Source organism: Anomalospiza imberbis, chromosome 2 (assembly GCF_031753505.1).
Source record: "Anomalospiza imberbis isolate Cuckoo-Finch-1a 21T00152 chromosome 2, ASM3175350v1, whole genome shotgun sequence".
Taxonomy (NCBI): domain Eukaryota; kingdom Metazoa; phylum Chordata; class Aves; order Passeriformes; family Viduidae; genus Anomalospiza; species Anomalospiza imberbis.
The window spans coordinates 77143041-77201381 of NC_089682.1; the positions used below are offsets into that span (position 1 = coordinate 77143041).

The following is a 58341-nucleotide window of genomic DNA, read 5'->3' on the forward strand; positions in this document are numbered from 1 at the left end:
GATACATCAGCATTTTTTTCTTTTTGAAGTCTGTTGACACTGTAGTTTTGGGTTTTTTTTTTCCTGTGGATTTCATTTGACTTACATGGGGTAAGTATGTCCATTCACCATTAAGAACACTTATCTGGACAACAATATTTGCATATAAAATGCAGTTTCAGATACAAAAGACAGGAGTTAATAAAATCATTGCTTATGTTGCACCCAAAAATTTGTTAACCATTTTAAAGATATACAATAAGATGGCTCTCTGCTGGGAATAATTGAAGGTCTCCTCAGACATCCAGGCTGTATTACTCACCGGAAATACAGAAATGGGTTTTCTATTTACTGTAGTAAGGCAACTGTGTCTATAAACTCCTTATAGCTGCAAACCAAAGGTGTGTGTCTGGGGAGGGCAAGCTCTTCCCCTTGATGTTCCAGGACATGGAAATACAATCCTTTTTCAGAAACAGATGTTTGCAATAGAAAACTTTCACTCCACTCTCTTCTGTTTTTAATCTGCTTATGACAGGAAACACAGATTCAAAATGAATGTAAAGAACACGGTCACCATAACTGATGATAATACAAAAGAACACGTAGGAAAGATTTCTTTTTCCCAACATATTATAGGGAGAAAAGGTTTACATATTTCAGAGGATTCTAGGTGTTTTTATTTCTCAGTGGCTACCAACACAGTGTTTTTCCATTAACTTCAGAGGATACAGCTCTCAGCAATGCTTTGATACTACCAACAGTTTCAGCATACAAGAGACAGTACAACTCTTCTTCCTGCTGTCTGCCATATCTTCAGCACTTCCAAGTGACAGTCCTGCTAAAGCTTCACTGAACAGACAGATGTATAAAACTGGCCAAAAGATTCTTCCATAGCATGTATAAAATACAAAATTAAACAGGTAAGAATAATTGATTCATCCTCTTCAGCCAGTCTTGCTGCTAACCTCTAGGCTCTCAAGAATTTTGAAGATGTGCTTTTTAAATTACACCAAACTACACATCTCAAGTGAAGTTCTTTATGTATGACAGTGTGAAGGGTTTGACTGGGCTTTTTCCTGTGCTATTTGGCTGCCTGTTCAAACTTCTCCTCTCACTCTTCTTCACATCACAGCCTCCTTGGTCTCCCTTCTCCAGCTTGCCTAAACCCCCTTTCCTTGCTCTTTTATTCAAGTATTACCTTGCTAATGACAAACTTCACTTGAAAAACAACAATATTTGTATATTGATTTCTGCAAATTCATTCACCACTCTGCGTGTCACGCACTCTGTGATCTGTGTTCACTCTTTTTTTAACTGAGAGCGATTTGGGACAGGGGCTGTCATCTGGTGCGTGCTTGAGTAATGCACAGCACAAAGGCATCCTATTTTAGACAGTATCTGAGCAATGCTGCGGCAAACAATAAAAACAATTATAGTTATAATTACCCCTCCCACAAGCTACATTAAAATACACAATCACTCAGAAATTGAGAAATGACAGCATCAACCCTGTGGTGTGATTTAATTAATTTCTCTCTCTTCTTCTGTGTAAGTATGATGATGCTGTCTCTAGCTATATCATAGTATACTACTTTTTCTGCAAATGTCTTGCTTCATTGAGTATTGATTTTTTAAAATATTTTTTTATCCAAAATGGTGTCCAAATCTTTCTTACCATAGGATTTCCTGTCATAATCCCTTCATTGAGTAGAAAGTTATAATTTCCTTCTACATTTTTTTTGTTATTTTTATCAGAGGATGTGAATGATTCAAGAGTATTAGTGAAATTATTTTGGCAATGCTGACTTGAATAGCTGTTACTCTATCTTAAAGATGGGAGATAAAGCGCAAATAGAGTAAGCATAAAACATAAATCTTACATGTTAAATTAACAGACATGTTCTAATATTTTATACTGTTCCATGCTTTTAGCATATGGTAGATTGGAAGGACAGTAGCAAGAAAAATAGCTTTTAGCTTGGAGTGCACAGAATTTCTGATTTTTTTTTCAGGTAAGGAACAAAAAATATTTTAGGGCACATGATTTTTCAAAGTGCAAAGAAATTAAGCCAAGTTTTCAAAATTTATTCAGCATCTTGAACAATTCTTCCATTTTAAGCTCTGCTGCCAAACCCCAAATTTCTGTGTAAGACAAGAAGGCTGTGCATAAAATCTCTCTACACATCTCTAACTGATCCCCAGAAGCCTGTTCACATCATAGAATGTTACATGCTCCTATGTAAAGCACTGTCTCTTCAAGGCTTCATGAAAATAAAAGTTTTGTGGGCTGTAGCCCAGCTACAGAGGTCTTCCTACCTGGAAAAAAGAATCACGGACTTTCTGTTCTGCTTCTAGGATTTCCTGCATCTTCACTAATTACTTAACTGTGCATGTGCCTAGTCTTTTCTTAAATAAGTTTACAGCTATCATGTGTAGTTATTTCCCTGATTTTTCAATATCTCTTTTTAAGCACAGAAACCCAAAGTGGACTTAATTTCTGACTGGTACTACAATACTAAAAACTTGACTATATGAGCTACAGGACAGCACTAGCAAATAGATTTACTTGTCCAACCCAATATCTAGATCTCTTGCAAAATCACCATGTCCCACAGATGGGACACATGCTGATCTGAAAGACTTGGTATAAAACTCTTAAGTCCACAGTTAGTTTGGTGGTATTAAAACCAGCAAATTGCACTGGTGATATTTTGATTGAGTTGCCGTTTATCAAATTATCTAGATCTCTTGCAAAATCACCATGTCCCACAGATGGGACACATGCTGATCTGAAAGACTTGGTATAAAACTCTTAAGTCCACAGTTAGTTTGGTGGTATTAAAACCAGCAAATTGCACTGGTGATATTTTGATTGAGTTGCCGTTTATCAAATTTTCCTAATTTGGGCTCCGTAGCAAATTCCTCACATCCCAGTAGTCATGAATGTATTCATAATGTGCATTGGGATAACAAGGGTAGGGGGAAAATGTCTAGGAACAATAAGTGAGAGAGGTCAGAGGTGTTGTGGCAGCAGCAGGAGATTTCAGAGGACAGTAAATATTAGCAGTGAATCCTTCTCCTCTCCTAACTTGGCCATCTCTCAGGATGCAACCTGTCATCTCCTCTGGGATTCTCAAGTCAACCTCTTCCTCATCTCACCTGCCTTATACATTCACACCACTCTCCCTCTCTGCCTGCACCAAGAATATCCCATGCTTATTCTTCTACCCCGCCTAGATTTCTGCTATAGCAGTAGGCTCTTCTTGTGTCAAAGAGCAGTTGTAAATATCGTATTGATTTTTTTTTTTGTTTGTGTTAAATAAAGATTTAAAAGTAATAATACAGGCTCAGTTCTGGTTAAAGAAAAAAAATCCAACTTTAATTCAACCTTTCATTTCAGTTTGAATTTGATTTTAAAATACACTTTGCTTTAATAGATTCCTATTATCTGTATGACCATTATGTTTTTAGTGTTATGTACAAGTCTGTCAATATTTGTGTCAACAGCACATTTCAACATAAATTATTCAGAATCTATTTCCAGACTACCAGCAGCAGTATTGAGCAGGAAAAAGCACAGCTCATCATACAACTCTACTGTAACAGGTACTTTTGAAGACCTGTCATTTGATCTGCCCTTAGCCATTTCATGTATGCTTATCAGAATTCTCTGTGATACTAAGTCAAAGGTATTACAAAAGTCTCAAAAGTATCACCTTTTATTGTTCCATTTATTAACTCAAATTCTAATAACCTTGAAAATGAGCATTAATGCTTTTTCAGTAGTATTAATTTCATCTTCATTCTTTAATTTTTTATTGCTGAATTCTACATAGCTTTTTTCTTCATCATTTTGACTCAAACCAATGTTTAACTTACTGATTTATAACCACATTATAATATTGATATTTATTAGATGCTGAAAGCTTTCTCCCTGGTAAATATATCGGAAAAGATTTTTGGTTTGAATTATCTACAACTGAAAGATTGTCTTAACATTTTCTTCTCACATTACATCAATTTTCTTTGCAACTTTTTGAAGGTAAGTTTATATTCCATTTGTCTCCAGCATCGTACTCTTCATGGCATCAGTTTAAGACAGCTCTACCTGCTCCATTTAGTCTCCAAAAGAGAATAGTTCTAGTTGGGAGACAGGAGGCAGGGCAGCTGTCCATCCCTCCCTCGATCAGGTGTGTTGCCTAATGCTCCTCTCAGATCATATCTTTAGTCTCACATTAGTGGAGCAGCCACAGGCTTTTGTCCAATCATTTTTTGGTCTTAGAACTAGAAAATCTCAAAATGTTTGATTTTTCAGCTTCTACCCTGATGCTTCCCACATCGAGCTTCACGTCATTTTTGTCTAGTTATGTTCTCAAAAAAGGCTGACACATTTTTGCTGAAACATGGAATAGAAACATCAAAGATGAACATCACACACAGAAGTTTGCAGCTCGAATTATGAAAAATATTTATAGTGATGATGCAAATGATGAAAAAAAATTATATATACAATTTCTGAGTTCAAGTTGAAGTTCTTAAAAAATCAAAATCAACTTTTTACAGTGCCTGGGAAAGTAAATGAAGATCACATTCTTATGTACTAAGCACTCTTCATCTATGTTTTAAAATTTAAAAATTGTCATTAACCAATACATCAAAGTGAAAATAAATAAACAGTTATGTAAATTTATAGAGGGTTTAACTATTAAACCCAGATTTTTAGAGTTGGGAACTTTCCATAATAATATCCTCAGTGATGGGGTTGAAGTGGGCTACTGGAAATAGTCACCGGTGCCACTGGTACAGACCTACAAGTGCACTTTCCTGATCGCTGGCTTGTTTTCCCAGAGCCAGTGATAGACTCCCACAGTCACTGTCCCACATGTTTGCAGACCTGCAGAGGAGCTCGGGTTCACCTCACCTGAACACTGCTAACAAGCCTTTTGTGGCTTCCCAGCCTGAAGCTGGGAAGAAATTGAACTAGGGAGAAATGAAGTGGGGAGGAACCAGGCACCTTTTGCAGCGGAGCTGACACGAGGGGTTGATGTACAACTTCTTCAGGAACTTGTCAAACCTCATTAGTAACTACGGTGTTTCTTGTTTTGGTTTTGTTACCTGGGCAATGGAAGAGACATGGACAAAGACTGGATTTAGGAAAACACTGTGTCTGAGCTGCTGGACAACGAGAGCCGCTTCTGCCTCGACTTTCGGGCAGAGCAGAGCAGAATGAGGGCAGAAAGCAGATTTGGGGGGTTTCTGTGGGGGCTGACTTTCGTTAGTTTGACAGGACAGGCAGAAGCCACGGTGCGAATCTCTCCGTGGAAGAGCTGCCGTGGGCAAGGCCAGGCTGCCGGAAGGATGCAGGGATGGAGGAGGCTCCGGATGGGACGCGCTGCTGAGAGGAGCCGTTTCAAGGGCACCCCGCAGGTGAGGCAGGAGCCATGGAAACCGGGAAGCGATGACCTTCGCTCCCACAAGGGCCCCTGCCCGTGCCGCCGCCAGCGCCGCCCCTTCCCGGTAACCGCGCCCCACCGGCGGCCGCTCCCGCACCGCGCCTGCGGGACATGCGCGGACCCTGCCGGGCTCCTGCCCCGTGTCCCTCCCCCCCGCCTCTTCCTTCCCGCCTTTGCCATGGCGACACCGAGCGGCCTGATCCGGGCCCTACACCGCGGGACCCTCGGCCAGGTAACCGGCCTGGGCCATCTCCCCCGTCGCTTCCCGGTGTGCCCGGCCTGGGACGAGCCCCGCGCTCCGGCCGCGGCCGCCCCGGCCGCCATCCCGCCCCGTGCCGCGGGCCGGCTCCGCGCATGCGCAGAGCTGGGGGCGCGGGGCGGGGCCGGGCCGGCTCCTGCCGCCCCGCGGGCGGCCGCGCTGCCCGCCCGTCCTTCCCGCTTCTCCGCTCTTCCCGCTTCCCGGGCCTTCCTTCCCGCTTCTCCGCCCTTCCTTCCCGCTTCCCGGCTCATCCCTCCCGCTTCCCGGCTGGTTCTCTCTGGCTCCGCTCAGCCGCAGGGCCTTTGACTCTGCGGGGCGCTCGGGGAGCGGGAGAGAGGGAGGCCTGAGCCGGCAAGTGCAGGCGTCGCGGGGCCGTTCGAGCGCTGAGGTACCGCTGGGGTTGTGCGAGGTTTCAGCCTTGGTCTTTGCTTCTTCCCTCTCGATTTTAAATGCACCTACTGGCTACGAGCTCCTGTCTTCTGCAACAGGAAGGAAAAAACCAAACCTCCTAAGTGTCTGAGTGGATGTGTGTCAGCCCCTCCTCTTGGTACTTGCACGACCTCAGTGGGGTGTAGTGTTTGAATTTCTTTAACACATTTGGGATTTTCATTGTAACCCATCAGGAGCCCTCCCCCCTCTCATCTCCCCCCATTCTATTGGAAAATTGAAATAAAGGAATAACTAATTGGTTTGATTGTATTTTGTAAGATAACCCCAAGCAATCAGCCAGGTCAGGTAGGTATATATTCAGTGTCGTGTTTGTAGGCAGCCTCCTTCATAGTTTTACATCTATGAATAGCTTGCCTTAGAACTCTAGATTTTTCTCTAGCTTGTAGCTTTGTTTTTAAAATGAGTGGAAGAATTTTATGACAGTAATATAACACTGCATCATTTTAGAGAATGTTTCTTCTAGGTGGACAACTGCTTTTTTTCATTAAAATCTTGCTTTTCACGTATCATCCAGATCCTGAATGGTGTGGTATGTTTCAGTAATGGAACACATTATTCAGAATGGTTGCCAGGGTTATATGACAGATATGTCTCATGTTACTTGTGAGAAGAAATAGGGTAAGCAGAAGATGAAAGATTCCTTTCCATTTCATGGTGTAATCTGTGTTGTCTGTGATTTTGCAGCAAGTGAGTTCTGTTACTTTCAGCCATGGAGTTGATATTTTGAGCACATCAAGCTATAACACACACTAATGCACAAAAAGTTGGTGGATACGGTGGTGAATCTGGGTAAAGTACGCATTGCAGGACTATTTCAGAACCAGAATTCTTAAAATTTAGAAGTCAAGGCATATTTCATTATGTTCTAAAAAAGCTAATGACCCTGATTCTGCCCTTTCTATTGAGGAGGTACAGTGAAAGCAAAAGAGGAAGAACCTGTTATGCCATATGAAGCTTTGATAACTGATATTTCACTTAGTAACTGTGTTCTTCCTATTGGTAAAGCAGAAGTAAGGTTTCTGCTTGTATTTTTTGTTTCAGAATTCATTTGTGTATAAGACTGCATTGAATTGTAACAATATAGAAGAGCTAAAGAATCTCAATATGGCATCCTCAATAAGCTTGTTGGGTGTTTCCATGTCTTGAGGTGCTTTGTTTTAATTTCATTTACATGTGACTAAATCTTCTTTGATTTCTCACACTTAAAATTTGAACAGTTTTGCTGCCCCTGTAATATGCAGAAAGCAGGTCTGGCAAAGACGTCTCAAACCACTCGTTATTTTTAGAACTCAAAAGTTCCTTGAAAAATATTTAACGGATTTGAATATGCTTATCTTTCCTGCTGCACATGGTTACTCTTTTGGCTCTGTTCAGTACCACAACAGATACCCTCCCCTGCTCTCATTCCTCCAGCAAAGAAATCTCATTTTTCATGCATAATAAAGAAATCTGCTCTGACTGAACATGGCTCATGTTGTATTTTAATATTTACTCTGATGTGCATTTCTTTGCCACCTCTGAGTCACCTATCAGGTCAAGATTACTTACTAGGTGCTTTATGACCTGGTTGCTGTTGCCATGTTGTCTTAAAGGTTTGGTAGGTCTGAGAATGTGCTTCTTTCCTGTTATTCTTTAAATGTTTTCATAAAAAAAAAAAAAAAGCCACCACGAAGTTAGTGTTGGTTCACAGAATATTCTGAGTTGGAAGGGACCCACAAGAGTCATCCAGTTCAACTCTTAAGTTAAACCCCATATGGGGATTGAACCCACAACCCTGGTATTATTAGCACCGTACTCTGACCAATTTTGTGTAGCTTCAGATCACCCACCCTCAAGTAACAGCAGTAATTTCAGTTGTTCCTCTGGTTTTAAATTTGCGAGTCCAGTGTGTTGTGGGATTTTGTCACTTTTGCCTCTCACTTTCAGTGCCCTCCTGTGTCTATCTGGAAAGAATTGCACTGGAATTGAAGTGGTACTCACACTGCATCTTCAAAAGAATTGAGGGGGAAAAAATGTCTTCCTTATTTGTGCTGTTCCTGTTGCCAGAATGGACTCAGGAGTGGTTCAGCTACTACAGTAGACAGTTTGGAACAGATCACATATTTGCTGCCTACTGCTGAGGAATATTCAAATTTCAAGCTGGAAAAATGTTTGCCTTCAAGCTTGAGCAGTGTATCTACTGGCTTCCTTATAGTTTTGATGTTTAAGTATTCAATAATGCAGTCATAGTCACCAAAGACAAAATTTATGTGGTTTCAGCTTTGTTTCACTGTGGTGCACAGTTCATCACTGTGCTGGATTTACTATGCTGTGGAAAAGTTGCTCTGTACATTTCCTTGTACATATTTCTAGCACACAAATTTGTAGGCATAATAAATGTGGTTAAGAAGAAAGTAATATTTTGTTGGAGAGATTCGTTACATTTGGGGTATCTTGACTTTTAAGAGCTTATTTTCAAATTCCCTGATTTACTGTTCTTCAATGCTCTGTAAGTCAGGGTTATAGAAAGTCATTTCATCAAGTCTTTTTCTTTGATGAGACACTCTTAAAAAGGGCAGCTACAGGTATTCTAGGGAATTACTGATAAAATCATGAGAAATCCAACTATGGCATAACCTCTCATTAGGAAAATTTAATCTAAGGTGAGTCAGTCAGTTGTTGGTGTATGTCCTGATAAAACGTGGATTAGGTTTAGTCCTGGCTGCAAAGGGGAATTAGAAGAATGGCAAGGTCTTGCTTTTAATAGTCTCATGCATCACTAGATGGCTTTCAAGACACTCAGCTGGAAGAACACGTTTAGGTGTTATTTGCCTTCAAGAAATCAGGAGTCTTTCGCATTATTTTTCCTTTCTAGTATCAAAGTAGCTATCACTATTGCAATTACTATAAGGATACTCTTATACCTGTATTGCTTTTGTTCCTGAGAATATCTTTTAAATGACTTCTCGTTTTGCTGCCTTTTCTCCTACCCTAGTCTTCCTCTTTGGTAGGAAAGCCTTGTTTGGTCTCCACACATGATCTATTACAGTGGCTGTATTATTGTTGCTGAGCTGTACATTTTGATGTCCTACAACCTTCATCTCTTGTCAATTTTCATGGGAGTGATGCATCAGAATCACTCCCATTCTGTGTTAGCTTTATGTGGTACAAAACTGCATCTTCCAGCCATAAGGGTTGATGTTTTTAAACACAAAATCTTTTCCTCTTTGCTGCTAGAATTTAGTCTTTTTTTTTTTTTTTTCCTGGCACTCCAAGTTGGATTTGCTGTAATGAAACTCGGGACACTGAGTCCAGTGCATGCTGTTCAGGTCATACAAAGAGAAAATTGGTTTGAGTCCCACTGTTCCAGGGATGTTGTTTCTACCTTTTAGTGAGTGTTGCACAGAAAATATCTCTGGTGAATGTTCAGTCAGGACCACTGCAAGTATAGGATCTTCAAATCCAAGGAAGCCAATACAGTGGTAATCTTAGCAGCTCATTTAGGAACGTATCTGTTTCTTTACCTGAATCAATATGTTAAAAAAAAATACCACAGTATAGATCCCTGAATGTAGTTTCTCCGGTTTGCTTTACAGTTTGTGACCAAAAGTGGTGCTAAAATCAAGAGCATTTACTGCATCTTCCCCTGCTAATGGGGCAGCCTAATGAGTCTCAAGGTCAGTTAGACTAATCTGGCACGCTTTGCTCTTAACAAATCCACATATGCTGTTGTTTTCCTCTAGTTATCTTCTAGGGAATTGCAAAAGATGGGTTTTGTTCACTGAATATTGATGCTAAGCAGACTACCTCGCAGACTGCTCCTCTTTTCCTGTATTTTTGAAGATGGGAATGCCATTTTTCCTTTTTTGGTCTTCTAATACTTTGCTGGGCCTTTGTGAACCTCAGTAATTCTGCCCAGTATTGTCAGTACTTTAAGAGGAGATCTTCAGATTGTTTGGGTCTGGTGAAATTTGATTTACAGTTTGAGGAAGTACTGTTCCTTCTTTATTCAGGCCACCTGATCACTCTATTGTTACTGAGCTAGTCATGTTAATGACTGGTCATGTTTCATATTTTTTAACAAAGATAGCTGTGAAAAAGGCGGTTAGGTAAAAATAGAAGGGTTGTTTTGGAGAAGACCATTAAAATGCTTTTTCCCAGATTGCAAATAAAATCTTCAAAATTTTTAGCTATGGTTACCATATGGGGCTCCAGAGAAAGGAAGTAACTGAAATTACCATACCCTAATCCTTAAGGATTTCAAAGATTATAGTTAAAACTACACTGGGAGAGAGAGATCAGTTTTCAGAATCATTCAGATGTGTTATGAATGAAATTCAAACAATTTAAAAGCATCCATGTTCCCATCTTGAATTTGTTGCTGTCACATAGGGGTCACTTTGTTAACCATTAATGAAATGGGTCCCCAGGGGAATGTAACAAGCTGCACACATACACAGGTTACTGCATCAGGTCAACTTCAGAATGCCTGTCCAGACACTTGTGTGTTGAAATTGATGGATGAACAGGCAGATTTTTAAGTGCTTGCTCTGGATTTATGATTGTGACAGTCCCCTGTGTTGCATCTCTTTCTTCTAGAGAGCATGAAGGTTGGAAGTAGCAAAATGCTTTTGACTGAGGAAAAAAGGCTGGAAATGCAAATACCTGTTAGGCAGCAAAGACCCTGATGTTTCCTGGTGTCCAGTATGTGCTGGTCAAATATATTGTAATATACAGGACCTTTAGGAAATATTTAAGTGATTTGAGATATTCTTTCCAATTAAGGTAGCCTCTATGTGGATTCACATGTAGAAATTGGTGCCTTTTTTTTTTTTTAATTTCCTATTTTCCTGAATTTTAAATTTTTTTTACTATTGTTATTGGGCAGAGATACTGAAAGTTATTTAGTTACTCACATCCTTATGAAATCAGCTAGATTTAGCAATATATTCCCGCCTTTGGATTAAACCTCTGGTGTCTTCTCTTCAGGTTGGAATAGAAGTTTTTCCTAATCAGTCATTTGTTTTTATTTTAATCACTAAATAAATAAATAGCTAAATAATAGCTAAATAATATAAATATATTTCATTTCTAGAGAGACTGGCTTATCTTTTAGATAAAGCAGTGGAATAGTTCTTTATGCAAGAATGAAATCTTTAGCTTTTGTATCATTTTCAGAGTGGAAGGCAAGTTAGTATACAGTGAGAATATACATTTCTTGGATTTTCCCTGGATTTGAGAGATCTCAGGTTTCCACACAGATTTATTAGAGTTCCAGTTGTAGAGAGACTTCTTGTAATCTGCCTCGCTTAGTGCCTTGTCTCTGGTGGATTTTGACCACTGTTGTAGCTGCACAGAGAGAACCCCACTGTAAACAGAAATGAAGGCTCTTTGAGGCGTGAACGGGTCCTATTCATTTCTTAATGGAGTTCTAACAATAAAATCTGGCAAGTATAGATTGTTTTAGCAGGAAACAGCCCTTTATTCTGGCATCTTGTCAGGGCTTGGGTAGAGTCCCTCCATTCTTTCCCCCTCTGGCCCTTGCTTTCAGTGTCTTGACTAAGCCTGTTTTTACTCTTGAGAGACTTCTGATTTTATTAGCGTGTTTTTGTACAGTGAGTTTAGTGAAAGATGCTACTCTGGCCATCGTGGATGTTGAAGTTTGGTGTGAATTTCTCCAGTGCATATGCTGAACAAGCATTGTGAGTCAGTCTGCAGCACATCACCTCTGTCTCTAGAGAGCAGACTGGAGACCCATTTTAATACTGGCTCATTGGCAGATAGAATTTCCATTTACTAATACAGCAAGTGCTATTCTAGACACTTAACAATTACTTTTTCCATGACACAAGTTGTGGTTTATGCTGCGACTCTAGGGTTAGATGAACAAACATTTTGTGGAATTGACTCAAATTGCAGCAGGATCAGAAGCTGAAGTGAGGAAAAACCCCAAGTCAGTTAAATCACCTTAGATCATATATTTTTTGAGTTTTGCTTGTGTTTGTAATCAGTGAATTGAAATTGTTTTCCCTTTGGTTATTTGAGCCCTTGACTAACAGTATCAGTTGGAATCCCCAACTCAGACCAAACATGTAGCAGATTTTATAATTTTCTGCTGTATCAGGCAAATCTATATATCCACTGGACAAGATTAAATATATTTTTGCCGCCTGAGATAGATATCCACCTTGAGAGTGCACTGAAGTTCTTTCTGTGTGGGAGAGGAAATAGATACATATTAGTATATATGTATACACAAAAAAAATAGACAATGAAATATATACTTACTTTTTCATTTCCCTCATTCTTCTGCTGAAATGTGATAATTGCTACCAGAAATGAAATCTCTGCTTTTACTTTTAGCTTCAAGTTCTTTGAATTATGCTAGGGCATGTATCTGCTCCTTGGAGCTGGCCATAGCAGTAGAGTGGTGAAGTTGACCCAGTTGCTTCAGTGATGTCTGCACAATAACTGAATGAAGAATGAGTGTTGTTTAAAATTAGGAGTTTCCTCAGTTTTCCTCAGTGTTGCACATAGTTCATGTTATAAACTACTGCAAGGATGTTGTCTTTGTAACAGGGAGATAAAACCCTTCTATGCTTCATTTGTATTTAGATTACACTTTCATAAACTGTTCAGACTAGGAATTTCTTTTTGTTTAGACTACCTGTATTGTTTATGGGTAAGTGGTTTGGAGCTTTACAGTACAGATTAGAAGGTGAATTAAATGCTTCTTACTGGTATTTCAAAGTGTGGTAAGCCCATCTCATTCATTTATGTAGGTGGTTATTGTAGGTCAATATTTACATGCCTGTGCAGATAGTGCTGTATTTCCATTTTTGAAGCTCAGAGTTTCTGTAAGAATCTTCCAATTCCCAGAAGTATTCAGAAGCTGAAAGGAGATGAAATTATATACATTCTCCATTCTGACAGAATGAATGTGCATTGTTCTGAATCTCATCATTGTTGTTTCTGATTACATACACTCAGTGACAATTAATTACTGTATATTGGTCTGCATAGTGTCATCCTCAGAGTCTGGCTGACCTGTTAATCTCATTTGAAGGGTCTTGGACAGCATTAAAAAAGAAAGTGAATTGCAAATGTCTTCACAACTTCTTAGTCTCACCATCATCTTTTCCTTTTGCCAGGTGCACAGTTTTGTCTTTGAAATCTGTGTGTGATAGCTGTACCTTGGGAAAGATATAGTAGCGTTTCCATGTTAATAAAAGATTCCAGGCTTCCTGATGATCTCACCTGAGATTCACATAGCAACTATTGTTGTAATTTGTTTTCACACTGGTGGATGCTCCAATATCCCTGTCCTTTGGCAGTGAAATTGCTAAATGGCTTGCTTTGTCTTTATCCAACAGTCAGGAGCAGTTATTTTCAGGGATTCTGCCTCAATCCTATGTCTCATGGGCCTTCACTTCTCTGCTTACCAGCATTGCTTTTTACATGAAAAACAGCAAAGAAATATGGGGAGGTACAAACTTTTAACAACAGAACCACATTATGCTATCCTTCCTAAATATAATCTTTTTATAGCCACATCAAAGTTTCTTTCAAAGGTGGTCTTTGACTTCTTCTTGAATTAGGTTATCCATTTGCAAATATTTTTCTTGAAATCACATACTTGCCAAGATGTGGAAAGACTTTACTTAATAGGCATCCATAGGGTGCTTTCCGTTTGCATGGAAGAACAAAACAGTTTCAAACATTTCAAAGCCTCTTTGTTGCTTATGTAAAGGGAATGAGGGGTCCAGCCCTCTGAATTCCTGGCCGAATCTCATTTTGCATCTCTGCTGGCAACAAATTAGCCCATGTAATTTCTGCAGTCAAGTTCACATTCTGCTCTTCATGCACTTCCACTGGAGTGTTTTCTTGGGTACTTTTTTTACTATATCTACATTTTAGATCTTTGCAGAGTTAAAGCAATGTCAACATTCTGACTCTTGCTCATCAAGCATTAAGCCAGGTCACAACAGCTAGAGGTGCTGTCACTCCCTCCAAAGGGACATTTTCACAGTTGACCATGCAACATTTTAAGTCTCCAGTATTCAGAATACTTGCCAGTACCCAAAGAAAATGGAGTATTGTACATTTCTGGGGCACTAACAGTAAAAACACTTGGCTTTTTTTACACTGATGTGCTCCACAGGGTGCATCCAAACTGGGAGCTGGTGATTTGCCTGGCTTTCTGTGGGCCAATTTGAATAATGCAGGTAAGTTAGCAAGGAACACCTCATCTCCTCTTTAGGACAAGCAAAGCAGTGAGTGTCACACACAAACTAGGGAACTTTTCATTTGATGTTTCTGGGCTCAAGCAGTCTAATAAGCAAGTCACAGCTTGCTGTCACCATTCTCATCTCACTTGGCTACATTCTCTTGACCTGAGCACAAATGAACACTTGTGTTTGTCCCTCTCATCCTTTGCTCATTTGTTTTTTGTCCTTTTTGTGGAAACAGACCAGCCTGGTGATTTCAGGACCACCCTGCATTGATAACAACAGTTTTGAGGTAGTCTGTAGTTTTTTTAATTCTCTAGAAGTCTCTTGCACAAGTGTGATTATTATGTCTAAAATACTTAAATTTATGGAAGTCTCTCCAGCATACACAAGGAGGACCAGCCGTAGTACTTTCTTTGTGCATGTGTGCATCATTAGGGAATTTACTGGGATTTCCACATTCTAAAGCCTCTCAACATCCATCAGGTGGTTTTAAAACTTTTCTATTCACCTGAGATGAATTTCATGCTGTGACCACAAGGTGAAAGTTTTTGAACAGCTGTGTTAATTTTGGCCCCATGTGAAACAAAGCCAACTTTTCCATGCTACAGGAAATTGCCAAATAAAATAATGGAGAGGAAATGAACTACTCTTTGAGTTTCTAGAACAATATTCTGAAGAAACATAGTAATTCCAAACAAAAAGTATTTTTAAAAAAATATCCTTCTAGATGCAAGCTGATATTCTTTGTTTATATCCCATAGGGCAATCTTAGTAGCAAGCTGACTCCTCACTTGAAGAAAATATATAAAAAAATACAATAAAATTTCTTCCAGCTAGAGGTCAAAGAAAGAGCAAGAGCAATCAGATGGTTTTAAGAGATTTGTATACCACTGCAATCAAAAACATAAAACTTCTCTAATTTCTCTGTGAGGGAAGTATTTAGTTGTGGGGGCATTCTTTAGCCTTCTGATTTGTTTTGCTTCAAGATTGTTAAGGTTTTGGTACTTAGAATAGTGTAATATATCAAAATCACAGCAACCTTTCGTATATCTATAATCATAGATTCTATAATTTAAAAATACACACTTTTCACTGCATTTTGACAGTTCCACATGTTTCTTGTAGCAAGATAAATGCAAATTGTTCACTTGTTGCTATTACATTTATTCTGTTGAACAATGTACATTTCTAAATGTGGGCATGCACCAGTTTACAGGTGTTAAATGTTAACTTGTATTTCCCATCTTTCAACAACACAGAATGGTTTTTCAAAGATTCTCAGTGTTCAGCTGCTATCAGTGAAAAGGCCTCAATTCTTGCATTTTTGTTGAATGCAGGTAGAAGGTCTTGAGTCTTGAAATGCCATGAGATCTAATCTATCTAAATAAAACTCTGATTCCTTTTCCATCCTCTTTGGTTATCTCACTTTGACTTTAATCATGCTTATGTAACGTTATGGGCTCAGAGGGCTAGAACAGACGCTGTTTGGGGTGATCTGGCCCAAAATAAAAATTAAGTGCCCTTACATCTTTATCAACATATGACTTTTTTCTTTTTTTTCTATTTTTTTTAAATAAAAAATCTTTCTAAGCACTCTTCTGAAATGCTTTCTGCTTCTTACTCTTGGAAACTTTTCTTTACATACATCTGGTCTGAATCTTTCTTACTTCATCTTAAGCTCATTGTGTAACACCTTTTACTTTCATAGTCTTCTTTCCACTGGACTAAAAACACTTTGGACTTTCCTCTGTAGTCTTTTTTATTCAGGTCACTAATTGGACTTGGTTAAACTTCTATGGCCTCTTTCTAACATTCTTTTGAAATACAGGACCTAAAACTATCCAACTTCTGTGGCTTGAGGTCATCCTCATCCTGAGTAAAATGAGCAAATTGTTTTCTGTCTCCTGGATTTTCACCTTATTCATATATTCCTGTGCAATTTTGGGTGTAGTTTATAAATGTGGTGGTTTTGCAGCTCCATGACACTGATTCATGCTCACCTTTTAAAATATTACAAATCCCAGACCCTGTTCTGTAGTTGGCCTGTGTTGCCTGTGCCTCCTTCTTGTGTTTGTGTGTTTGAGTAGACTTTTCTGTATAAATCTGTGTATACTTTTGCCTAGTAAATAGCATTCTGTTTTTCAGACCATTTCTTTGCTTTGTCAAGATTATTTTGAGCCCTTATCATTCTTCTAACTTTGTTTTGTCTGCAGATTTAATGAACACTCCATTTCATCATCTAGATTTTGTATTTTGAGGTACGAAAATATCAAATAATACTGGACCCAGCACAAAACCCTGGAAACTGTATTCGATGTATCTTTCCCCAACCACTGTAAGCCATCAATAAGTGCTATTTTCAGGATTTTTTTTTTTCTCTCCAGTTTCACCCCCAGCATATAATACTGTATTCGAGGTGCTATGTCTCTAGCTTGTTGGAAACTGAGATAGTATTGGAATTTAATGAAAAATAGAATATAACCTTTAGTATTTCATTTCCATTCTAGCATCTCTTGTGCTATGGAAGGCTATCAGCATTTTTGAGAGGCACTAGTTCTTGAGAAATACTGCTGTCTTCTGTTATTTTTGTAATTTTTTCGAAGATCATCCTTTGTTCCTGTATCTTTCCAGGAACTGAAGTTGAGCTGACTGATACAGAGTAATTCCGTGAGGTCACAGAGTGGAACATGAGGTCCTCTGTGAGTTCCCAGCCTGGTGCTTCCATGCCAGTGTGCTTTGTGGGGCTGCATATGGATCAGAAGCCAGACCTGATGGGTGCTTTGGGGAGCTTTTTCCAGGAAGCACCTGTGCCTGAAAACTTTAGTTGTTGCTGGTTCCACCACGTTGTTCAGTGAACAGTAAACTACTTTTTATATGGATTTGTATCTTAGAGGTGTTCTTCACAGTGCAGCAAAGGTTCTCCCTCTCATTTTCCCTGGTGCCACCTCTTCCAAGTAATGGCTGCAGTACTGGAACTGTCAAATTCTCAGCTTTTAAGCACTGAGTGCATAATCTGATGGTTTTGGAAGCAGCATGTGTCAATCTGACCTTACCTTCCTGCCTTGCCTGTCTGGCCAGAATGTTCCTGCTGATAGTTGAGGCTTAGCTCCTGCTGCAGCCTTCTGTCAGTGAGGCACTAATCGCCTTCTTTATGTGGTAATTGTCAAAAAATATTGTTATAAATTCCTTTAGCTTTTCACCTACCCTGGGTGAAATGGACTGATAAGACCTGCAGTTAATAGAAAATAGATAGTTTGTCTGGAGAAACTTCATTGCCCCAGCTTTAAAAAGGCAAGTAAATGGTTTGAGAATCATGAATCAGGGTTAAGATTGCATAAGGCAGCATGTGAGGCCATTAAATGCAGTTCTGTGCACACGTTTGAAAGCCAGGAGGTGCAGAAGTAGTGCACGTTTCAGTGTGCATTGGACCTGCTCTGTAGCTGGGCTATGGCTCAACTTTGAAGAGGAGCTCTAACATGCTGTCCTTCAAGTTGATGTGGAGAACTGTAAGGAGCACAGCACGAGAAATAAAAACCACCTGTGGGTGGTTGTGTCCTTGCTAAGGAAGGCATTGTGGTTTAGGGTAAGATCGGTGGCCGCTGTTGGCTGCGTGCAGACCCAGCGCTTGGCTCCTTCACCAGCTCTGCACAAATGATAGCACAGGTTCTTGTCCCAGGCCTCTGCAGGGAACTGGGGCCAGCTCTTCTGAGCCAGGAGGCTGCTGGCTGCCTCCAGGTCCCTAACCAGAGGTTGTATCCCCTATTGCACTGCACACCGGAGAGGAGGGTGTGCGGCTGCCTCGGGTCCAGAGGAACCCTGTGGTGTGTGGCAGCCTGCTGGAGATAATGCTCGGCTCTGTCAGTGCGGCTGTCATTAGCACCCCGCGTGGCGCGTGGGGCTCATAAAGCAAATGAGAGAATCCACTTGTGGGATGCAGGCAGCCACATGAAAGGAGCCCTTTGCTGAGTCATCTGTACCAAGGCAGCGTGAGAGGGCAGCCTAACCCAGCCGCAGCTTCATTGAGTTCTTCTGCTAGCCCTAGAGGGCAGAGTTAAATTTATTGGGTGGGGTTAGTATGTGCTGTAAATGTTCCTCCTTCAAATGTGTTTTTCATTTGAAATATAAATATTAAAGTCCTACTGAAGTTTGAGTGCATTTGACATTCAAAAAAGGGATGCTAAGCTGTTCTGTTTAAATCTTAATTTAGTTCAGTTTCTAGGCAATGGGTTAATCTTTACTTAAAAGCAAGCTATTTATCTGAAAGCTTGCTCTGGTATAAATATGTTTCTTTCTAATTTAATGTTAGATCTTTAGTCTCTCATTTTAAGAATTAAGCATGTTGAAATAGCATTTGTACCAGATGAATTTGACATATATTGAATTATCAGATCAAAATAAACATGTTTAAAAGTTTCTACAGCAAGTTTGCAGGGAAGTAATTGCATTAAAAACAATAAAGGAAACTATGTAATACATACAGTGCTCCGAAGTTTCCCTTTTCCTTCTTTTTTTTTCTTTCTGTAACAACATTAATACTTAAATTGTCCCAATTAGGCTTTAAAATGTATGCTTTAGCTAGTAAAATCTGACTTGTCTGGCTTCCCTTCATTTTGCTGCTTAATAACTGTCTCAAGACAGGTTTTGCTAAGCCAGTGTTAACAGATGAGCATATTATTTTAGCAACCAGAGCTTTGAAGTTGCAAAGTATTAATAAGGGAAATAAAAAAATTGTAGACAGATGCAAAAGATGCGGTGGTTGGTGACTTTTGTCAGCCAAAGAATTTCTTTTGTCTCTGAGGTTGGAGCAAGGTTTTGGTTGTGTTGTTTTGGTTTTATTTTTCTTCCCTTTTTGATCCCTGTTGAGAGGATCTTCTTGTTAGAAATTTCAGATTTTTCAGTTTTTGTGTTTTATGCATGTCTGTGTTTGCTTATGCTGCTCTCTCTTCCCTTTGACTTCCACATTTTCTTTTCGTCTGGCAAATTTGAACTCGCTTCAGCTTGGGACAGCTGGGGCAAAATGAATCCCCATGAATAAAATTATAACAAGAAGAGCAAAGTCTGTGAATGATCCTTTGCTGTTTCCTGAGTCGTTCCAGTGTCATTAATCAGCGCTGGTGCTGTGGAGCCTTGTGGTGTGTTATGTCGCCAGCACAGCAGCTTCTCCGTCCCTTTCCCCCACCCCCTGCGTGCCTACACAGTGGGGAAAACTAGAGAGGGAAGCCATCAATCTTCCCTGTCCTACATGTCAGCAGTGATTCTCCTGTCGACTTCCTGCTCTCTCTGTTGTGCCCACCACCTGTGTTTAGAATTAGCTCTGATGCTGTAGATCTCACTTGGCTCTTCACCTGTTCTGCCCCCAGTAAATGGCTGTTCAAATAAAGCAGAGCAGCTAAATGCTATAGCATGTGAATGGTAACCATCGCTGTGGCTTGGGGAGTGATTTCTGTTGCAGCTGCTCTTGTAATACTGTCATAATTTTCTGTAACATTATGGGGTTTGGGTCTAAAATGTCTTGCTTTTGTTTCAGCCCAGGGTGAGTTTGTGTGTCAGTCTTTTTATTATTTAGAAATTAAAATATTTATAAGATATATTATAGGTGGAGGCATAAGCCTGTCTCTCATCTGTTAAGCTGCTGGGATAAAGTCATTAACAAAGTCCAAAGAAACTAGTTAGTCCAAAGCTTTGTCCTTACCTTCAGTCGCTCCAAGGATATAATTAGCAAAAGCCTCCTTTGAATTTGATTTTGAAGATGTGTCTGTCTCCCCCATGACTGGGTAGATTGAGAAGCTGACAGACACCGCCTCTCTACTTCTAGGGCAGGATTAATGTGATCATTTAATGATTTGTTGTGTTAAACAATAGATCTTAACTTGACTCCAACCAGCCACATTTTTATGTATGCTTTTATGTAATTTTATAGCATGCCTATGCCAAAATAAAAGGAGAAAACAATCCTGAGAATTGTTTGTTTACTGGCAGCTTTCTCCTACATCCTTGAATGAGTGCTACGTTTTTCTGTTTTTAAAATCCAAAAGAGACTAAAGCATAGGCATAAGGTTACCCTATAATTGTAGCTTGTCTGCTGTCATTTCAAGCATGTGATGGCAATATTTATGTGGAGTTGTAAAGAAGAGAGATTCTGAAAACCTAAGTTCTGTGAATGCTTTCACTTGATTTTCTTTCTGTAACTCTTTGTGAAGGGGGAACTGTTTTATGACTGATTTTACTATGTATTTGAGATGCAGTTTTTTCTTGACTGTACCAGGCAAATATGTGTATCCAACAGGTAAATAAATTCTTGTGTTCAGCAGTGACAGAATTCATAAAGCTAAACATGAAATGTATAGCCAGGATACCAAGAATTTAATGTAACATGGGATGCTTGGATCTGTATGGATCTTTTCCTTTATCAGCTTTGGTGTGTCTTCCAGATCTGGCACATCTGTCTCATGAGAGGGAATGATTCTGGCTTTAACTGCTGAATTGAGTCCTTGACAGTTGTAGCTCACCTTCCATACAGAGAAAAGCTCTGCTTTGGTCCAAGAGAGTAGAATTGGATTTTTGGAAGCTGTCATCTTTCCTGTTTTGCATTGAAGATGGATATGGCCATGCTACAGGATGGCAGGACCAGATTTTAGCCATCCTGCTCTGGGATAAGGATGTAATGCTTATTCCTGATTATTTGAGAGCATTTGGATGTTGCTATTTTTTTCAGTATAAGGAGAGGCAGTTGTTGATCTCATGACAAAAGGGAGGTTAGTTGAGAGAACACCTGAATCTTAGTGGGTTTGGGGCCAAGCTTCATTCGGTGATGCAGCTGAGAAATACACTGTGGTGTCTAGAATTGCCCTGCAGAGGTCTTGTAGAGAGAAAACAAATAGTAGGTGCTAAGTCTAGTCATCTATCAGATGCAGCACTCCTAGCAGACACGAGGACTAACGTGCAGCACTAGTGGTGTAGGTGCACACACCACACAGAGTTAAACATACGAACAGCAGGCTCACACTGTGCTTACTACAGATGTCTGAATGAGTGAGTGCCTGTGGGCAGGAGCTGCGTGTCTTGTGGCTTTCACTCTGCTCCATTGGGAAGTCTTCACTCCTTTTGTTTTTATCCTTTTCCAGCTCCAGAACTTTGGAGCACACAGCTCCCATCCCCTGACCTAACAGCTCCATTGAAGTGCATTCCAGCCCCATGATTTCATGGTACCAGGCAGAAGTCCCCTGCCACGCTGCTATGCTGCCCGCTGCTTCTCACGGAGTGAACAAACAGGGAACATAAACTCTGTCCAAAGGAGCAATGTTCTTTGTATATTTTTAGTGCAAGAAATCCAAGATTCATTTGAGGGTGTTTTGTGTGGGCTTTTTTTAATATAGACTTCTGCTAACACAATGGAATATTTCATACCACCCTGTTTGCTGTAACTTCTTGTGCTTTATGTTGTTAAATGGAATCAAAGGAGTTAAAGATGAAAGACTTCTAGTCAACTGGTCCCTCAGCTGGGAGCCAGTATGGGTTTGTTCTTTGTAATGGATTTGCTAATGCTTTACTCAGGTTCAGCCTAGTTCAGTTTTCATTATTGGACTTACTTATTTCTGTGAATTCTCTATTTCAGGTTAAGTAATTGCTGAGCTTAGGCTGAATATAATACTGCTACTGTTTGTTTCTAATGTTTCACTTGCTATTTATTGCCCTTTTACTGAACAAACCTTTTGTAAGTATTTGTTTACCATTTGAACATACAAAGCACCATTAAAGATGTCATGCTTGCCTTCACAGGTATTCTCTTTAATGTATAGAGAGCTTCATTCTTTCTTTATATGAAACTGTGTCCATTTAACATTGTACATTGTGTGTTTTCTTTTCAACATGTAGTGTATCACCAGATGCTAACTTATGTAGTATTACAACAAACCTCCCTTTCATTAGCTTATTGTTAGCCTTTGAATATTTGGAGTTGGTACAGTATTTGAACACACAGTTTATGCTGAGACACTGATGTCTTGTATTTTCTTGGTGAAAGACATTCTCAGACTGCCTGTTTAAATATCACTATTGCACTTTTATGTATTGAGTGTATTATACTCACATTAAGGGACACAATTTTGCCAATATATCCAATATGATCATAATAACATTACCTACAGACTGGACAGTGATCTGAGAAGTTGAAAAGGCAGATAACGAACATGTTATGGGAAACATTCAAAGCAAGGACTGCAGCTGCAAGGGAATTGAGTCTGCCTGACTTGGGGACCAACAAAGTTTCTAGACAGAACTGTTCTCCACAGGCTCGGGGTGTCAGCACTTTTTGGGTCAAGGTATTGGCACATGAGCTGATCTGTGCTGACTGCATAGAAATTCCTGTGCCTGGTATAACACAGTTACCCCAGTGAAGAGCTGCTCCTGCACTGAAGTAGCACCAGCTTCAAGTCCCAGGGAAAAGAAGCAGTAACATGGAGACATGTTAGGTGATGCTGTCTTTTACTAGACTGAAGTTGGAAGATGTGCAAGTTTCTGCACTATGTTTTAATCTGGTCATCCTAAGATACTTTAAGTGATGTGGGTCCATAGTGGATTTCTGGCACATGATAACATTTCTTAACTTTTATAACCATGCAGGTAAAAACCATATTTTATATGAAGTGACTGGAGTCAAGACAGTAATAATTAGTAATAATGGTAATAATCTTAACATGGCATTCTCTGTTCCTTCTTACAGTAAGAGTTTATATAAAGAGCTGTGTGTTAGAGCTCTCTGGGGAAGCAAGGGGTGTAAAGCACAAGTGGAGGAAGAAAAGAATGCTGGAGGGATGAAATTGTCTGATAAGAAAATGGAGAGTAGGGCTGTAAGAATTATGGTCTGTGAAGAAGAGTTGTTGTTAAACAGGCATATAAATGGGCACCAGAAAGCAACCAGTACTGTGGGGAGAAGTAATTGTGGGAAGGAGGATCAGGATTTGAACTTAGTGAGCGGAGATACAGACATGAAAAAAGGTTATGTGCTCTGACAAACAACCAGCTGTTCTGGGATCCCAGTAGGGGTAGAACACCATGTTACTGGTCAACTGTTTCCTCCCTGACTTCTTGTTGTCTTAGTTAAGAAACATAGGAAGCAAAAAACAAATGTTGTGCTTGTAAAGTACTTGTTGCATTGCCTAGCAGCTGCTCTAGACCTGTAGTAATAGAAGTACAGCTCTGAAGTCTAGTGAATCCCAAGTTTCAATAAGACTTCATCTCATTTATACATATTGGAATGTTGAATGCCTCCTTCTGCAAGAGAGCACCTGACCTCTCAATGTTAACAGGAAGCTGGCTGCAGTCCTGGGCCAGGTAGTAGCTTAGTGGGAGGTGAGTGGATTCTGTGAGGGGTGAGAAATGCTCTGATGTAAGTTCCTAGGATGACAAGGAATCAAATGCCAAGTGAGAGATCGAGTATCATACCTCCATTTTTGTGTAATGAAGAAAAGAGGCACATGGGTGGTCGAGGACTGGAACACAAGGACTGGAAGCTGGAATTGCTGTTGGATGAAGTGGTGTGCTTTTCGTTGCTTCAAGTGACTACCTTGAAGCTCCTGTGCTGGAGGTTCTCCAAGAGCAATTAGAAACTGACTCAAGAATATACAAGTCTAGAAGATATCTGGGATGGGATGAAGGGGTTGCCATCAAGATTTAAATGTGTAGGCATTTATGTGAGCAGGAGAAATTAGCATGGCAGCTAGCCCAAAGCTGCTCTTGTCTGTCAGCACAAACACTTAAACATTGAGTAAGAAAATTGTCTTGATCTAAAAAACAAGCTTACGTTAGAAGAAAAGATAATTTTTCAGCAAATTTACAAAGAAATTGTGTAGGCTTTTCTGAGCTATAGATCATGCTTAAAAGTAATGAAGTTCTATTCCACTTGGAAACACTTTCTCATTAATTTCTCTCAAGTCTGAATCAAAATGAATTAAGTCAATTTGAAGTCCTTTTTTTAATAGTTAAAAGTAATGGTACTTGGCCTTGACTTTTACTGCTGTTTTGTGTGTTTTAATAGTTGTATGACTTTTTTTTTCTCCCACACACATTTGTAAGAGATTCACAGGAAAGAAAACAGACTACATCAGTAAATAAATTCTTCCTGCTAAGTTATAGGTGTTGCTCATAAAATTTAACAGGGAAAAAAAATCATGCAGCCACAGACATAATGAAGTTGATGATCCTGCCACAGAGCAGAATCTGAGGATTTTTATTGTATTTGCTGTGGTGGGGAGCACCCTCATTTAATGAGTTGAGAAGTCTTGCATGCTCATGCAACTTGGCATGTAACAAGCATTTTCACATAAAACATTGCTGAGCTACTTCTGAATATGGTGGAATTCTTTGGGAAGGTCAGGGAGGTAATTGATCATATGCTGACAGCTCCGGGCTCTGAGAAAATGGTCAGATGGAGGGCTGGGATGCAGGAAAACAAACTTTCTGAGATGGTAACTGTCACTTAGCCAAGCTATACATGTTTCAAACTTTTTAGTCTTTGCTCACAACCTCAACTTCTTAGTCTTTTTTTGGTTTTGATGTTTCTCTGTGAGCTCTTTTCCGATGTTGACATTTTGCTGGTCCTGGTGCATGAACAGTATTCCAGGTGTGATCTTGAGTTATAGCCGTATTTCTTTGTAGAGCTCTTTTAGAAATTCTATTGCTTCCAAAATAGGGAGTTTCAGAACTTCGATGATCTCTTTCATTATTCTTTGACCTTTGGGTCAAGAAGTAGCTTTCTTTCAGGAACTGCTCAAAATGTTCTTTGCAGCTAGAAAAATAAGACTTCAATGTCCATGGGAGTTAAGATGGTGATCTACTGGGACATTGCATGAGTTTACAACAAAAATGTTTGAATTTCTCTGTTCTGTGACCCTAAGTTTCTGTCTCAGAGTGGATATAGATACTGAACTGTGGATATAGAGACTAAAGAGAAACATACAGCTTTGGTGCAAAGGAAATGGAGGAATCTACCACTTGGTTTCTAAGGCATTTTTTTTCCAGTCTTGTTTACAGCTGTATTTTTTTTTTTTTGCATGTGCAGTCTGACAGCTTAAAATTATGGTAGTTGTCAGTCTCTGCTGTAAGATAGAGTATTTTAACTGACTTACTGCAATTATCGGTTCTGAGGTCTATAAATTCTGAATTTATACATTTCTACACTGACTGGAGGGGAGAAGAGACAGGAATAAATGAGGCTTTTAAAATTACTTTAAAACATAAAATAATATGGTGGGGGGAAAAGTGTGTTTATTTTGCCAATGCTTTGTCACAGAATATGGTTGTGGATCGGATTTTCTCTGGTATCCAGCCAACTGGGACCCCTCATCTGGGTAACTACCTTGGAGCCATTCAGAACTGGGTGAATCTGCAGCGAAAGTGCAGCTCAGTGCTCTATAGCATTATGGACATGCACTCTCTCACCATGCCCAAGGAGCCAGCTGTCCTGCGCCAGAACATCCTGGACACCACTGCTGCCATCCTTGCCTGTGGGATTGACCCAAAGAAGTGTTTCCTGTTCCGGCAGTCACTGGTGAGTGCTCCTGTTGTGTTGGATTTGTTTCTGATTAAGTGGCTTTCAGCAGATCTTAATGAGTGAGTGTAGCATTGCTGAACTCCTTTATCATGTTTGTGTTGGTGGTCCTAGAAAATGTTAGCAGTGTTGGATTTTAAACTTATCCCTTGCTGCAGTTTTGAAATTTTGAATGCTGCAACCATGACTGAGAAGCCCATTTAGGGATAAGTACACTGTAAATTTCTGAAGCAGGGCTAGAAGTTTGTACAGGTTATGAGTAAAATACTTCTAAGACCTCTTAGAAGACCAGTAATTTGTCTGTGTCACTTTAGTCAAAAAAGGCTGACTCATAAACGCAGCCTGTGGAACTGTAAAGGTAAGGAAAACATGTTTTTATGCTTTTGTATCAGCTCTTGCCACTTATTTTGCCAGCTGCACAGTAATCACAAAGTAACAGGTGATTAACATGGTAAGTTTTGTATCAGTTCCACCATGGTTATCAGGAGGTTACATCTCTGGGACTTACTTTCCCTTCTTTGCTATAACCTCCTTTTCATGCAGACGCTTTTCCATCTGATCTGGTAATTCATTTGTAAACCATGTGCTCCCCCTGACTACCCCAAGGGGTACAGGGCTTACCCTCCCACTTGGCATATAGCTATCACATGTTATATTTTCCTGGAACACAACTTAGTTTCTTCCTCCATGAACGTTTTGTTACTGACTCTAAACTGGCAGACTTCTATAATTTCCACAGACACAGATGTGTCATAGCTTCTGCTCTTGTGAAGACACCCACAAGTGGGTGTCCACCTTGCAGCAGAACTGCAAAGGTGATCTGAATTTTATCGGTGCAAGCTGAAATGATGTTTCAACACGATTCTTTATAGACAGAGTTTCCTGGGGTTGTTATACTGCAAATGGCAATCATAGCTCTATATCCCTGGTGAATAATGAATTGATGAAGACAGATATACTTCCCGCTTCACTTTTTCTCTGTATTAAAAGACCAGTCTAAATAGATGAGCTCAGAATTCTGGTGGAAATACATTTAAATAAATTCACCCCATTATTTTCAAATCTATCTATCATTTTAAATATGTTACCAGCTTGGGTTTTAATTTTCCTCTACTTTGACTTGTCAGCCTCAAAATGATGAAGTCATTAGCTGGAATAATCGCAAGGTGAGTTACAAGCCAATGATGCAGTAAAAACCAGTCTAGAGGGTTTTTTTTTCTTGTTTTCAAGCAACTGAACAATTCAATTAGTTACAACACAGGATCAGTGAGTAGATACACAGAGAGGACTCTTCAGCATGAAGGATAAATGCTTTGCAGGTCATGGTTAGAGAGGAATAAAGTGAAGGTTTATAAAATTGCGAGTGATATGGAGAAATTGTTTTATCCACTGAAGAATGCAAACTGACAAATATCGAAACAAGTTAACACCTGGAAGATTCATAACAATTTTCATAACAACAAGCATAACAATGCTGCATTTCACAAAATTCACGATTGGGCTACAGAACCCCATGACACAGGATACAATGCATGCTGAATTTTATATGAATTCAGAGAGGGACTCGACAAATTAATCTGAAAAATTGCTTAGGGACTGTTGCCTATCTGAGCAGTCATCTCTACAGGAAGTGGTGAAACCACAGATGGGAGAGTATCCATGCTTTTCTGCACTTGCATTTTCTTTTTTTGTTGGTTGCTGTCAGAGATGGATATTTGATCTGGTCCAGTGTTGCTTTTCTTATATTCCTACTGGTCTAAAAGCTAAATTAGTGCTGTTCGAGGTCTTGCTAAAACCAAGCTTCCCTTGAAGCCAAAGATTACCAGTGAGGATCTTACATTGCACTCAGCAACAGAAGATATGTTGTATCTTTCAAAATATAATAATGCAGAGGTTGAATCTTTGAACCCCCAAAGAGAAAGTGTCAAACTCAGGAAATGATGGCTCTTTGTGCAGTGCTTCTACACTACCAATACAGTCAAAAACCAATGAAAACCTAAGATAGCTAAACTTGAACATGATCAGCTGTATCAAATGAAAGTTACCACCAAATATGATTCTGATTTTCCTTACAGTGGTTAGGCTGGCCTCAGTTAAATAGACTTCAATTTGCCTTTTTACCTTAATTTTTGTGTCCTTATCTGTCCAGATCTAATGGTCATTGTTCTTGTTAAATCTAAACCATTAGATTAAATGTTTGAGCTGTGTCTGATGTCTTGAATGTTATTCTTACCAATACTTACCACAAAAGAATCCATATACCTTTCAGAAGTGGCTGATTCTAGCATATTTTTGAAAGTTCATTGTCACACTGCAATCAGAAGAACTATTGCAGTTGTTTGTGACTGTTTCAGCACTGGTTCAGGCTGAAGTGGTTTGTCAGTTTCCCCAGACCAAGTCTGTACGAGCTGTATGAAGTGGTCAGGTATACCCAGAGATGCACTGTGATCTGTTACATTTACATAGGCAGCACCAGATGTTTCTCTGGAAGCAATTAAAAAGAGTATCTGCATGTAGCTCTTGATGTGAGGAAAGGAGACAGGAACCTTGCTAATGTGATTATTGTTTTAGTATGATAATGAAATAGTACGTTATGGAATGTCATAATATCGAGATGATTGTTCCTAAAAATGAAGGTGTAAGATGGATTACAGCTATTGCTAATCAAGAAAGTTTATTGCTTGATTTTGATTGGAAATTTCTCAGATTTCAAATAAAAAAGGAGCTGGCCTTCTTTTCAGCCGCTGTAGCAGTCTCCAAGGGTGGTCTAAAAAAGTCCCACTTTTGTTTACAAACATTTGGCTGAGGTGTAAAGCAAAGTGACCAAAACTGTATACTGAAATAGGGTAGGTACTTCCAGAGGTCCGCAGGAAAGCAGTGAAAATCCAGCCACAAATAGAAAGCTGCATTAGGTATTTAGTTATGGACAGGATAGGTTTTTTCAATAGCAGATCAAACTGCTAAATGAGAATTCTCAGTAGCTTAGCATGATGTAATTATTGTTGTATTTTGAGTTCTATCTAGAAAATTTCCAAATCTGTAGATCACAGAAATGTTTCTTTAATAACTCCTGAATGACATTTCTGTTCATTTTTTTTCAAACATCATGCAACAAAATTATTGTTTATGAACTTTTAGTTTTAATCACCAAAACTCACCACAGCTAATGACTTTTTCTGTACCCTGATTCTGTAGCATAAAGGCAGAATGAAATTCTTGCACTGCGGAAGTATGCTAGTAGTGGTGAGCCTCACTAAGGGAATTGCTCATGCATTCGTTCATGTAAATGCTGTTGTGTCCTCTCACTTTCTCTGGATTACACTGGGCTTGAGTGGTCTAGAATTACTGAAATGGGCCTGGGTTTTTATTTTCTTTATTTGTTTGTTTGGCTTACTCTTTCTGTATTTTGCTGCTTGTGTTGCTTCTCTGGAATACGTTTGCCATATGTGAAAAAAAATAATGCTACTTGGTTTCTCAAAAGGCCTGTGCCTTTTGGTAAGGGTTTCACTTACTTTACTTACTTAGGATTTTTTTTCAAATCTCTAATCCAGAGAGATCTCAAATACCTGCCTTGAGAGTTTTCACACACTTTATCATCCTTTTCAATACAAGTGAGACAAAAGGCTGAGCAATATGAATCACAGACTGACTGCTGGGAGAAAGTGTGGTGAGAACAGATACTTCTCATGCTTATATTAGGTCCAAAAGGTGCTGTTATGATAAGGATACAGGTGAAGTACACTTGGAATCCCAGAACAGATTTCAGTGATGTCCTCGCCTTTCAACTAAAATTAAATAGAAGTGACAGAAATTTTGCATAGGCAAGTTTTTTATTGTATTGTTTAGAGAGCATATGGCCTATGTTCTTTTGTATTGGATTTACAGCTAAATTACCTATAAATGGAAAGTGCTAGTTGGATGAAAAATAGTTTTGTATGCTTCAGAATTTAACATTTATAGATTATATTGTTTTAAAACTTGTACAAACAGTAAGTTAATGGCTGTATATTTTGTCTTAATGCATTGCAGTTCAACAAATATCTCCCACACTTACCATATAAAAACTTTAATTCCAGCTTAGGGAAGTAGTGGCTACAAAGAACAAGTGATGATAACTTGAAAATATTTAGAAGCAAGAAGGATGGTGATGAATAATTAGGGTAGTGTTTGGAACCACATTGTCTGTGAAGGGTTATAAACAAACACATTTAATTAGAATATCTAGTAAAACAATTGTGGTGTATGTTGGACAGTAAAATGGCCTCCCAGTGAGAGAAGCTCTTTCATTACAGCTTGTTTAATTATATTTTCTCAAGTAGGAAGTTATAAAAAAGTGATACTTTTAGTAAGAATAAAAAATAAAAATAAATGCGTATTTCAAAATAGTGCATTTTTATTTGAGTACAGCTGCAAGATGTATGAAACCCTGTTAGACAAAATAATGTCAAGATATGCTTTAAGTGGCTGTTTTTGCCTACAGGGCATAAAAAAGAAGTTATGGAATAATGACTTATACAACATATTGTGACAGTATTAGAAGAAACAGAAAATATATTCCTTAAATTGTACCATAACTGATAAAAGCTGTAACAATCATCTTTCATAAAACTTAGATCTTTTATTAAAACCGAAAAGGACTATTGGGGGGGGGCGGTAAATAAAGAAGACAGTATGCAATCTGCACACATGGTAAACTTATATGATATAACCTATTTTCTCTGATTCGTGGTGGGTACACTCCGCATTTCAGTTCTTACCCATAACCATCTTGTATCTCATCTGCTTCACAGTCAAAACAATATTAGAAACTTATTTTGCTTTTATGTGGTTTCAGGCTGTTCTTCCTGTCCACCTATCTATTGTAGCAGACACATGCTAAATGTCCCAGGAGAAACTAAAATTCCATCAGAGTTGATTCAGCAGGCAGTGCTTGATACGCTGCATGAATACTTCTCTGAGGAGTCCTGTGAGTTTCTGGACAACATAATGCTCAGTTTCTGGGCGGAAAATTGCAGTTTTCATCCTTCTGGATAGGGTGATTTATTTTCTGAGTATAATCAGCTGCAGTATTCTTGCAGTGTGCAAGCAAATTGAGGCAGTAACTCTGGGAGGTGGGAATTTGCAAATTTGTCTTAGCCTTAACTCCAAAAGCCAAAATACAACAATATAAATATGTGCACTGTTTCACTGCTGTTATTTTCCAGAAGTATCCATCTGCTTTGTTTTGTGGGCAGAGTTTGAATGGATTCACGCTACCCCTTGTCCAATTTTCAGAGGGGCTGAAAAGCTTCCATTGCATCATAGCTTATAAATTCATTAAAGTACATTAATTTAGCATGGTCCATTGAAAACTTCCTGTCATAAGAGGAAGTATGTGACTGTTTAATTTAGAAAATTATTCTGCTTCTCTCATTCCTCTGTTTTCTCTCTCATAGACTGGGCTAGACATAACTAGAGCTCAGTGGGAAGGAAAGTCATGGTTCACTGGGATTTCTCTTATTTTTTTTCATTTCTGCCTTAATTTACCTTCTTCATCTCATACTATTATGTAGATGTTATATTTTCCTCTCTTCACCAATCTTCTGGACACACCAGACTAATTTTTCAAACAGTATTGTGGATTATACTAGGAGAATGTTTCTGAAAATAAGTTAATTTCATAATAAATAAAGGAGAGGAAAGGGTGTTTTGGCCAAATTACTGTGGTCTATCGGGGTTTATAACAAATAAAGCTTGATTCCAGTAGAAATATTCTCGGTCAGGTTCTTCAAAAAGGAGAGGCAGATCTTTTTTCTTTATGTTTTAGCCAAATATAAATAAGAATATGTGACTAAATTGTTCCAAGGTAAAGGTGAAAGCTGTAGATACTGTCACATTTACTGACAATGACTAGATAACCACCCCCCAATTCAATACTTTGCTTAACATGTTCTTTAAATCTGATGTTGCCTTTGTAACCATAAATTTATTCTACCCAATCAATTATTTATTTGAACAGGAATTTGGGATACTGTGGCAAATTTTCTGTCATAAGAGTACCTGCACTGTGTGCATTTGATTCAAGAGTAGTCAATTTTTTTGTCTTGTTTATGGTCTTCTTTTTCTTTAGCTGTGTAATATAGAGACACATTGCTAAGTATCTTGAATGTATTGCCTGCAGCCTTACACATTAATAAACCTTACCTCTTATTCAAGAAAAATGTGAGCATGATTTGCTTTTAAAAAGGGCCTCTTGAATTTTGCAGAAGCTCTTACTGGTGCTTCTAGAAGAGACAAAAGTCCTAAAAAAAAGTTTCATTTCTTTTTAAATGTAGGACTATTTTCCTTCTCTGTTCCAATTTCTTTTAGTACACTTAAAGAAATCCAGCTATCCAAATTACCTCCTGAGACTATTTGTTTGTACTCTACTCTATCAAAATTAAATCTTTTAAATTTACTGCCCCTTTAAAATGTAGCCCTTAATGAGTTTACTCTGCTGAGGGAAAGCTGTTTCCACATGATAGATATGCAGCAAATTGGCAGTGCATTACAGAGAAGGGCTGTAGGTTGCAACTTGAGGAAGTCCATCTTGAAAATAAAGCACTGCATCTCTTTTTGCAGAAAGCCACTTCAGCTGCCAACACACAACTTTGTATTATAACCTCAGAGAGCTGAGGCCCAGTGTTGCTGATTTGCCTGCTTTCAAATCTGCTTCCAGTATTCATGCTTCTCCCACTGTTCTTAAATCTCACGGCTTGCTGTCTTCCTCAGCTGCATGTTTCATCATAAAAAGTCATGTAGAATTATTTGGAATAAAAGTAGCTACTGTTTCTCCATGTATATATCATTGGCTGTGGCAAGGGAATATCAACAATAATTTGGTAAGGAATAGCTAGGATCAAGGACAAAAAATAGATCTACAGAAGAAGCTATGAGATTGTACTTCAGCATATAAAGCTCCAGAGATGATCCAAATATAAATTGTGTCCTGAGTTTAATAAATTCAAATAGCTGCACAAGTAAATAATTAAGAAGCTCTTTGTCTTTAAAAAGGGAGTAGCAGGGTGCTCAGGTGAAGAAACAGAAGTGTTTGTGCCTTTTAGATAACTGCTCATTATCATTTGCACCTCCGTTAAATGCATGTGCTTTAAAAAAAAATTAAAGGAATCTGGGTATGCAGCCTTGGCCTTGTCAGGCCACAGGGAAGGAATGTAAGTAGTTTGCTCTGGAAATAACTCTTTGATTACTGATTAGTAAGCCAGGTTGTGGGGGATGCTTAATGCTATGGAGATTGAAGGAGGAAATGTGTCCCTGGTAATAGCATGGAGATGACCATCCCAATCCTTTGAGAAATGTTGATGTCATTTACAGACTTGTATGAGATTAGGAAAGAAAACTGTTAAAATGAGCTAGAGCACAGAGCAGAAAAAAAGAGAGAAACTTGTTATATTTATTGAGAAGAGCAAAGGGTAGGATTTCGGCTGTCTGAAAAGGGGGAATTTCTGTATGGATCTGGGTAAGATTTTTTTGGAAAATTTTAAATGGAAATAGTTGACTTTGTAAAGAGAATCAATAAATAGTGCACTTAAAAACTGTTATTCCTGGAAATATTTTCAGCAAGGCTGCAAGAAATTTTCCCAAGAAAATAATGTTTACACTGAAAACACACTATTGTATTTTTTTCAAAACACAAAAGTAGCTGAAGTTGACCTGAAGGATTTAATTTATTAGATAGCTGATTTTCAAAATTACCAGTGATTGTGACATTCTTGGAGTTTGGTTTAACATACAGTTCAGGAACTGTCACTGATTATGAGTTTTATTAATTGGAGATGTAATTCTGGTTTTCTACCATTTGAATTATTTTTATACTAACATATCTGGGGGAGAGGGCACACTGAGAAAATTATGTCTTCATTGGAAAAGAGTTATGTTTATTATTATCTGTTCTCTTTTGAAAGATTGGGTAATCCTGAAGTACATGATAGCTCTGCACAGTAGTTTGATGTCAGATTTTAAAATACAAAAGAAACTTAGTTCTTTATTGGTTAAAGTATCCACAGAATAGCCTGAATTAATTGGAGCTCTTTATACTTTTATTTCTTGAAATGCTAGTTGGATTATTGGGTAACCTCCCTTTCAAAAATAAATTAAAAAAGCAAGCAGAACACCTCTGTAACACTTGTACTCTTTTTAATTAAAATTTTGTGAAAAGTGATGCTTCTTTGACAAAGATTTTCCTTGTGTTGGCACAATAAACACTACCTAACACAATAGGAATCAACTGAAAATAATTTTATAGATTTATGCAAATATGACATGTCTCTTCTCTGTTTCCTTTCATTTCACTGTTGAAAGCTGCATAGGCTGTAGCACAGTCAGCAGTCTCCTGTTCCTCGGGGATTCTTGCTGGGAGCAGTTCTAATCAACATTTTCCTTCATGACCTGAAGAAGGTAGTGATCAGAGGTTCATGGGCAATGCTGAGTCCTTATGTGTAGCCAAATGCTATGCCAAGGAAAGGAATTCCAAAAGATCTCATAAAACAAAGTGGACAGGCAAATAAGGGGTAGAAGAGCTTTAAATACTTTAAAACATCTGGGTAAAAGTAGTCTAAACCTTCTTCACACAATGCAGGAAAGAAAGTCCTGGTGTCATTATTGGCAGTTCTCTGAAATCATTGGCTCAGCACAAGCAATTTTCAAAAAAGCTAATGATATGTCATCGTCACCACATCACCAGAAAGGGTATTGTGAATAAGACAGAGATGACATTTTGTCACCATACAAAACCTTTGTATGCCCATTTTTTAAATACTGGGTGAAGTTTTAGAGTCTGTTTCTCCAGAATGAACTAATGAATTAGATATGATACAAAGGAGAGGAATTCATGCGGCAGGGGATGTAGTAGCTGCCTTAAGAAGGAAAAATTATGAAGTCAGGGTTGCTTCAGTTTGAAGAGGAGAAGGCTGAGGCGTATATGCAATCAAAGTTTACAAAATCAGAAAAACACTGAATAAGCTGGATGTGGAATTGTTCACCAAAATATGCAATATAAGAAACAGGTGGTATTCAAAACTAGTAAATAAACATGGATACATTAGTGGCTAAATTATTCTTTACACACCAGGTTTCAGCCTCTGGAGTTTGCTGCTCCATGGGGTTGTGAAATGTGCAATATTAGCTGGTTCAGAAAGGGATTAGACACATTCCTGAGGGGTCTGGATACACTACCAGGACTGGGCCAGGGATAATGCCTTCTGATATTCCCTAGTGCAACAATTATGGATGCTGGAGAAGTATGGGGGAAGATACTGCAGGAAGCAGTAGGCTCATGTGTTTGCCCCAAGTGCTACCCCTGGAAAGAGAGCATGAGGCTGCATTGCCTTTGTTGTGATCAGTACAGCGTTATTCCTTGCATTCTTGTGCTTTGGTTGTTCAATGAAGACATTTGCCTGCAGTTTTAAATGGACCTGCAGCAAGAAGCTGGTGGAGTTTGTCTGAGAGAATGGCTTCTCCTGATTGTGATCCACGGGTATTACTCAGTGAAAGGAAGAGCAGACTGAGCCTTTATTCTACTGGTGTCATATGCATTATCGTGTATGCCTTCCAGTTTCTGTGTATCAGATTTATGCAATCAATGTGATGGAATACTAAAATAGCTAAATGAGTAACATTTGAGCAGATGCACCTTGACCAACCAAAGGCAGCAATTACCTGCCCCTCTTGCCAAGTAGTAAAACACAGTAGCTTAAACTGTGATTTAGTCTGACAAATGATTTGTGGTTTAAGCCTAGAACCTCCTGATTCACACACCAATATACAGTCAGTGACTGCAATTTGGATGATGGATGCTGACTCATTAGCCTCTGGTACTGAATTTTATTCCAGCTGAAATCTCTACCCTTTGGTATACTTCTATGTGTTTTGTCCCCACTTTATCAGGCTGTTTCTTCAGCATATTCAGCACTTCAGTCTTATTTAGGAAAGGACTGTGTGTTTGAACATGGGAAATGAGTATAACTTGGTAGGACCCAGAACTGTGTATTCCACCCAACAAATGCTGTTTAGATCACTGGGTGTTTTGGTAACTGATGTAATGTCAAATCCACTGATCCAGTGAAACACACGTGCAGTCTTGGCTGCGAAAGCAGCATCTGACAGAGCTGAATCAATGACTGCATAGCTTTTAAAGAGGGTTCTTGTCAACACAAGTGCAACAGAGCACCATCTCCTCTCTGTCCGTGACTAGAAGAAAGAAATGAGAAACCACTTTCAACCAGATGGTGATTCCTTCTAGATGAAATAGGAGTCTTGTGCTTAGTATTTTCCGTGAAGTTCATTTTACTCCGGTATTTTGTTGCACTTTGTCTTGTGCACAGAAGATTGCAGGTCAAATAAGCATGAGGAAATTAATAAAAACCCTGAATCTGTGGGAAAGGCAGAAAGAAGGGAAAGAATCAACCTGAAATATTTCTAACCACTGAGCTGTAGTCTGGAGGTTGGATAATTTTACACATTGGTGACCAGAGTAGTCCAATGACTGCTAGCTAGGTAATTGCTATATTTAAAATGTGACAACAAAGGAATTGCAATTAATAATCCTAGTAGTTCTTACTTGTTAACAAACACTTTTTTCTGCCTTCTATCTGGGTTGTTATATCATGGTGCAGGCATGAAGCTTTGAACATCTTTGAGACAGTTAGCATGCTCTTAAAGATTCAAACCTGCCAATATTGCGAAGAGTGAATCAAGTATTTAAGCAAAGGAGTTTACATGTGTGCTCAACTCTGCTATTGCTAAAGCATTTTCTTTCTTGTTTAGAATATGAATGGATAGGATCAAGAACCTTGCTATACTATTTTAATGTAGAGTATTCAATCCTGGCAGTGTCCAAAACTTTCCATTAGCTTGTCACTTGACCTTACTGAAACAGTAAGTAATAAATAGTTTTCTTGTCTTTGATGCAATTTATTCTTACTTTGAGAAAATATGCATATAAAAGAAGAAGATTTAAATAGATTCTAACTTCATACTTTCAGGTTCCTGAGCATGCAGAACTTGCCTGGATTCTTGGGTGCTTAACTAATGTGCCACGTCTGCTACGTTTGCCCCAGTGGAAGGTATGGACAGTTTGGTAAATTTAAATTTCTGGGAATTTAGTAGAAATGTTATCATGGAAATACTTGTCATCTATGAAGTGCCAACTTTACCCTGGTTGTTCTTGTTATAGGTTTAAGTAATTCTGTAGTCCTGTGGTGGAAGGGGTAAAACATATCTCTCCAGGTCTGTTCCTCTTAGTGAACATTTTCCTGCTGGAAGTGACAGAATTGTGTTTTTGGCAGAGATTTGCAGAAAAACTGTGCTAAAAAAGAGATTTTTTTACTGTTGTTAAACTGATTTTGCTAGAACATTCAGTGTTATTTCAATGTTTGTTTAATAATGCAAAAGTAATGGAAGATAAGTGGAAACCTTGGGCCTTGCTGATTAAGTAGTTCCATAAACAGCTTTTATTTTTCCACTATAAAATGTGGCTGCTGTGTAGATTTTATGGAAGAGTGTTCAAAAGAGGCATATGTTTGAAGAGGAGTATAGAAATTATAAATATTAAAAATGTGCTGAGTGATATTGTATCTTAAATATTTGCCTTTACGAGTGTCAAATGTTCATCTTCTTAATCTTGGTGTTGCATCAGCCTGACTGCATCAACAGAGTTCTTGCATTTGACTTCCTTGTATTTTATTTTGACATTTAGTAAGCAGAAAAAGACAGGAGAGAGAAGTATCTGAAAAAGAAAAAAAAAACCAACAGCTTAAGAGCAGTTTGGGCTTGCAGAGTTCAGAGCAGTCTTAAATACCTCCAGATGTTTTCTTTTTTCCTGTTTTCCTTCTTAATTAAATAAAACCAGTAAAACTTAAATACAGCAACCAGTGTTAATGCATGGCGTAGATTAAAGCAAACCTTTTCAAACCTGAGGTTCTAAAGTTAAGCTCTTAAATCCTACTTCGACTGGATTGACTTTCCAAACCTACATATAGGTGTTACAGGTGCTAGGCTTTGCAAATTAGGTTCCCTGAACCCTAGGCACTTAGGGATGTAGACAGAATACAGGATCTGTGGGAGAGCATTAGGCAACAGTCCTAATGAAATAATTCATATTTCGAAGGGGTTAGTATATTTAACTATTGCTAAAAGTAAAACACAGACATGCCATTGCCAGAACAGAATTAGTGTTTGTAGCCTCACTGTCTTGATCTAGGTGATCCATATCAGGGAGCAGGAGAGGACTTGAATGCATTAGGTGGATGGTGGGGAGGAGTGAGAACTGATGGAGACAGCACTGGACTCTTCCTCTGTAGTTCTGGGTTCTCTCAGCTATCACTGCCTGTCCTTGTGACTGTGTGTGATCACTGTGTCTTGATCTCTAACACAGGTATTAATACCTTTTTGTATCTCCATTATGAAGTGTTTCAAAAATTTATTGCTGAAGATGCTATTTAAAAAGTAGGATTTATGTGTAATATACAAGTGTAATAACTCAGCCTGATGGTTTTGCATTTGAATCCATTTCCATTAATAAGGTTACAAACACAAAACAAAAGAAACCCTATGTTCCCTTCTCACTAGAGTATCAGAACAGTGTAGGGAAATTCATAATTATAGGACATAAACCAGAATATATTCATAAGGAGTGGATTTTACATGACACTGTCTTCTGTAGAGCTACATAATAAATTACTCAATTATTCAGAATTGTAATTAATTAAAATCACGGACTGCGATACCATTAGTCAAAAGTGTGATTCTTCTCTGTTTTTCTTTTCCAAACAGATGAAGCGTGCCAGCCAGAATAGCGAAGGAACTGTTGGTTTGTTGACTTACCCTGTGCTTCAAGCAGCAGATATTTTGCTGTACAAGTAAGAGGCAGAATGTGAGCCCATATGCAATGTCTGTTCAGCTGCATTGGAATGAATGCTTGTCAGGTCAACATGGGAACTTATAGAACAGGGGAGCTGGGTGTGATCAGGAGATTGGAAATGGATGACAGACTCTCAAGTGGCTGGTTGAAATCTAGCCTGGTTAAAAAGCAACTGACAGGGCTGTAAAGAGCAAAAGCTGGTCACGTGAGAATAATTCTTGGGGAATTATAACAGACTGATGTTTAATATTACATATTACACATTCACACTGATACACTTTTTTTTAAGTATTTATGCTTTATTTTATGCAGTGTACTGTAGAGGTACTTAAACTGTCTGTATGTAGCACACCAATATTGGTGGGGGATTCTGTGTAGGCCAGTTCATACTGATGAAAAAGGGTCACTTATTGACTGCAGCTTGTAGTACCTGGGCTAGTGCTGCAATGGAAATAGCCCCTAGTGAGGGACTGGGGACTCAGCACGCCTAAGCCTGTAGCCTGGCTAATAGAATTCGTAGAGCATTGTCATGACTGGTTGTATTTCATAATATGATTTAAACTGTCTCAACAAGTAAATGTTTAAGACAGTGCACCATATATAAATTATTTTTATGTTCAGAGCGTATGTACTTTGTGGCATTGTTCTGAAGGAAGTTGTAAGTATTGGTTGGAACAGAGAAGAAACATAGAACTGAGGACAAGGATGACAGATCGGACTAACCAAGATTAACCAGTTGTGAATTCAAAAAAATGTATCTAGGGAAATTTCATGTTAATTTATCATAGCAGGGAAAACAGGACTGTTAGAAGACCAAGAGATGGTATTTCTAGTTTACCTAAATTTTAAGTAAAAATAACAGGAAGCAAGCAAAAGTCAGAATTATTTTGAATATTATAATGCTTTTATTTGAAGTGAGTTCCATTTGATTTTCAAATATTTGAGTGATTTGAGTGTCAAGTATTTAAGGGTGAAATTTTGACAACTTTATCAGAAATCACGTTGCTTTGATTGAGCTCAACCATGTCTGTCTCTTCCATCTCTAATAAAATCAGGTGTTTCATCTTTCCTTAGCAAAGCCAGTGGTTTGTTGGCTACTATCTGTATTAACAGCAGGCTGTCCACCAGAGCACAAAACAAGGAATTGAAAGAGAAATAGTATCTCTTTGAAGAAACTTGACTTAATCTTTAATAAGAAATGTTTTAATGTAAACAAAATAATATGAGGAACAAGAATTAGTGAGAAACAGAAACATGGGAAGGGAACAGCAGTCATGAAGTAGAATTTAGAGCTGAAGGAGGGGGAGAAACAGTACTAGTTCAGATGAACCAAGGATCAAAGAGACAAGAAAATGGACAGAAGGTAAATACATGACAGAAAGGAGTAAAAATAGCGCCAGGATAGAAATATTAAAAAAAAAGGCAGCAAGGAAAAAGGCAAGGTATTGTGCAGAGACTTTTATAGAAATAATATGTTTTCTGTTTAGTGACAAACTTTGTGAATATGGAACCATTTTGTCATATGGAAACATTTCTTTTGACCTGCTTAAAGTATATTGATTATGGTAACTGATTTTCTCTCAGTTATAGGGCACTGGGATTTCCTATTGATTCCTACTGTAACTGTTTTTAGGTTGCCTTGCTGACTGGTTGGGAATAAAGGTGGACAAATTGATTCCTGGATGTCAGCCCAGTAAATCAGAATCGGAAGGAAAGAGTACCATGTTGATCTGAAATTTTCTGGGAACTTTAAAGATGCATAGTGAACTTCCTTTTTTTGGAACATGTCCAGTATTCATAGCTGAATACCCCATAAGCCTTAGGAAAAAAAATCTGCTGGGGGATGGGAGAGTAATCAAAAGCTGGCAAGATTTCAAGTCTGCCTCATCTAAAAGAATCATACATTTTTAGCAAGTATGATTAACTGTGGGAAAGAATCACCAGGGGAAGTAATGGATTCTTCACCTCCTTGTGTCCTCTGATGCAGATTGTCTCCCTCCAGAAGCATATTCAAACCATTGAGTTCAATACAGAAGATCAAATTGTCCTTTGAATCCAGCAGTTCCAATCCTCTAATAACACTTGTGACAACAGAGGCACTGGACCACATGATTTATACAATTGTGATGACGAAGAAACATTCTCTTCTTTCCTTCCCTTGATACATCCTCAGCACTAACTCCGCAACAACAGTTACGTTTTCCTGAGACTTGCCATGACAAGCTGCTTGCACTTTATGCCTTGCAGATCTTTCTTGCTTTTTTTTTTTTTTACACTATAGCATGTGCTCTTTGATCTCTAAAGAGGCAGCAGGAGATACTACAGAAACCTTTCTTTGAGCTGAGTTTAATGAGTTGCTCTTACAGGTATCTTTGCCATATATGTCTTCACAAAGGGCTATTTTTGCCCTTGGTTATGTGCTTCAGTTCAGCACAAAAAGCAGAGTCATCCTTGAATATGTTCAGTTTGGGATCTTGTTCCCACAGCACCTATATCTAGCTGGACTGAGTGTTTGGCTCAGTCTGGCCCTCAGTCATGGCAGAAGCTGTGACAGTCTTGAATAACATTTCAACAGAACCAGAGAGCTTTGCTGAGTTTCCTGTATCTGTCTTTTATTAAAAGGTCAACACGTGTTCCTGTTGGAGAAGATCAAGTCCTGCACCTGGAACTAGCCCAAGATATAGCACAACATTTCAACAAGAAATATGGAGAATTCTTTCCTGTGCCCAAAGCCATTTTAAGTGAGTTAGTTATTTTTTTTCCCTTAACTGCACTTCGAAGTTGAAGATGGATTTAAATATTGTGGAAATGGTTTCCAGGACCAAGGAAAGGGGGCAAACTGATATTAAGGGAGTGGAAAACTAAAAACTGGCAACTAGAGACTAGAGGCTGTGAAAATGAACTCCCAAGATAGATATAAGGCTTTAGAAATCCATGGTTGAGGAATGTACGTGATGTCTGGTATTCTAGTCCAGGGGGCCAGATGCACTCTGCTGCTGCCAGTCAGCCTTGCTCTTCAAGTACTGGACCTTTTAAGAGAAGGGTCTCTATTCCATGTAGCTCATTCAGTAGACATGTAAGCAACAAGGCAAGAGACCTCTAGCAAGCAGAATTCTTCAGTGTCCAAGTGGGAGATGTTTACTTTAAGCATGCTCAACAGCCTGTTGGTTTATATGTACAGTGCTCCAATTTTGTTAAGGGTGTTTAATATATACTTGAGTATTTCAATATGTGTCTGTCACAGAGCTTAAGACTTTATGGTTTTGATTTTAGACTCAGGAAGACTTATAAGGAAAATCTTCTCAGCCATTTTTGAGCTATAAGGTCATAGGCCGGGGGGTGAGGAGGAGTCAGATGGCGCAAATGGCATGTTTGCTAAGAAACGTGAAGAATTGGGCAAGGATGAAGCGTTGCATCTTTGTTGTAAGTAATGTAGAGGAATGCACAGCAGAGACCTTCGCCCCCAAAAGGGCAAGGAGCTCTCACCTTGGAAAAGACAGGCAGTAATAAACCTTTCTCAATTTTCAAGCCTCAGTGACAAAAGTGGTGTTAGACCTAGAGTGGAGTTTTGAGAATATTAAGGATTGCAAACTCTGCAGTTTCTAATGGAGTACTAAGCACTATAAAGTAGAGCGGAGTGTAGCCTCTGATGCAGGTGAGACTGTTTACCATTAAATAAAAAGTTCAATTTGAAAAAAAAAGGAAAAAAACATTTAATTTTGCTCACAAAAAACATTCCTTCTTATGTTCACAAGTATATGCAAACCAACAAAATATCCTAGATGAATGGTGAAGGTAGGCCCCTATTCAGACTCACTGGCTGTACACAATTGAATTACCTGGACTCTTTCGAATTTGCAGAAGAGACTCTTCCAAAAGGTGATTTCAGAACAAAGCACTTTCTGGGGCAATCTGAATTTTATGCTGGAAGAACCCTTATCTTTCACTGAGTACATAGGCCATCTATGAGCAGTATGCAGGTAGTTTTGTTGGCTGTATTAGGTGTCTAAAAACAACTAGTATGAGTACTCTGTAGATAAGTGATACTTTAGGTACTCCATGAATGATATTTCTTGGTGATAAACTGAAGCAGTGTGGGTTGATGCTGTTAAAGTACTTTGCAATATTCTCCTACTAATCTATTTCATGTACATGCATGTATCTTAGCAGTTTGTACAATACCCACACCTTTCTTATCTGAGCAGTGCTTAAATCTAACGGAGCTAGTCAGTGTTGAGTTAGAGAATTTTAATAACTGTTTTTACTGAGATTTAGGAGAATTTCCAAGAGATTTTGCGTGGAAGAGTTTCCTAAAATAAGGAGATTAACTGTTATGGGATTCTGATGTTTTTTTTACCAGTGGAGTTAACCTGTTTCTCCACTGCTCAGAGCCATTCACTAAGGTGCAGTAATAGAAGGGGGGAGAAATCTGGGGGGAAATCAGCAAGTAAGCAACATAAAATATGAGGAGTAGCCCCAACAGAAGTTCCTGCTTAGTGAGGATGGGAGAGGTGGAACAGGCTTCATTCAGTTTACGAGAGGAGAAAGGTGGCTTCTTAGAAGGACAGGAAGGATGCAAGGACTAAACAGAGCATACGTGATTGTACTCACAATTCATTTTTGAGCAAGGATAAACAGCTTCATCATAAAGCTGCACATTGTTCTTAGCAATTGTCATATGAAACCATTGTCTCCTAACTTTTTTTTTGAAGGTACAACAAAGAAAATAAAATCCCTCAGAGATCCATCAGTGAAGATGTCCAAGTCAGACCCACAGAAGTTAGCTACTGTTAACATAGCAGACAGCCCTGATGAAATAGTGCTGAAATTCCGCAAAGCTGTGACTGACTTTACCTCGGAGGTGACCTACGACCCCGCCGCTCGCCCTGGTGTCTCCAATCTGGTCTCCATTCACGCTGCAGTAACGGGGCTTAGCATCGAAGAGGTGCTGCACCAAGCCACTGGTCTCGACACTGCTCACTACAAAATGGTGGTAGCAGAGTCAGTTATCCAAAAATTTGCACCTATCAGGAATGAAATCAAGAAACTCCAGGAAGACAAGTCTCATCTGATAAAGGTTTTAGATGATGGAGCAGAGAAAGCCAAAGAACTGGCTGCTCCTATCTATCAAGAAATAAGGAGACTGGTGGGATTTCAGTAGAAGCTGCTGAGTAGTTCCAAGGACTTTAGTATCATGGGACAGAGATTTTGTTATTTGTAACAAAATCATTTATTAATTATTAATCATTTTGGTTTGAAACAAAAGCATTTCTTCCTGGAAGATCCAAGGAGAGCGTTGAAGGTGATTGCGTTAAAAAATGTGCATGAAGCCAGATATTTCCAGTGGGACCAGCATTAAGCTTGTCTGGATAGTTAAACAGGGAGGACAGAAGAAAATTCACAAAGAAATTGTGCAAAAGCAGATTATAAGGTTGCCTGTGTGGGTTTTTGGATTTTTCTGTTGACCACTGCAGGAAGCTGAAGTGTAGGTGAGGTGATCAGAATCTATCAGAAAGATATGTAATCCTCTCACGAACATACTTAGCTGTGTATGTGTTGTTGTTACAGATGGATATTTTATCCTATTGGGGGTTATTCAGCTTTGATATGCTGATTGAACATGTTCTTGGATAACCAGAATAAAACCAAAGACTTAAAAATAAATGCCCAGGATGATGAAGAGAGAACTTCTCCCTTTAGTTTCTTCAATTTCAGTGTGAATTTTCTTTCGTATCTGTGTAGTTTGTGTGAACTGAATTTCACTTCTGCCATTTGTGCCACCCTGCTTGTCAGGCCTAAGCTACTCCAGTCAGAAATGTCATGTGCTTCATCTTCTCCTATTTCACCTGCTGTTCTGTTTAGGAGGGAGATCCAGGATTTTTAGTTCAGGACCAAGTCTAGGATAGCTTTAAAAAAGGTGTAGAAGAGATGTAATCCTGAATCAAAGAAATCTTGGGTTGAGAATCAGAGAACTTTCTGTAAAGATTACAAAACTGCTTCTTTAGAAAATTGTGCTAAGGTCAGAGCCAGAACAGAGTTAAATAGATCTTTATGGACTCTTCACTACTGAACCTTGAGAAAGTGTAGTGATGGGAGAGCAGTGTTAGCCTGCCCTGATCTTGGGCCTCACAAGATCCACAGACTTGGACCCATGGATTGTGGCACTTGTTAGGGAATGCGTGGCAAAGGGGCATTGCCAAAAGGAGACACCATGTTCTGAAGAGGGGTAGTAGTACATGTCAAAAGGTAATGAAAGCCCTACTGATCCTGTGCCAGCATATTTAGCTGCGTCGTTACACTCCATGGTGCTGTGTTTGAAATTGCTGTACTGTAATGTAAATTGAGTTAATCCTGTACTCTGGCAGCTCATAACCACGCTATGCCTGTGGCATTTGTCATGAAGGATTGCAGTCTTACATGGCTGAGTTAGTAAAACATGGCGAGGTGGGGGGGTTCTACGTAGTGCAGTTGGTTGGTTGTTTGGTTGTTCTGGGTTTTCTTAAAAGCAGTATTTAGTTAATTATAGTGAGTTGATTCAGAAAGAAATATTTAATTTTCCAAAACATAAAGCTGAGGACTGAGCGTCTCCAGATCTGTGCTGAGACCTGTATTTATTTGTTAGGGATCTGAAGAAAAGAACTGCCATGCAAGAGCTTCATGATGACAGATTTTCTAAAATTAGTCAAGACTAGAGAAGCTGAGTGGATGGAGACAGACTGAGTGGAACCAAACTCAGTATAGGCAAGCCTAAGGTAATGTCCTCTGGAAAGAATAAGTATATTCAAAAATTGTCCCTGGTTTTAAGTAAGCTGTAGTGGATAAGGAAAGGACACATTATAACTGCACATATTTACATAGTTTTACAAAACTTTTGTCAGTGTTTAACAGCTGCATTGGGGCACTAATATGAAAAATTAAGGCACACAATTACTGCTGCTTCCTGACTTGGCATAAAATGTTTGCTATAGCACTTTTTAATATAGATTGGTTTCTGCAAAGGTCCCACAGCATGTACCTTGAAAGAAGCTAACACCGTCCTCCGTCCATGAAGACTCTGAAAATCCTTAATACTAGTGTATCTGGTTTCTACCTGTAGCTCTTTTTCACTAGCCAAGATAGAAGCATATATTCAAAAGACAGCTCAGAGTTTCATGGTCTCTTTACACTTCTGATACTCAAATCACCTAATATATAGAGTTGCCATTCAACACACCTTCTCTGCAGTGGAAGGAAAATAGGAGCATTCGTAGGAGGGGTTGACACCAATAGGTAATTTTGGTTTGTTACTTAAACTGTTCTGAGCAATCTTTCCAAAACTGTTAGATTCTTTTTCAGAAAATCATGTAAGTAAAGCAGGAAAAAAACTTCAAAAGAGCCTTTTCTTTGAGCTAGATGTTTAAGGCATTACATATTTAGCTGTGTTTCAATCAAATTCACTAATTTGCTTCTTTTTAATTCAATAATACATTGAGGGGTTTTCCTTCCCTTTCCCCTATCAGTCAAACAAGTCTTATTTGCCTGACCTGTTTCATTCAAGTAAGGAAATATACATGTTTTTTCATCTTCAGAAAAGTTAAACTTGTGTAAAATGAGTATATTAACCTATTGATTGTTGACTAAGCTTTTCATTTTAGTTGCCCCTTTGGAGGAATTCTCAAAATAACATGTGTTTGCCCAGTGAAATAATCCCAATTCCATTAACAACCATGATCTTTAGAATCCCTTGAGACAACAAATGTAGATATTTGCAGGTATCTATTGCCTATTTCAGTTTTCTTAGAGCGTTTTTTTTCTGAAGAGTTAACCATCTTGGTACTCAGGTGGTTTAGCTGAGCTTGAAGCAATGAGTTGATTCCAAGCTACTCTCTCTTCTTCTACCTCCCTGTTTCCCTTTGGGAATGTCTTATAAACACCCATTCTGTGTAGGCTTCTGTGGCAATGTTTATTAAGGAGTGCTGTTGAGTTGGAATAGCTGTTTAGAGAAAAATTGTTGGAGAAGACTTGATGCTTTATGTTTCATAGTTATTTATTTCACACTAACTCTAGTGCTGGGGATTTAATGTTTGTTTGCAAAAAAATAGGTGCATTCCTGAGACGCATTTTCATGTTTGTTTTTATCTAAATCACATTCTCTAAGACTTCTCTGTGATGTCAGCTGAAGTGCAGTTGGTGGGGAGTTTCTGCAGAAGCACACTCCTCATCCTAGCTGCAGTGTGGTATAGACATGCCCTGTGTTATTGTGAAAGTCACTGTAAGGTGTTCTTCCAGGACAGGGGGGGAAAAAGGTCCAAATATATCTTTCCTAATTGAAATAAAGAGTCAGAAGTTGGAGAGATATCCTTACCCCATGCTGTGTTGCTCACTGAAGAAAAGGAAGCAGAAACAATGATCCTTTATTTGGAATGCATTGGTAGTTTGTGCCTTAGACTCAAAATCTCCTCTCTTGCCATTCCTGTGCACCTGTTGGTACATGTTGTGCACTAACCAGTTACGTTAATGCACCTGGCCTGCTGCAGATCCCAGCCATTACATATGTATCAGACAAAGCATCTCCTGGTAAGACTCACTCACCTTTAGAGATAAGACATCAACTCCACAGTGAATTACTTGCAAAAATCTAACAAAAACATGTATACACTTGAGACATGCATTTTTCCAGCTAGTTGTTCCTAGGAAGTCATGATACCATGTAGTGGGTCTCAGCTCGGTGTTTTCAGTTTAGAGCACAGAGTTTACTGAGAATTTTAGATTCAGGAACAATGTTTTCTGTAGCAGAGATTCAAAACTATGGTTAGCCCCATAAATTAACTCTGGGACTGCTCCAGCATATATCCCTGCCTCAAATAGCTGGAGTGCATGGATATTGTACATTATACTGGAATTTAATTGTAAGTCTTCAAGATGTGGTTGAAGTACACTTACTTTTCAAACACCATGACCTGGTTTCTCAGATTCCCCAGAAGGCTTTCTGCATAGTTCTGATTCAGTGTGTGTTTATCAACAACCAATTCAAGCAAAGCTCCTTTGCAGGATTATGGCTGCATCCATTAAAGGCTGGAGAATTCATTGAAATGAGCTGAAAGTCTAAGGAACAACAGTGAAGTGGGATCCTTGGGGACTGACCTGCATCTAAATGTTTTGGGAACCATAGGTTAGCAAAGCAAATGTTTTCTTATCCTTGGTTAGTACCATTATGATCCTGACAACAGTGTAGCAGTAAATACTGCTGATGAAAGTTTGTTCTTTCAGCAGTTCAGATTGGTTAGATTTACATTCAGTACAAGAGATGGATCTTTCAGCATTTTGATCTGTGCATTGAAGCTCCTGGATGCTGCCTACCTTTTTTTTTTTTTATGACTGATGGACTGCTGCACAGAGAAATATTCTAGCAAGCTAGTGGAGGAAATCTAGTGGGAAAGGGGTTTTGTTCAGGAAATATATTATCTGTTCTTGATGGGAAAACAAATCCCCTCTTTCTGCTGTATTGGACTGTCTAATTTCCTTTTAATTTTTTGATCTGTTCATTCTTTCTAAGTAAATCTGACAGTAGCTGCAAGAAGAATGTCGATGTATTGTGTAGTCAAAAGCCTTGGAAGGACCCAGACATCTCTCATCTTTTCTAAAGTCTCTTACATAGTGGGACTTTTCTGTTAGCATCAGCCAGTTTTGGGAAAATTGCTGCAGCAAAACTGTAGTCATATGTGACATTAATTTATCTGCTTAAATCTTTGGTGTTTTGGTTTGGATTTTTTTTTCTCACTCAGCTGTGAAAGAAGACTTATTAAATATTGAATTCCCAATGAAGCTTTTTTATCATATAGTCCTGTTCAGATGACAGCTGAAGTAATGGAAAATTCTCTTTATTATCACAAAAGATTCTGCTCTGATTCTCACTGTCTTTTCTGTTATTCTGTTGGTTGTGCTAATGGTCATATTGTGCAAGGTTTGACACGTAAGTATTTATTGTGTGTCAATAAGAAATCATTTTACCTGCAACAGTCCCATATTATTATGGAAATGGAAGATTCACTGATCATTTCAAGGCAGCAGCCTTGGTGTCACAATTATTTTATATAAAACCAAATGCCAACCTCCTGCACAGGTAAAGTAAATAGTTTAACACCTGGGAAGATGTTCTGCCTCTGTTGTAAATTGCTGCCACAGAACACTATGACTGAAGATGAGATTATCCTCTACAGTAGTGGGTTTGTGCTGCCTGTGGACATAAAATTAAGCACTGAGCTTAATGTCTGTTGTGCTGTCGTGCTCTCAACATTCCAACATGGCTGTGAGATGGGAGCAGAGCAAATCTGTGCCACACCAGAAGGCTCGATCAGTTCCAGATGTGCTACATTTGCTGTATGTGCAAGATGAAATGTCAAGACAAGAGTTGCAGAACAAAAATCCTTGAAAGTTATTAAATGTTTGGAAGTAGCAGCATGCTTGTAAAGCTTGGCTTATAAAGCCTGTGATAGCATGGTCTTAGCCTCACTCATAGAGCTGACAGAAGCAGTCACACAGCTGAGTGTGATGGTGGCATAAGGTAAGCCATCTGCTTCCTCAGTACAATAATGTAAAGACAGTATGAGTCTAATTTGAGGGGTTACTGGATTAACCCTCACAGGTGGGAAATAATAGCTTATGGCAGAGCAAGGTAGCTACACATCTCTCTTGTGTCCTAAGCCATTCTGAAACCAGATGCTCATAGTTCAGGTGGGGACACAAAGCACAGAGAAGATGCTGTATGGACAGTGTCACTTGTCCCATGTGCTGTTGTATCTATAACTCTGCAATTCCTCCAGTTTCAGTTTGGCATGACTTTATTTTAATCCATCAGTGTGAAATGATAGTCACATGCTGATAAAATTAATGGAACTTTGGTTTGAAATGCTGAATGTGTGTTGTCTACTATCTTTGGTGAAAAGTCCTTTCCTGATGCCCCAGGATTTATAGAAAGAAATCATTAAGCCAAATAAGAAGAAACTTACCAAAACAAGGCTACTCTCTGGCATTATTCAGAGTTTCTGATGTAGGTGGTTTCTGGCTTCATTCACTCTGTTTACCTTCATGCTTCATCCCCTAAGCCACATCTCTCTCTGAGTAAAGTAAAACCTGTGTGTTGAATGTTGTGAGACTGACTTTTTATTGTGACTGGAAACAGTTTGTCAAATGTATTTGAAGAGTCTCTTTGTTTGGTGAATGAATAACAAAGATTTCAGTAAGTGCCTCTTGAGTATTTAAGCCAAGAAATAAATATAAGTGGGTTGGGGTTTGCTCTGCCCACACTTAGTCCTTCATGGCCTGTCTGGCAGATGTTCCTACAGCAAGAATGGGAAAAAGAGAAATTTTCTCCTTAAGGTTGAAGGCCAAATGTAAACCTCAAGTGGCAGTGTGGCATCCATTATTTTTAGATAGTCCTCATTAACTTTCTCTTAGTGGTATGTCTGTTTGCACACCCCCAAATTTGAAATTGTGTGGATATTCAGGGGGAAAAAGCACTGGATGTGAATGACTAAACCCATTTCTGTCTCAGAGCTGCTGTCTTTGCTATGCATGGACACTGGCACACGAGGAGGAAGGGCCTTGCTGCGTGGGAGAGGATTACTGCTGTCACCATTGAGACAACTGATCCAAACTGTGACACTCCTACCTTAAGTTCACCAACATGAACCCCTCTAGAAGGAAGCTGTGAAGTCGATGAATTTGCTGTGTACACTGCATGAGTGCTGCAGGTTCTGTAGTCTCAGTGTGACCTGTTGGGAAAGTATCATTTTGGTCTTTAATAACCATTGCCAAAATGGCCCAAGGATGTGGTGGGATTCTGAAGATCTCAAATATCTTATGAGGAAAAGCTGAAAGAGTTGAGCTTATTCAGCCTTGAGAAGAGATGTCTGAGAGAGGGCCTCATCAATATCTGTAAGTACCTGCAGAGAGGCTGTCAAGGATATGGAGCCAGGCATCCAGTTACACCATTCTTCTCAGTGGTGCCAAGCACTAGGACAAGAGGCAACGAAAAGAAACTGATACATAGGAAGTTCCACCTGAACACAAGAAAGAACTTCTTTACTGTGCAGGTGCACTGGAACAGATTGCCCAGAGATGCTGTAGAGATGCTGTAGAGTCTCTCTCGCTGGAGATATTCCAGAACCATCTGGACACAGTCCCTTGCCATGTGCTCCAGGATGAACTAGCTTCAGCAGGGAGGTTGGACAAGCTGACCTGCTCTGGTCCCTGCCAACCTGACCCATTCTGTGATTTTGTAAGTTCCACAGAAATCTATAGGCTGCTGATTTCTACCTTGATACTCTTTGTTGTGCTGCAAAATACTTGTAAATGTCCTTTAATCTTTATCTCGTCCTTGCAATGTGAACGTAAGGGCCTCTCCAAGGATCTAATATCTAAAGAAAGGTAATTCTACTACAGGGAGGGGAAACAATAATTACTAAATTTCCTGAATGGTAGGGAGCTGGTCCCTCCGTTCTTGGCCCTCTCACTGCTGGTATCTCGAGGATGGCACACCCCTGCCTGCTGTTGTCTCGGGCCTCTCGCCTCTCCCCATCCTCGAAACTTAGCGGTCAGTGAAGAGAACCGGGAAGGTGCCGCAGGAGGGGAGCGGCGGTGGGGGAGCGTTGCTCGGGCTCCGTGTGCGGGAAGGAGCTTCCGCAGCGCGGGGGGAGCCGCGGGGTCCCTGCGGGCGGGGCCGCAGTGCGCGGCGGCGGGCGCCAGGGGGCAGCGGCGGGCCGGGGGGGCTGCGGGCGGGGCCGCACGGGCCTCCAAGCCCGCTCCGCATCCCGGCCCGCCCGCTGCCCCGCGCTCCCCATCCCAGCCCGCTGCCCCGCGCTCCCCATCCCAGCCCGCTACCCCGCGCTCCCCATCCCGGCCCGCTGTCCTGCGCTCTCCATCCCAGCCCGCTGCCCGGCGCTCCCCATCCCGGCCCGCTCTCCTGCGCTCTCCATCCCGGCCCGCTCTCCTGCGCTCCCCATCCCGGTCCACTGTCCTGCGCTCCCCATCCCGGTCCGCTCTCCTGCGCTCCCCATCCCAGCCCGCTGCCCGGCGCTCCCCATCCCGGCCCGCTGCCCCGCGCTCTCCATCCCAGCCCGCTGCCCGGCGCTCCCCATCCCGGCCCGCTGTCCTGCGCTCCCCATCCCGGTCCGCTGCCCTGCGCTCCCCATCCCGGTCCGCTGCCCTGCGCTCCCCGGCTTCGCACAGCACCCTGCTTCCTCGTGGCACGGGGCCGGGAACTGCTTTTTCATGTGTCCCGCTGCCTTGACCGGGACGAGGGAGCGGGCTCCGAGCTCCGCGGGTCCAGGAGACTTTCAAACTAGTCCTCCCGGGAAGGGAACCCGGCTCAGCCCGTATTGCGGGGTGAGTGCAGGGCATCGCCGCGACAATGCGCGGCTCTGCACAGGGGCTGGGCTGTGTCCCCTCGTAACACTCTGGGCACTCACCGCATCCTCCCAAAGGTTAAAAGCGAGCAGGAGGCGCGTCAAAAGGCCTTTCTGAGCCCCTTAGTCTCCTCTCCCTCCCTCTGGAACGGTGCTTGCTTACTGCACAGAATGCAGCCTCAGCACTGAAGGCTATCCTGACATTGCATCCCTCAAACAGATTTTAGAGCAGAAGCAGGGGCAGTCCCTGCTCCACTTTCGGGGTAGTGAAGCCCTGCAGGGAAAAGGAGACTGATTCGGTCCGTCCCTTTCCCGACGATAATTCCCCAGCGCTTCCCCTCAGGCGAGCCGTAAACTGGGTATTATTTCAGTGGCCGAGTGGTTTGAAAGGATACGTGAGGGGACTGAGCAGATCAGATCTGCTCATCGGGGGTTATTTACTAAACGCTCCCCGCTTCCCTTAACGTGGAAAATACGAGACGAGCCGAGGGCTGGCCCGAGCCGTCACCTCCGTAACATGGGGAAAGAGGGAAAAGAGTGCTATCGATGCCCAGGAAATCTTTCAACTTTCATGACTTTGTTTTCGAGACTCGGCAATAAGAGCGACAGGGCAAAATACACCTGATGGAGAGAGGATAGAATGAAGGCACCGGCAGATAAAAACGTCTGCCCGCCGTCTTTTGTTGCAGTACGAATTCCCGATACACGACCTTTTCCCTTTCTTTCCTTTATTCGTTCCCCGCTACCTCTGCTGGGGCTACCTCCGAAGCAAAAGCGGAGACGTGGGGTTTGGAAAGCCACGTTTCACCCTGGCCGTGTAGCCCAACCTTGCGCCTCTCTCAGACTTGCAGTGCGGTGTTAAAGCTCCCGTTGGCCCTGCGTCGCCTCGCCTCCGCACGTCTCCAAACTGCGGCGAGGCAAGAGAGGTGATGGACGAGAGGGGCGAGTCCGGAGCCCCTCGCATCTGCTGTCCTCCTTGGACTCCAAGCCCGTGGGTGGGCAGGATTACACGCCTCTGTTCCCATCCACGGGCTTTCGGGGAGGGGTTAAAGCAAGGCAATGATTGCCTTCATCCTGTTGCGGGCAAGGCGAGCGTGTTTTGCTGAGGCAGGGAATAGTCTGTGAGTTCCCGAGCACCCCGTCATGTATTATTGCCCACAGTTTGAGCACTTTGGGATCAGCTAGAGGCAAAACTCCAGGTTCACGCGGAAATGCCCCGGAGACAACGTGCATGGGGCAAGCCGGGGAATCAACAGTGGCGGGCTGCAGTGCTCGCTCTTTTCAAGCATCTCCGCGGGGAAAATTGCAGCAATTTCCATATAACGAAAACCAAGTTAAGAGGGGAAAGAGAATAGAAACAATTAGTGAGTGAGTTGGTGCGCTTCGAGAAATGAAGCTTTGCACGTCCGGCACCATTCCGTGAAGGGTGCAGCGTTGGCTGCCGTAGATCAATCCCGCTGCTCATTTTCATTCTTGTCACGGCAAAGCCTGGCGAGTCCCGCCGATCCGCTCGCGTTTTCGTCGGAGGCTCCGTGTGCAGTAGCCCGGCGCAGTGCCGAAGGCGAGTAGCCCATCACTCCTGCCGGAGCAGTGGGTCTCTCTCCCTCCCCCCATGGTGCTCACCCCGAGCTGGGAGTCCCCGCTCCCGTCCTCTCCCGACGTCCAAGGGATCAGCCCAGCCGAGTATCTTTTCAATTTCTTTTATTCCAGGCGACTGAGGCTCATACACCACCGATTCTCCTAGTGTCTCGCAAACTCTCACCTAGCGTTATTGTATCACAAATAAAATTTCTAAACAAGCATTTGCCTCCCAAATACGGATATGATCTTCACTGGCTTTCTTGTTAATGACTTCCATTGAATCGATGCGGCAAAGCTATTTATCTTACAGTGCAGTGCAGAATGTGGCATTGTACACATATGGTTTAGTTTTCTCCCCCTGATTCTTGCGAGCTGGGCAGCTTTCAGCCGGGAAAGGCGCACTTACACATATTTGACTCCTTGCACATTCTAATAATCTGAAACGGTACAGGATGGTTTGGGGGATATGTTTGGGCAGAGAGATTAAACTAAGTCTAGGCAAATGCACTGTTAAAGCCGATTCCGAAGAAGTAAGTCTATCCTTAAGACAGAGCTAAAAATGACGTGGACATTTTTATTGCTGTTGCTGAAAAGAGGCTAAACACGGAGCGATCAATTGCCATGGCAAACGGATCAAGAGTAAGAGTTAAGATCACGGGGGGGGGGGGGGGGATTATATATATATATATATATAGACACACATATATGTAAAGGAGAAAAATATAGAAGGAAGGTATGTGTAGAGCCTTTTACACGGGAGGATGCGTGCAGAGCCGGGGGTGCTGCAAGCGTGGGTCTGGTGTGCAGTATGTACCCTGCAGGGGTGGAGGCAGAGAGCAAGTGAGGGGGGAAATTGTGTGGCAGCCGGCCCGGAGCCACCCCCAGGTACGGCCTCCTCGGAGCCCTGGTGAAGCCGGCGACTCCCCGCCTGGGGTGGCGGTTTTGGGAACCCCGCGGCCGACACAAATTTGTGCCGCCGGGTCCCCGCAACCTTCCCCTCTTTCGCGGCCCCTGGAAAGCAGCGGGGCTGCCTGGGCTCCCCGTGCCGTTCCCGAAACTTTTCCCAGCTTGGAGCCTGCACTCAGGGGCTCGCCTGACTCTCACGCCGCGTGTGTCGCTGTGTGCATGTGTGTGTGTATGTGCGGGTGGGTGGGAGCGTCCTCTGTGTCTGTGTGGAAGCGCTGGGCTGCCGTGTCCGTGCCTGCTTTCTGTTTGAAGGCATCTAGAAGTGTTGTCTCTGGTGTCCACAGGACCCGCTGGCAAAGCAAGGGGGTGAGTATGAGCCCCTGGTTGTGACCCCTCTTTCTGCTGTGTCTGAGCTGCCAGGCCGTCCAGTCTGGAGTGTGATTTTTATCTTCATGTGAGAAAGAACAGTTTACTCCGTGTTCTCCTTCTTCCTCTGAACTTGCCAGGGAAGTGTAGGTGCAGTTTTGTTTTGATCAAAGCAATGCCTGCAAAAGCGATGTGTACTTCCATCCAAACTCTCAGAACTGTGCCACCCCTTTCCAGGCTGAACTCAAACTCCTATTCTAACTTGCAAAATCTGTTCGTGTCCTGCTTGACAGTCTGTCCAGCTATCTGTCCGTCTGTCTTCCTTTGGGGTTGACCTTTCTGGGAGAGGCAGCCCAGGTCGGATTGTCAAGTATGTGTCCAGTCCTGTCCAGTTTGTTTGGCATGAGTTTGCCCTTAACCCTCCCTCTCCCCAGAATTCGCTCTTTTTAGTAATTAGACAAGGAAAGTCTCATCACCCTTCTGAGCACCAAGGGCCCCCAAACCAAAACCCAATCACAGTACTCAGAATTCAGAGGGTTTCTCTGAAGAAAATGTATTTGTACTTATATACACGAACACACACACAAAAAGCTTTCGAGCTGCGCCAGTGTGTAAACGAGGCGTCAACTCCGATTGCGTGAAAAGAGATAACATTGCTTTCCTAGGCATATTTGAAATAGGTTACCAGTTTATTTTTGATTGGTTTGTTGTTTGGGATCATTTTCTCCTGAAATAAACATGAACTGATTTCTGAAATAGTTTTCCCCCATGGGCTTTCCCCCTGTTCTGTGATGTATCTGCCATTGTAAACGGGAGATGAGCAATTTCTAAATCTGGGATCAGGGTTAGAGGACCAGAAGAGTTAATGCCGCCAACCTAGTTCTGTTTCTAGACACACATGTTTTGGAATATGGCGATACGCTGACGAAAAGGTGCTCTCCGAAAGGACGAGGCTCTCGGCGTTTAGCCGGGAAACAGTGTAGGACGGAAACTGCAGCTGCAGAGATCGGGATCCCGACTCCAAAAAGTTTGTTCTGTAGCTCTTTACAATGATTATTTCTACGAAGACTGAAGAGGTCAAGCTCTTATTTCGGCTCCACACGGGTTTACAGCCGCAAACCACAAGGGACGGTGCTGTAAAGCTCCCAAGAGCTGGTGACACACCAGTTTTTCACACTTTGTGAGGTGCCGCCGAGGTGTCTTCTCTCCAGCGAGGTTTCGGGACTTGCGCGCCGTGACGGTCTCTCGGGGAGAGGGAAATGTTTGCTAAATTTGTTTTCCAATGCCGACGTTAAAACGAAAAGGTGGCCTTTGAAGCGTCTCTTTTAAGCCGCGCCGTGCAGACCTGGAAACCAATTCGCCGGGGATCAGTCGTGAAACCTAAAGAGGGAATGGGGAGCCTGCAAATCTTTGCAGCCGCAAAGAGAATTAATCGCATAACACCGGCTAGACGGCGTCCGCCCGAGCCGTGAGTTTAAAAATCAAAAGAGGGAGTAAAAACCCGATGCGAAAACCAGAGAAGATGCAGCTAAAATAAAAATGGGTCAGTAAAGCTCACACTGCACAGGCCGACCCGCATGCCCGGTGTCAGGGCGGAGGGGGAAGGTGTGACCCCGAGGTGTCACATCTGTCGGTGGGGCCTTCGCCAGGGTCCCCCGGGCAGGGGAGGCGGCGGGCGAGGCCTCGGAACTGAGACTCGCTCAGCTCCACCGCGGGTGCAGCAGGCACTGCGAGGGGAAGGATCGCCTGCAGACCTGCAGCTAAAGGCCCAGAGCCCCTGCCCCGGCCGTGCTCTGCTTTTTGGCTTCTGCCGAGCCAGCTCGGCCTTTTTTGCTGGTGGACGGGAGACGTCTGGCTTCTCTTGGTTTTCCGAGCAGACAAAGAGATGCGATTTCTCTTCTGCGTCTCTCTGGGTGATTCCTTCTCCCGCTTTGCTTTCTTACGCTTGTCCATTAACTTTAAAAACTTGGCGAAGGTTTCTGTTCCCGGGGCTCCAGATACATCTCCTGGCACAGAGGAGTCGCAGTCGGCTTTTTCCTTTTCGCAGGAAACCGCCCTGCCAAAGGGGGTTTCTTCTCTGCTCCAAGTTCAAAGGCACAGTCCTGAAGTACTTAAGGTGACAAAAGGGACAAGTGTGGGGGAGGCACTGGGTCAGGAGCGCAGGGTCGAAACCATTAGAGCCTCCGCCTCTGCGGCCTTGCCCTTTATGGCCTCAGCATTTTGCTGCGGGCACCATCCCCATGCATAGGACCGAGGGGCTTGAGGGACACCGGGAAGGGAAGGGAAGGGAAGGGAAATACCCTGGTGCTTCTCTTTGGAAACAATGAATGCCACCGAGCCCAAAGGAGTGACCCCGGCAGAGAGAGGCGCTTGAGGTGAGCATGGTTTTCCCACCAGCTCTCCTGCCTTCTTGGGATCCACGATCACTGGGGTACCGGGCAGGCACATCCTACTAATAAACGGAATAATAGTTTTCTATCGCTTCTGGTACCTGCTTCTCTCCGTCCTCTACATCCCCTGTCAGCCCGAGGGTGTCTTGTGAAATCTTCCCTCGCCGCTGCCCTCTACTCCTTCCCTGCGAGTTATTGGGTTACACTCGGCTGCTGTGTTATACGGGGCATGTGCTGGGTTGTTAGAAACCTCTGTGAAAGAATAAAGGCTTAGTGGCAGCCCGCGCCTGAAACTAGTTTACCTACACGTTATTACATAGTCCGCAGAGGCCGTTTAGAAGTGACGGGATTTGGGCTTGTAGAAAGACGAGTCTCCCACTCTTTCTATTTCATTGAAAGAATAAAGCCGTGTAAGGTGTTTCCTGTCTATTTGAGGTTTTGTGCAGCACTTTAGGCAGGTTATTTCTTTGGAAAACAGCCATGGAGCCCATTGTCTTTATCTGATGCTTGAAAGATTGGGGAGGAGAGGAAGAAGAAAAATCATTGTTAAAAAACACTTTGAAGTTGTGCAACTGTTGCTGCTCCAATTTTTTTCTCCAGTTTCCAGATGCACCAGAAATCGTTACTTTGATCTCACAAAGCAGCAATTTATATTTTTTAATTTTTTTTTTAAATGGTTGGGTAACTCAAAGCGTAATGGCAAACATGCCGGGGATGAGGTCATCGGGCCGCGCGGGGAGGCCCGGGAGGCGGGAGCGAGCGAGAGCCGAGAGCGGGAATGAGGCGGCGGGGAAGGACGGGGCTTTCTCTCCGGACAAGCCTGGTTGCCGGAACATCTGCTCAGAGCTAATCTTACATCCCCGCTCGTTCACAAGGGAGAAGTGTGCCAGTGCGCAAGGGGCTGACTGAGCGTGCGGTG

At 41.0% G+C, this 58341-nt stretch overlaps 1 protein-coding gene and 1 long non-coding RNA gene across 3 annotated transcripts; one reads left to right on the forward strand and one right to left on the reverse strand.

The window, feature by feature from the left end:
* The first annotated feature begins 5273 nt into the window (after nt 1-5273).
* Nucleotides 5274-44478, forward strand: WARS2 (tryptophanyl tRNA synthetase 2, mitochondrial). Of its 2 annotated transcripts, none has more exons than XM_068181887.1 (6): nt 5274-5664; nt 25642-25899; nt 36918-36998; nt 38707-38792; nt 41417-41535; nt 43507-44478. In XM_068181887.1, exons 1-6 carry the CDS (start codon nt 5338-5340, stop codon nt 43953-43955), a joined length of 1320 nt encoding a protein of 439 aa, XP_068037988.1. In that variant the 5' UTR covers nt 5274-5337; the 3' UTR covers nt 43956-44478. The 2 variants fall into 2 exon arrangements, with proteins under 2 accessions (XP_068037988.1, XP_068037987.1); XM_068181886.1 differs by lacking the exon at nt 5274-5664 and adding an exon at nt 23017-23320.
* An 11221-nt stretch (nt 44479-55699) lies between these two features.
* On the reverse strand, nt 55700-57828 carry LOC137466809 (uncharacterized). Its single transcript, XR_010995287.1, has 2 exons — nt 57524-57828; nt 55700-56377 (listed from the first exon to the last, which is right to left on the reverse strand). It is a non-coding gene; the product is annotated as an uncharacterized lncRNA (long non-coding RNA).
* Nucleotides 57829-58341: the final 513 nt, after the last annotated feature.

Coding starts and splice junctions, on each gene's coding strand:
- WARS2 (XM_068181887.1), top strand. CDS start 5,338: ATGCAGGGATGGAGGAGGCTCCGGATGGGACGCGCTGCTGAGAGGAGC. Junction 5,665..25,641: donor ACCGCGGGACCCTCGGCCAG/GTAACCGGCCTG, acceptor GCTTTGTCACAG/AATATGGTTGTGGATCGGAT. Junction 38,793..41,416: donor GCAGATATTTTGCTGTACAA/GTAAGAGGCAGA, acceptor TTTTATTAAAAG/GTCAACACGTGTTCCTGTTG.